Source organism: Fringilla coelebs, assembly GCF_963513975.1.
Source record: "Fringilla coelebs genome assembly, chromosome: 23".
NCBI classification, from domain to species: domain Eukaryota; kingdom Metazoa; phylum Chordata; class Aves; order Passeriformes; family Fringillidae; genus Fringilla; species Fringilla coelebs.
The window spans coordinates 739,460-808,547 of NC_140049.1; the positions used below are offsets into that span (position 1 = coordinate 739,460).

At 55.2% G+C, this 69,088-nt stretch overlaps 2 protein-coding genes across 2 annotated transcripts; one reads left to right on the forward strand and one right to left on the reverse strand.

Annotated features, from left to right (window-relative positions):
- Positions 1–1,222: 1,222 nt before the first annotated feature.
- On the forward strand, positions 1,223–23,373 carry LAMB3 (laminin subunit beta 3; the record flags this gene model as incomplete). The annotated part of the gene is made up of 24 exons (XM_084220846.1): positions 1,223–1,267; positions 1,523–1,626; positions 1,918–1,982; positions 2,498–2,652; positions 10,241–10,355; positions 10,494–10,567; positions 10,659–10,838; positions 11,351–11,414; positions 11,694–11,869; positions 12,434–12,557; positions 12,824–13,012; positions 13,092–13,247; positions 13,832–14,031; positions 14,874–14,985; positions 15,254–15,626; positions 16,069–16,229; positions 17,201–17,409; positions 18,353–18,556; positions 19,096–19,240; positions 20,439–20,646; positions 21,629–21,770; positions 21,897–22,073; positions 22,470–22,623; positions 23,012–23,373. 24 exons carry the CDS (start codon positions 1,223–1,225, stop codon positions 23,146–23,148), a joined length of 3,669 nt encoding a protein of 1,222 aa, XP_084076972.1. The 3' UTR covers positions 23,149–23,373.
- A 1,938-nt stretch (positions 23,374–25,311) lies between these two features.
- Positions 25,312–32,423, reverse strand: CAMK1G (calcium/calmodulin dependent protein kinase IG; the record flags this gene model as incomplete). Its single annotated transcript, XM_084220597.1, has 11 exons — positions 25,312–25,408; positions 25,800–26,464; positions 26,873–26,960; positions 27,389–27,467; positions 28,196–28,308; positions 28,864–28,939; positions 29,432–29,555; positions 29,630–29,768; positions 30,303–30,377; positions 30,630–30,758; positions 32,332–32,423. The coding sequence occupies 11 exons, from the start codon at positions 32,421–32,423 to the stop codon at positions 25,312–25,314; spliced, it is 1,677 nt and encodes a 558-aa protein (XP_084076723.1).
- Positions 32,424–69,088: the final 36,665 nt, after the last annotated feature.

A 69,088-nucleotide genomic window follows, 5' to 3' on the forward strand; every position in this document is an offset into this window, starting at 1 on the left:
GCAGCTGCAATCTCCACCTGTAACTCGTTCCCTCCCTGCCACCCAGGAGAGCACTGGAGCTGTTCCAGCGTCTGCCTGCCACCAGAACCTGGGTCTGACACCCCCCTGCCACGGGGCTTTCAGGGATCCCCGGCCCTGAGCACCCACCCGTTCCCAGCTGGTTTTTCCCTCTCCCATTTTCACTGGTTTGCAGTTGATATTCTGTAAAGGAGCCTTTTCCTCGGTTTGGATCCTGTTTGACCCTGTGGGGCCCGGAGCTGCAGGCGATGCTTTGCCTCGCTGGGAGCCCTTTACACACACGAGGCGCTGCCGCGGGGTTCGGCTGCGCGGGGCTCGCTCACCGCAGCGTGCGGGGCCGTGCCGGCAGCTCGGGGCACGTCTCATCCCTGCCTCCCTCCCTCCTTAGACATTCCAGGGTTTCTCTCGCTTCCCTGCTGCCGCCGGCCGGGCCGGGCCGGGCGGGGCCGGGCAGGAGGAATGCGGCGTTACCGCATTGCTGAGCTCCCAGGTGTGCCCAGGTGTGCCGCGCCTCAGCCCAGCTCTCACACTCCGTAGCCCGAGGGACGAGATTTATTCCCCAGCTCCGTGCGTAGCCCTGTTCGGAGCTGCTGGCCCTCAGCCTGGCGTGCCCGTGTCCCTCGGGGCGGGGATGGGACGTGGGTGACACCGACAGCAGCACAGGAGGAGGGACCCGGAGTGGCCTGGTGGGTCCTGCTGAGCCCCTCACCAGTGTGGGAGAGGAGCTCAGGGGTTATTCCACTGGAGTGCATGGAAAGGGCTCGATAAAGGTTTGCTGAGGATGAAAACCAGTTTCAGCCGGAATTCAGCGTGTGGGCAGCGCTGGGGGCGGTGGCTGCGCTCTCAGCTGCCCTCCCTCCAAACCGGCTTTTAGAAATTTCTGACTTTGCTGCCGCAGTACAACAATGACAAAGTTATGCTGCTGTTTCCATCAGTGTTTAAAGGCTGGAGCTGCGGTGCTGGGGGCGGCCCTGCCGTGCCAGCCCTGCCGGGGAGGGTGGGCGAGCTCTGCTGCGGCAGTCCCAGCGGGGTCAAACGGAGCCCATCTGGGTTAAATTGAGCCCATTCGGGTTAAAATGAGCCCATCTGGGTTAAATGGAGCCAATCTGGGCTAAATTGAGCCCATTTTGGGTTAAATGGAGCCTATTCGGGTTAAATGGAGCCCATTTTGGGTTAACCGGGCTCTGCCCCGCCGTGCCCGCGGATGGCGGTGCCCGCCCGGCGCTGCCGGGAGCCGTGCGCTCACAGGGTGTGGATGTCTGGGGATCCCTGAATCACTCCTTTGTCATCGCTGCACCCACGGGCACCTCTCTGCAGGTGAGGCAGCGCGCGTTAAAAGCCTGCGAGGAGCGGCCGGCGCTCAGAGGCTCTGGCGGCTGCCGGGGGACGCGGGGACACCGCGGGGCACACCGGGGACAGGGCAGGTGAGGTTTCTGTTTGCTGCGGGTGTGTGCTGGCAGCATTTCCTCCCCTGGGCTGTCCCACGGGGCTCCTTTCCCTGCAGGAGACGCTCTCAGGTTTTTATGGATTTCTCCTTTTCCTGGAATGTGAGCTCGGGCCACGGCGCGAGTTTGGATGGGGGATTGAGTCTGGAAGCGCAGGGCGAGGGTGGGGCTGGGACACACAGAGTGCCTGGGGGCTGCAGGGCTCTGTGTGTGCACCCTCCAGCCCCCATCCCGCCCAGCACCAGCGGGGCTGGGGCAGGGGCTCCTTACGTTGGAGGCAAATTCAGTTTCAGCATCTGATTTTCCTTTCGTTATTCTCGATTTTCCCCCCATGCTATTCTGCGTAGATTAATTAAAAGTATCTCCCTGCGAAGTGAGAAGGAAGGAGGACCTGGACTGGACTTCTGAACTGACGTTTTCTGCTCTTTTGGTCTCACTGCCAACCCTTCCCCAGCCGTGTCTGTGGCCCCATGGAGCCTGGCCGCCAGCTGTGGCCGTGGGCAGCGCTCGTCCTGCTGGGTAAGGCTCCCCCTGTGCTCCCGAAGGGCAGGGGAACAGCTGAGTAAAGGGCAACGCTGCGGATGGCAGCTGTGCAGCAGAGCCTGGCCTTGATTGTAGGGCTGGGGGGTGGCAGGGGGCTGCTCTCTGTGCTGAGCTGCAGGGCCAGGGGACAGCCACCGGGGCCGGCCCTGGGAGCAGGGGACACCTCCAGGGCTGCTCAGTTCGATGGGCAAGGCACAGAGCATCCCTGCAGCCCGAGGGCTGGGGCAAGGAAGTGTTTTGGAAGTAACTCTTAGTACAAAGCACAGTTATTAAAATAATATAAAAATAAAGGTTACACCTCAGGGCGAAACACCTTCTGTTTATTGGCACATGTCCTGGGGAGGCTGTCCCAAGCATGGCCTCGTGGCTGGTTTGGTGCAGTGAGCAGCTCCCCTCGCTGAGGGGCTGCTTGGTGTCTGTGCCCCCTGAGTGACTGTGGGGCTGCTTGGTGCCCCCTGACACCACCCTGAGCCCTGTTCCTGCTCTTGCAGCTGCCCCGTGGCTGCCGGCAGCACAGCGATCCTGTTCCCAGGGAGCCTGCTACCCTGCCCCTGGGGACCTGCTGCTGGGGCGGGCCCCTCACCTGAGAGCCTCCTCCACCTGTGGCCTCAGCAAGCCCGAGACGTACTGCACCCCCCACGGACAGGTACAGCCCCTCCCCCCACCCAGAGCTCCCCTGGGGTGGGAAAGCCTTCCTCCCCCCTTCCTCCCTTCCATCCTCCCCTCATCCTCCCTCCCATCCTCCCCACCCCCAGGGATGCTCCAGCCTGGAGGGGGCTCTGAGCTGGGATGAGCTCTAAGGTCCTTTCCAGCCCAAATCATTCGGTGGTGCTGGGATTTGTCCCCTGCCAGCCGTGCTGGGGCAGTGTCCCTGGAGCCCTGCTCTGCCATCCCCTGGGTGAGCTGGGCACCGAGGCAGCCTCAGGGCGTGGGCAGCAAGGTTCTGGCACGGAGCCCTGGGGAAAAACATCCCCGGCCCTCCTGTCCCTGGGCATTTCAGTTCTGAACAGAACTGGTATTTGCTTGTCATAAATGGGAACACTCCAGCTTGGAAAAGCTGCTGAAGCTGTTTCCAGTCCCTGGCTGTGTGGGGGCAGGAGATCCTGCTGGGGGGAGGATGCTCCATCCAGCTGCAGATTCCCGCTCTGCCACCGAGCCAGAGGGAGAGTTTAGGGATAAATCTGCCAGAGCAGAGCTGGGAGCTGCAGGGGTGGTGTGTCCCTGGTGTGAGCGCTTCCTGCAGCCTTTCTGTGGCTGCTGTTAACCCCAGAAGAGCCTTGGGAGGAGCCCCGAGGGTTCAGAGCAGGACAGGCAGAAAGGGTCTTGGAAGAGATGCTCCAGAGGAAAGGAGTGGCAGCTCCCCAGTGGGGCAGAGTTTTCTGCACTGGAGCCCAGCTCCTGTGAGTCAGCCTTGTGGTTTTAATTCCCTGCAAACTGGAGGCCAAGATGTGGCTGTGAGTGTATTTGTGGAGCCAGCGGTGTCCTGGCCGGGCTGGACAGATTTCCACTCATCCCTGAGCTCAGGGAGGGGCAGCTCCCAGCCCAGAGGGGTGTGAGCATCAAATCCTCCTGGATGCTGGGCTGGCTGCAGCATCTCTTCTCCCTCAGGTCCTTTTCCAGGCTGACAGTCACAGTCAGGCATTTCCTCCACTCCCTTTTTCTGGAGCTCTTCTGCCGCTCCCAGGGATCAGGATTTGGGCTCACAAAAAACCCCTTACTGCTTCCTCTGGCTTAATTTGCTTTTCCTTCAAAATTTTTGCTTATAGATGAGGAAGAGTGCTCAAAAATGTGCCTCTGAAATCTCCATTTAACAATGGCTTTTGGCAGTGACTCATGTTTGAAAAGGGGCCGTGGGGGCCTTGTGCTTGGGGAGTGAGTGAGGACAAAACCCTGATTAATCTGCTCATGCTAAGAGCAGCTGGAATGGGCTGGGTGCCCCCTGTGCCTGACCCTGGGGGCCCTTTCAAAGGGCATCACTGTCACCCTGTGCATCACCTGAAGGGGGGCCTGGACCTCTCTGTGTGCTGGCTCTGGAGCAGGAGTGCCCTGGCTGCAGGATCAGGGAGAGAGGGCTCCTGGAGGAAGGCAGGGAGCAGGGCTGCAGTCGGCTCTTCCAGGCTACAAATCCCAAAACTCTTTGGTTTTCATGTCCCTTGTCCCTTGCCTTACAAGTACCAGGGTTAAAGGGGATGTGGAACAGTTCACATTGGGTTGACCTGGATTCTCCTGCTCTGGCAATGGGCTCTTCTCTTCCTGACATTTTGTTCCTTTATTGAAATGAGAGATCCAGAGTTACTGAGAGCAAATCCCCTGATTTCTGTTCTGCAGCTGTAATTGCTGGTGGAGGTTTGATTATACCAGCTCCTAACTTGGGAGAAATCCCCACGGGTTCAGTATTTCCTAATTTTTCCCTCCCTTTCTCTACTTCCCTAATTTAAGCAAAACTGAGCTCGATTTCCCTATTCCCATCCTATAAAAAGCAAGCCCGTTTAATTTATAGACTCTTTTTTTGGTGACAAGCCTTGCTCTCGTTCAGCTGCCAAATAGGTACAAATCTGGGGGTGGTTTTGCAAGCTCAGCAGAGGGCACAGGACCAGGGGTTGCTGCAGTGCCCGGCTGCTCCTGCCGGCCCCAGGGCCCTCTTTTGCAACTCTGGTGGTCACTGATCAGCCTCAGCCTCTGCTCCATTGTCTGCCCGGCTCCAGATCCCTCTAACCTTTATTCTTTGCACTCCCGATTGCTCCATCCCTGGCCGGGGCTCAGCCGGTGAAATCCGAGCGGGGCGCTCAGCATCGCCGTTTTTAGCCCGGGCAGGGACAGAGCCCGGCTGAAACCCTCGGGCTCGGAGCTGCTGCTGAGCCAGCAGGGCAGGGAAACGGGAAATGCACCGGGAAAAGCAGCGAGGCTGGGCTTGGGGTCTGCAGTGCCGAGGGATGTTCGGTGGGACGGGCTGAGATGGACTGAGGGGTGGTGCAGCCTCAGTTAGCGCTTCCTTTATCTCTAGAACAGAATAGATGTAAACATCAATGTTATAGATGTAAATATCAACGTGTGCCCGGCTCCCAGGAGCACGGAGCAGCTCCTGCAGCCACAGGGAGGCTCAGAGTGGCCTTCACAGACACCCTGAGCATCCCTGTGGGATCCTGTGCCAGAGAACGGGGGAGGAGACAGGGCAGGAGCAGAGCTGTGTCCCTGTGCTGCTGCTCCTGGAGGCTGTGAGTCCTCACCCTCCAGCCCTGGGACACTTTTGATGTTTAAAACGTTTGCATGGGATTTCCTGCCTGTCTCACCTGAGCTCTGTGGGCACTTGGTGGATGTGGAGGGGGAGCAGTCCCCTTTACCAGCTCTGGTGTCACAGTGACATCTGGGGGGGGAGAGGTGAGTTCCAGAGGAGCCAGGCAGGGAGATGTGAGCCCACTGGGGCTCCTGGCACAGCACAGGGGTCCCTGCTGCTGATGGATGGGGGCAGCTGCCTGGCAGGGCTGCTCTGGAGCCTCGGCACCGACTCCTCTTTGGTGCTTCCAGAAATACCGGCCAATGTCTGCTGGGATGGAAGTGCCAGACAGCTCTGGGGCTGTGCTGGGGCTGTGCTGGGGCTGTGCTAGGGCTGGCATCTGCTGGGCCACCTGCCCAAGTCCCTCGGGGAGCTGGGAGCCCACCCCAGAGGCTGGAGCAGGGAAAGCTGTGCCTCCCACTCACCCTCCTTCCCACCCACAGCCAGCTCTGCATGGGATAACCACGGCTGGATGGGACCAAAGCCTGGCTCTGGTCTGGGTTTTTCTTTGCCCAGTCAGGGCTTTGCCCCGCACAGTCTGTGCTCTGAGGGGTTGAAGGTAGGCAGCGAGCACGGGCTGCTGCTCGGCGCTTATCTCACCCAGGCATTCAGGCACGCCCTGTCCCTGCTGCGGGGATGTGCCCCTACCTGCCCAGGAACAGCCAATTTCCCGTGGTTCTTCCCTCCTCCCTTCTCTGCATCTCATTTTCCTGGCCTGGGGGCTGCAGATTGACACATGCTGGGAGACATCTCCTCACTGCCTGGCACCGTGAGGGGTGTGGGGTAAGCTGCTGCAGTCTGGGCTTTGCAGCCTGTCAAATCATCCTGGCAGATTTGAGATGCAGTTTGGCTGATGTGAGAACAGATGGGGTGAGGAAAACAGCACCCACGAGCTTGCTTTTAAGTGAGGGGAAGGAACTCCATTTCCTTCAGCCTCATCCCTGGGAGGCTTGTCCAACTGTGCCTTTACCCCACCTCTGCTGCCCCTCCTGAATCTGGGGTGGAACCAAGCTGGGGGCAGAGCCCCCTCTCTGTGCTTTGAGCTCATTTCCAGGGTCATTTCCAACCAGCCAAAGTGGCTCTGATGTCAGGGCAAAGAGAATCTCAGGCCCAGGCTGGGATTTTGGGGTGTCCTGTGTGGGGCTGGGAGCTGCACTCAGTGATCCCTTGGAACTCCCTGATTCTGTGCTAGATCTGTGTTCCCAAACTGATTCCCAGTCCAGTTTAGGGAATGCCAGTTGCTCACTGGGAAGTTTAACCATGATGGCAGAGCCATGGGAGCCTCTGCTGCCCTTTTCCAGGGCAAAGGAAGGGATTTCTGCCCTGCTCCAGGAGCCTGGCCCGGCCATGTGCTGCAGTACCAGGGCTGTGATAGAGCAGTGACCTGCAGGAAAGGGGCTGGGACAGGGAATGCCAAAGCCTGGCTTTGCAGGGCCTTTGCCCACCCCAGAGTTTGATGACCTGATCTCTGTGTGTGTATAAATTCCCACTGCTCTCCAGGGTGTTCCCAGACAGAACTGGGATGGTGGTTGGTGTCCCTGTGGAGCACTGCTCGGCAAGGAGCTGGCACAGTGCTCTCTCCCCTGGGGCAGAGCGGGACCCCCGAGGCCCCACGGCTGGGAGAGGTCTCTGCTCCATGGCTGCACAGCTCAGCTTCCCTCTCTGCTGATAAAGAAGTGCAGCTTATTTTGGACTCAGCTCCTGTGCCAGGAGGTTTTTATTTCAAGGGCTCTCTGCTCGTGTTAAAATGGCAGCAGGAGCTCCTGAAATATCGTTGGGCAGGGGCCATCAGGTTAAATTGTGTGAGCTCTGCTGCCCTGCACGAGCAGGGAGGCTGCTCAGGAGCTGGGTCACAGGGCCAGGGCAGGAGGAGAGCAGCACAGACCTGCAGACCTGCCACTTTCAAGTTGTTCTTTGTGGACTTTTCTCCCCTTCTGTTCATTTCTGAGACGTGACTCTATTTATTCTGAGCGCAGGAGTTTTCCCTCTCACACAACTGTGCTGTGAATTATCTTTCAAAAGTCTGGACTGAATTTCCCTCCATCCCAGAGCCTCCATAACCCATATTTTGTGTCTTTGGAGCAGCTTGGAGGCACAGAGGGTGAGAAGTGATTTCCTTGCAGAGCCAGAACCCCTTTTACCTCCCTAACCCAGTGCTGTCAGCCCCCCCAGTTCCCTGGCAGGGAGGGGAGGCTGTGCTGGGAGCCAGCACCGATCAGCCCAGAGCAGATCCCAGAGCTGCCCTGCCTCTGGTCAGATCCCAGAGCTGCCCTGCCTCTGGTCAGATCCCAAAGCTGCCCTGCCTCTGGTCAGATCCCAGAGCTGCCCTGCCTCTGGTCACGTCCCTGTGTGCCCCTGGCAGCTCCCAGGGATCCCCTGGCACAAAGGGAAATGGCCAAGGGCTGGAGAGGTACGTGCTGCTGAGGCTCTCCTCACTCTGGGCAGTCATTTTTGGTAATTCCCTCTGTCCCGAGGAACTTTGAGCCACATAGTCACAGCTGGTAAGGGCAAATCCTGCTCTTGTGCTGTACAGGGGTTTCACAACTCACTCCGAGGCTGTGGCATAGATTTGGTTTCCAGTGTTAATTTTAGTCTTAATTGAAAAACTAAAAAAAAAAAAAGGGAGATTTTTGCTGCCAGCACAGCCCTGGGCTGCCTGGAAAGGGTCGGTCTTACACCCCTGAAGCTTCATTTGTCCCAGCACCACGTCTGAGCGGGGCTGCAGCTCCTCCGTGGCTGCTGGAGAGCGCCGCTGCCCCCGGCTGTGTGAATGAGCTCATAAGTATGCACGAGTCACTCCTAATGAATAATTTAGCCGAGATTAACCTTTCCCCTTGCAGGAAACCTTCCTTTCTCCTTTGCTAAGCACAGTCAGGACTGGTGGGAAGTTTAATCACCGCTGGCAATTGTTCACTAGATTGTTTCTGTGGATAATTCCTGCAGCTCCCTGACAATTTGCTGCTCGTGGCCATTATCTGAAATGAGTTCTGCCTAGTCCTGATTAAATTCTTTGTGATTCTCACTGCTAGAGCCATGGAAATGGCATGATTATATATTTTCAGCGCATGTTTGCTTACTTTGGGATATTGTTATAAATACTGTAGTTTGCCAACTCCTGTGCTGGGGTATTTATAGACAGAGAACATAAAGATTGTGGAAAGTGCTGAAACAGATGGGTTCCAAGTGAGGATCCCACTGTGCCCCCAGCTGGGGTAGGATCCCAGGCCTGGGACAGAGCAGACCCAGGTCTGGGCTGTGTGAGAAATGAAACCACAGATTAATTCTTGTAAACCACAAATTAATTTTTAAAGAGGAAGCCAGAAATTGTGGTGTCACTGTGGCTGCCACCCTGCTGCCCTCCCGAGCCCAGACCTGTCCCCTCCCCAGCCCTATGAAGGGCCCTGTTTGGGCTTTGGGCTGGATTTGGCTCCTCTGTTTTAAGCATCCTGTGGGAGGTTTTAGCACAGGGATGCCTGTGCAGTGCTGCTCATCCCTTGTCACCCCCGGCCCTGCTCAGACCCTGAAAGCTGATTCCCCTCTGGGGTCACCCAGAGCCACTGCAGCCCCTGCCAGCCTTGCAGAGGGTATCTCATTGCCTTCCCTGTGCCAGCTGTGCCCCTGCCAGAGCCAGACCCCCTCTGCAGCCAGGCTGACATTTCTGAGCCATCCCTGGCACGCTGTGCTCCATCCTCCCTGATCCCTGTGGCCTGTGGCGGTGACAGACGTGTCCCACTGCTCCATTTGGGAGGCTCCTCTGCTGCTCAGGCCACTGACACCTCGGACTCCCGGAGGGTTGGGGCTGGAGGAGATGATGCAGTTCCAGGGCCCTGTCATGGGACACCTTCCGCTGCCCCAGGCTGCTCCAAGCCCCATCCAGGCTGGCCTTGGGCATGGCCAGGGCTGGGGCAGCCTCAGTTGCTCTGGATAACCTGTTTTCCACCAGCCTGGAGGTGCTGAGCCCTTCATTTCATGGTCTGAGCAGCATCTGCCCCCTCCCAGCGGTCTCTGCAGTCCCTGGCTCCACTCCAAGAGCTTCAGCTGGGGCCTCCCCATGTCCCAGGGATGCTGCTGTGGGCTCTGGCACCATCTCCCCAATTCCCCACCTCCCCATTCCCCATCCCCCTGGCCCTGCCCTTCCCACCTTGGCCTCACCTGGCTGTCTCCATCCCAGTTTCCTGGTGGTCCTTGCCCAACCCTCGCCCACCCCGAGCCTTGGCTGCTGTCCAGCCCTTCCCTCTCCCTGCTCTTGCTCAATCTCTTTGCTGCTGCTTCCTGCCCGTCCCTGAGCCGGCGCAGAGCCCCGCGGTGGTGGCTGCTGGTGGCTGCAGGGAGCGTTGCCTGGTTAGTGACAATTTGGGTATTGTTTGCTCCCGGGGGACGCTTTTCTCCCGTTCCCTGTGCTGAATCTCTGTTTACTCCTTGGATCACTTGCTCAAGTGAAGGGCTGAACTTTGAGCCGCTCGGCTCGACTTCCCACCCCCTGGCTTCTCACCCACTGCGAGCTCCTGCTCTGCTCCCCGGGGAGAGCCCTGGGGGCTGAGCACAGCCGAGCCCTGGGATAGGAGAGAGGCCCTTCTGTCCACCAGACAGCCCCTGGGCTGTGTGGAAAGGGCAGAGCAGCGCTGAAAGGCTGCAAAGGGCTTTCTGTGCAGCGTTGGCATTGCGGAAACCGGGGGGGTTGCTTAAAAAACCACAATTTTGATGGTTCGCCAAAAATCTGTGTTAGTCAAAAGCCTTTTGGGTTTAGATTTTAGTCCATAAAACCTTGAGCTGTGGCTTTCAACAAGGTGTGCAGGGAAGCACTTGAGGCCTGTGTGTCATCAGTCTCGCTGATCGTGGTCCTCCAGCTCTCTCTCACTGAGCTCCTTGGTCCGTAATGAACCCACCCTGCCTTTCTCCTCACCCCCGAGTCCTCTCCAGGGGCTGCTGGGGGGGTCACTCCTCCGTCCTTGCTTTGCAGTGGAGCATGAAGTGCTGCAGGTGTGACTCGAGGCTGCCCCACAGCTACAGCGGGCACCGCGTGGAGAACGTGCTGTCCTCGGCCGGCCGCGCGCGCTGGTGGCAGTCCCAGAACGGTGAGGGGCACACGCTGCTGCCACGGCCCGCCCGAGGGGGGAGGGCGTGCTGCTGAGCTCCGAGGGTGGCGAGGAAAGGAGGAAATGGCCGTTACTGTCCCCAGTGTGTCCCTGTGACCGTGCCCTCTGTGCCCACAGGTGTGGAGCGCGTGTCCCTGCAGCTGGACCTGGAGCAGCTGTTCCAGCTGGACAGCGTGGTGCTGCACTTCAGGGTGGGTGTCTGGGGGCAGCTCCTCTGCTCGCCGGCTCTCAGCCCGTGGTGCCAGCCCGTGTGTCTGTCGGTGTGTCTGTCCGTGCCCGCAGGCGCCGCCCGCAGCGATGCTGATCGAGCGCTCTCTGGACGCTGGCAGGACGTGGCAGGTGCTGCAGTACCTGGCATCCGACTGCGCCAGCGCCTTCCCCCGCGTGCCCCGCGGCTCCCCCGAGGGCTGGCAGGACCCCCGGTGCCAGGAGCTCAGGGGGCACTCTGTGCATGGGGGCACGGTGGGTACTGGGGCTTGTGGCAGGGAGCCCTGCTGGGGCTGGGGGGGACAGTGCTGCAGGAATGGGGTGGCCTGGGAGCCTGGCACACCTGGTGAGGGGTGGGACATGGAAGCTTGGTACACCTGGTGAGGGGTGGGGGGGAATGGAAACGTGGTACACCTGGTGAGGGGTGGGGGAATGGAAACCTGGTGAGGGAGGGGGGATGGAAACCTGGTACACCTGGTGAGGGGTGGGGTATGGAAGCTTGGTACACCTGGTGAGGGGTGGGGTATGGAAGCCTGGTACACCTGGTAGCAGCCAGCAGTGCTGAGGGCAGCTCTTGGGAAGATTCCTGCTCCTCTGCAGGAGCGCCTTTGCTGCTCTGTGACAGGCAGGTGTTGTGTCCTCTGCAGCTCTAAAGGCTGTCCCTGTGTTTAGTGACGCTGTGCAGAAGCAAGTCCAGAGCACACACTGCCAGGAGCACAGAGCAGCTCGAGTTTCTTGCTTTTTAACCTGTTTATTCCCCATCTAAGGTGAAATTCAGCGTCCAAGACCTGGGGTCTACAATCAGCTCCTCTTACAGCCAGATCGTTGGGAGTAAGTGATGGGCTCCTCCAGAGCTGGGCAGGAAGAGGGGAATGAGGCTCCTCATGGTTCTCCCTGCAGCGTTGGGAAGTGCTGAGCTGGGGTAACCCCTGGGGGACCCTGAGCTGCACCTCTGGGCTGTCAAGGAGCAGCATTTGGTCTTTGCTGATGGCTCAGCTGCTGCTCTGTGTGCCACTTCCTCCTTCCCTTGCTCCACGCCCTCCCCACCAGCTGCAAGGAGCTCCTGCTGGGCACCTGCTGCCCCTCACACCCGTCCCCTGTCCCCAACAGGGCTGGGGCCCTTCACCAACCTGCGCATCAACTTCACGGAGCTGCCCCACATCCCCCGCCAGGGCTACCACGCGCCCAGCACCTTCTACGCCGTGACGGAGCTGCAGGTGCTGGGGAGCTGCTTCTGCCACGGCCACGCCGAGCGCTGCGGCCCTGCAGGGGAGCAGCACGGCACGGTGAGCTCACTGTGGGCTGCCAGGGGGCTGGGCACCCTGGGATGGCTCTGCCAGGGACCTGGGCACCCTGGGATGGCTCTGCCAGGGACCTGGGCACCCTGGGATAGTTCTGCCAGGGGCTGCCGGGGACCTGGCACCCTGGGATGGCTCTGCCAGGGACCTGGCCACCACAGGGATGGCTCTGCCAGGGACCTGGGCACCCTGGGATGGCTCTGCCATGGGCTGCTGGGGATCTGGGTACCACTGGGATGTCTCTGCCGGGGACCTGGGCACCCTGGGATGGCTCTGCCATGGGCTGCCGGGGATCTGGGTACCACTGGGATGGCTCTGCCGGGGACCTGGGCACCACAGGGATGGCTCTGCCATGGGCTGCCAGGGACCTGGCACCCTGGGATGTCTCTGCCAGGGGGTTGGATGCCGCTGGCATGGCTGCACTGCCTGCCTGGGGTGCTCCTTGGCCACAGTGACCAGGAATGGGCTGTGGGAGTCTCTTGGCAGGGTTTGATCTGGTGAGGCTCTGTGCCGAGCCGCTGCCCCAGGGTGGGTGACCCCTTGTCTGTGCAGCAGGTGCCCGGGCGCTGCGTGTGCCAGCACAACACGGCGGGGCCGCACTGCGAGCGCTGCGCTGCCCTGTTCAACGCCCGGCCCTGGGCCCCCGCCGAGGACAGCGACCCCCACGCGTGCCAGCGTACGGCCAGCGCTCCCCCCGCCCCAAATCCCGCCCGGCCGCGGCCCCCAGCCCCTCCCGGGGCTCTGTGGGGCTGCTGCTGACGCGGTGTCTGGGCACCTTTGCCTCTCACGGGCCGCAGCAGCGCCCTGGTGCCACTGCGGGGCTGTCACGGGTGTCACCGTGTCACACGGGAGCCTTGGGCACCCTCTAGTGCCACGGCTGCTGTTGCCAGGGGATTTGGTGTGGTGCGGGCTCCAACGGAGCCGTTTGCTGGGATTTTTCAGGATGTGACTGCAACGGTCACTCGTCCTCGTGCCACTTTGACCCCGAGCTGTACCGGGCCAGCGGCGGGGCCAGCGGGGGCGTGTGTGACAGCTGCCAGCACCACACCGAGGGCAACAACTGCGAGCGCTGCCAAACCGGCTACTTCCGCAACCCGCGGCGGGAGCTGAGCCACCCCGAGGCCTGTCTGCGTGAGTGCCCCCCCAAAAACCCCCCAGCACCTTCCCCAGGACCTGCCCCCTCAGCTGGGCCGTTTCCTGCCCTTTGCAGCCTGTGAGTGTGACCCGGATGGCACCGTGCCCGGCTCTGTCTGTGACCCAGGGACAGGGCGCTGTGTCTGCAAGGACAACGTGCAGGGCGACCGCTGCCACCTCTGCAAGCCGGGCTTTGCCCAGCTGGCCGGTGCCAACCCCGCTGGGTGCCGCAGTGAGTACCCCTGGGACACCCCCTGCCCCCGGGGTGCCCTCTGTAAAAGGGAGCTGTGTCCTGCCCAGCTGTGCTTTGGGGTTTTCAAGGCAAGGGCCCGTTTTGTAAAGGTTTATAAAAGCTCCCTGCTCAGTCTGCGGGTGGTTTCAGGTGTCAGTTTGGCAAAAAGCACGGGGCAGGTGGGGTTTGGGGTGTGCAGCTGTGTCCTGAGTGCCCCCAGGGCTCAGGGGGTGATGCCATGCAGAGCAGGGCAGCACAGGGCAGCTGTGGGTCAGGGTACTGCTGTGTCCCCCCAGGCTGGGGGACACTGAGGCCCTCGGGCTCCAATCCCCGCTGCAGGTTTGGGGGCTGCTGTCAGAGCCAGGTGCAGATCTCCTGTTTGGGGGATGCTGTCAGAGCCAGGTGCAGATCTCCTGTTTGGGGGGTGCTGTCAGAGCCAGGTGCAGATCTCCTGATTGGGGGGTGCTGTCAGAGCCAGGTGCAGATCTCCTGAGCTCAGATAGGAAGGGAGGGAGGAGAGCCCCCCTCGGGTGGCGGTGGGCTCCACCCGAGGCTGCTCCTCAGCCGGCCCCTCCTTGTTGCAGGGTGCAGCTGCAACGCCCTGGGGACGCGGCAGGACACCGTGCCCTGCGACGGCGACAGCGGGAGCTGCTCCTGCCTGCCCAACGTGGTGGGCAGCGACTGCGGGCAGTGCGCGGCCGGGCACTGGGGCCTGGCCAGCGGGCAGGGCTGCCAGCCCTGTGCCTGCCACCCCCGCGGCTCCCGCAGCCCCCAATGCAACCAGGTACCCCCAGCCGGCTGGCAGCCTCCTCCTGGGAGGGTTCCTCTTCCTGCAGCAGCCTTTCCTTTCCACTCCTGTGCTTGCTCTGTTCTCTCCTTTCCAGTTGCTGCTGGGAGGGGCTCTCGGGGGTTGAGCTGCATGGACCAGGGTGGCACTGCCATGGCTCTGTGTCCCCTCTCTGTGACCTGTCAGAGCATCAAACCCACCTGCTGGGCGGCTCCTTTGTCCTGTCCCACCTAGAGGAACCCTCACAAAAAGTGCTGCGTGTTCCCCAGTGCATCCCACTCCTATTTGCCTTCTCCTAATTCTTAGAAAACACCACGACAGATTATTCAGGAAAATGAAAGAAAGTGGTAATTATTGAGGCAAGATTAAGTCACTTTAACAAGCCTGATATTTATCAAGGAAGTCCTAATAAGACATCTTCATCCAGGCGAGGGAAGTTAATTATGCTCATTTGTCAATGAAAAGCATGTGTGCCACTTCAAGCTTAAGAGGCAACTGGGAAAATTAAAGTTGAATGTAAAAAACCCCAAACCATGACAAATTCTAAGAGCCTAAGATAGGCTCCAAATGAGCTCAGCGTGGGGAGGAGACCTGAGATGGCAAAGCAGCTGCTCGTGGGCGATTGCTTTGTTTTTGAAACAAGGCTGAGCACCTCCTGGTGGTGCTGGGGCTGTTTGGAGCCTGTTTGCATCCTGCGCCTGAGCTGCAGCCTGGCAGGGGCACCTCGGGCACGGCCTGGGCACAGACTGACAGGAGGAAATGGTCCATGGGTGGTTTTGGTGGCCAGGAGCAGCTGGGGGAGAGCTGTGCCAGCTGTCCCTAATGTGCTGCCCTCTCAGTTCACAGGACAGTGCCCCTGCAGGGACGGCTTCACAGGACAGACGTGCTCGGCCGTGGGGCAGCAGCAGTGCCCACCCCGGCACTACAGGGATGCACGGGGAGGGTGCACAGGTACTGCTTGGGCTCGCTGCTCCCTGCACAGATTTATCCAGCACTGCCCCCCCAGCAGCCTTGGCGTGTCCTGGGCTGGCCCTGTAGGGTCAGGGGCTGTGCCAGCTCCGGGGCCTGGGGGCTCTGCCCGCTCCCCTGGCTGTGCCAGCGGGAGGGGATGGATGTCAGCTGGGGTTGGGAGTCATTAATCTAATTAAGGGGCTGATTTTACACAGATAGAAAGTTACTCACCACCGTCTTCTCTCTCCCTCCACCTTCCCTGTCCCAGAGTGCGACTGTGACTTCCAGGGCACGGAGGAGAGGGGCTGTGAGCAGGCCACGGGCCGCTGCCTGTGCCGCGCCGGGGTCACCGGGCCCCGCTGCGACCGCTGCCAGCGGGGCCACTGCAGCTCCCAGCCGGGCTGCCAGCCCTGCCACCCCTGCTTCCACGCCCTCGACGGGGACATCGAGCGCCTGCGCCGGCGCCAGGCCGGCCTGGCCAACGCCACGGCGCGGCTGCCCGCGGGCACGGGGGGCTCCCAGCTCGGCCCCCGCCTCTCGCGGGCACAGGGCAACCTGCAGCAGGCGCTGGGCATCCTCGGCCACCCCGCTGGCACGCAGCAGGGCCTGGCCCAGGCGGGCAGCGCGCTCGCTGCCATCAGGTGAGGGATGGCAGCTGCCCGTGGGGCGCAGCCCTGATCTGCGGGGAGCTGCCGGGGTTTGGTTCTGCTTTGTTCTGTCCCTGCCGTGCCTGGCTCTGCTCACGAGGGGAACAGGGAAGCAGCAGAGCAGCACTTCCACGTGTGCCTGTCCCCTGCACAATGTCCCCGAGGCAGGAGGAGCATGGGCAGCCTGTGTGGTGGCACTCCCAGGGCACATCCATCATTCCTGGTCCCTTCATGGGCACGGCCCTGCTGTGGAGGGGCTGCAGCCCAGCTCCTCTGCAAGCCTGCAAGGCCCTGGCATGTCCTCAGCTGTCTCAGAGCTCAGAAGTGCCCCTTTGCCAGGTGCTGGCAGTGCCCCAGCACAGGTGGCCCTCTCAGCCCTGCTCTCTGTCTGCTTTGCTCTCTGCCTAATTCCCATTTTGTTCTTGTTCTCTCCCAGGGAGCAGGTCCAAGGCATAAATCCCGACCTTCATTTTCTGGATGACACTGCCTCTCTGTCGAGGGAGCTGGAAGCCCTCAACAGCAGCTTGTTTGTCACCAGCTCCCAGTACCAGAGCAAGAAGACCCAATTTGAAACCAGCCGCAGCACGGACCTGTCAGGTACAGCTCTGTAGCTGCAACATCTCTTAATTTGCAGTCATTAATTTACCTCAGCCCGCCTGCCTGGGGTTTTTCCCTGGCTGGTGGATGAGAGGGGGATTTTAACCTGCTGTCAGCCTCAGAACAGCAAACACATCTCCTCTCCAGTGAGGGGTGCTTCCCAGGCAGCCTGGCCCATGGCTGGGGCTTTCACACTGCTGGGGGACTTGCTCTGGTGTTTTGGGGCTGGCAGCTCATTCACTGTTCCCCCCTGGCACAATCTCTGCTGCCAGGCAGGGGTGGGAAGGGGACAGCCCTGCTGGGAGAGTGTCACTGAATCCATGAGGCAGCAGAGAATGGAGGCTGAGCACAGATGGAAGGGATGGAGGGTGGGGAAGAGAGCCAGGCTGCTGTCAGGCACTGGGGAGGAGAAGAGCTAATTAAGCCCTATGATGATGCTGGTGCTTGCTCCATGGGTCCTGCTCCAGCTCCTTCTCTCCCAGTGCCTCACTGCTGTCCCCTCCCTGCCACAGCACACAGCTTGGGGACGTGGCAGCTGTGCCCAGTGGCACCAGGACAGTTCACTCTGCACCTCTCTGTCCGCTCAGAGCTCCATGTTCTTCACCCTCCTTCCAGCCTGTGCTGGAGGGGAATGATGGGGCTGCTCAGGAGCTGGGCAAAGGCTCTGAAATCTGTCCTGGCCTGCCAAAGGCCAGGATCAGTGGGTGTGCTTTGGCTGGCTGCAGTTCAGCTTCAGCCCTGAGCTCAGTTTAGACTCCAGCCCTGAGTTCCGTCCTTCAGGAGACCTGGAGCTCTCTGAGGGAATGGCTGAAGGTCTTTGGAACTAAAAGGAGTTTTTGGTGATGCCTGGGTGACGAATCCTGCACCCTCTCCTGTGCAGGAATCCAGCGCAGGGCAGAGGCAGTGCCTCCCCGAGGGGCCGTGCTGCATTTGTGAGTCATTTGTGCCTTTTATCGCCTTGATTCCCGCAGGAGCCCTGCAGACGATCCGCTCTGCCTACCGCAGCTCCGGCGGCGCCGCCAGCCTGGCCGCGGGAGCCCCGGCGCTGCTGGCCCAGGCGCGGCAGAGCTGCCGCAGCGCCGCGGGGCTGCAGGGGGACCTGCGGGGGGACACGGCCCGGCTGCTGGCCCTCAAGGGCGAGCTGGCCTCGGGCCCCGACCTCGCCCCTCTCATCAACCAGGTGAAGATGCCAAGCGGGTTTTTAACTTGCCCACGGGCTGTGTCTGGTTCTCAAGGGGGCCCTGCAGAGCTCAGGAGTCCCATCCTGCAGCCCTGCACTCTCCTCAGGCACGGCAGGACAAAGCTCTGTCCAGACAGACTTGGCTGGAGAAGTGGCTGAGCATCCCCTGCCCAGGGATCACAGATCCCACAGCCCTGCCCTCCACCCCCTCCCTGCCTGTCCTTTTCCCTGCAGGGACTCTCTCCTGTCGCTTCTTGTATCTCCAAGACCCCCTTAATTTCTGGCTGAGGTTCCTCTCATTTCTCCTTCACTGCTTTGTTATTGCCATGGAGACCTATTTCGGTGTCGGTTGCTGTGGAGACCACCAGCCTCCCCTCTCTGCTGCCGAGGGCACCAGCACATTCTGAGCCACCAGCCTGGCCTGGCTGGGCACGTGGCAGTGCCCTGCTGCACTCTCAGCCTGGGGGCAGCTCTGCCAGCTGCCAGAGTGAGCACTGCTGCTGCTCCCAGGGGCTGCTCGTGCAGCTCTCCCCCAAGGTGAACAGGGCAGAGGGGTGGTTCTGCAGAGAGCTTTGCTCCACACAGATGTGCTCTTACTTATCGTGAGCCACTGGGGCTTGGCTCCTGCTTTGCTCCTGTTTCCGCTGCAGCTTGGGCTGGCGATGCCATGCTGACCCGGTGTCACTGGCTCAGGTGGGGCATCCAGCTCTGCCTGCCCTTCTCTGACTGCACATCTCCAGCGCTTTGGGCTGTGCCACCCGTGTCACTGCCAGCCAGCTGGGCTCCCTCCCGTGCCCACGCAGCTCCTGCAGCAGGTGCTGAGCAGGTCCCAGCTCCCTTGGCAGGGTGTGCCATCCCCGTGGGGCTGTGTCTGCCTCCCCGCGGGCACCGAGGTGCGTCCAGCCGGGCACTGCCCAACCTCAGCTCTTTTCTCCCTGCCCAGGTGTGCGGAGGGGCCCGAGCGGAGCCGTGCACCCCTGCCCACTGCCAGGGGCTGCTGTGCCCTCGGGACAACAGCTCTGCCTGTGGGGCCGGCCAGCCCTGCCACGGCCTCTTCCCGCTGGCCGGAGGGGCCCTGGCTGCGGCCGGGCGAGCGGCCAAGGAGTTCAGCAGCCTGAGCGCCCGGCTGCGGGACACGGCACAGCTGGTGAGTGTGGGCACTGCCTGTCCCCACTCTGACCTCTGCTTACCACAGCAGAGAGCAAGGAATACCCACCTCAAACTCTGCTCGGGGCTTAATCCCTTGGGCAGCTTCAGAAACCCAGGAATTTTGGAGTGGGAGGCTCCCTGCTGGGTGTGGGTTCTGCCTCCCCAGCTGAAGCCTCTCTCCCTCCTGGGTTGGGATCAGTGTGGCACAAGGGCTGGGAAAATGGAAAACTCCCCGATTCTGCAGGTTTGATGCAACCTGAGGGAGTTCATGGGTTAGAGCACTTGCAGCTTCTTTCTGTGCCTTGCCAAGAGAAAGTGAGGTTTCAAAGTGATTCAAAATGCATTTCAAAGGTGTTTTTAAAAGCTGAATGGTGCTGCCTCTCTTTGAGAGCTCCTTTGCAGACCCAACCCTCAGTCTTTGACACTTACAGCCCTTTGAAGGTCTGGCACAATGAGAACAGGGAACAGTGCCTGGCCCAGGGCAGGGCTGGGGGCTCTGGACGGAGCAGAGGCCCCAGCAGTGATTTCTGCGTGCAGATCCAGAGGACAGAGCTGTCGGCGAGTGAGATCCAGAGCAGCACGCGGCGGCTGGCGGAGCAGCTGGGGCTCAGCAGGGCGCAGCTCCAGGGCGACGTACGGCGCGCGCGGCAGCTCCTGCAGCGCCTGCGCGCCTTCCTGGCAGGTACCAGGGCAGGGCTGGGCCGGGCTGGGCTGCAGCCTGCCTCCTGCACGGCACCGCTGCTGTTTGGAGGGAGCAGAGAATCACTGGGCTTGGCGCAGCCCTCCAAGGTCACAGCCCAGCTGTGCCCTTGTCACCGGCCCAGAGCACTGAGTGCCACGTCTGGGTGGGCCCTGGGTGCCCCAGTGTGACCGTGATCCCAGGGGTCCCAGGATGAGGGAAGAGATGAGAAAGTTGACTCCATGCTCAGAAGGCTGATTTATTATTTTATGATATATATTATATTAAAACTATACTAAAAGAATAGAAGACAGGATTTCATCAGAAGGTTGAGCTAAGAATAGAAAAGGAATGAATAACAAAGGTTTGTCTCTGACCGAGACAGTCTGGACAGCTGGACTGTGGTTGGCCATTAATTAGAAACAACCACATGAGACCAATCCCAGCTCCACCTTCCACCTGTTGCATCCCACAGCAGCAGATAATCATTGTTTTTTCCCGAGGCCTCTCAGCTTCTCAGGAGGAAAAATCCTAAGGGAAGGATTTTTCATAAAACATGTCAGTGACGCTCCAGGGATGGGGGTTTGCAGCCAGCAGTGACCTGATGCACTGGGGTTTTCTGGCCACGCTCGCTGATGCAGACAGACAGATGACCCTTCTCTGGAGCAGGCTGTTAATCAGATGAAGATTCCTTATTGTCCTACAAACTGATGGGATGACTTATTGTTCACAGACGGATTGTAATAACATAATGAGCCTCCTGAGCATTAGCTGAATAAGAAAATCAGGTCATTTGGTGCTGCCTGGTGTTAATGATGAGTGAAGATATTTCTGAGCTAATCGCGGGGCTAATGTCCCTTGGGCTCTGCCTGCTTCTGATTTATTAACTTTTATTTGTGACATGAAAAAAGGCTTGTCTTGAAACACACCCTCATCTGCTTAGTGAGGGCTGCCTCACTGCTGTGGGCTCAGCCATGGTGTTAGCATTGCCAAATTCAAGGTATCATTTCAGCTGCTTCCTGAAAGTTTTGCTGGTGTGCGTGAGAAGTGGGTGGAATTCAAGGAGATGTGTTGAGAAGGGATCCTGGTAGTTGTCTGCAGTGAGGAGATGTGTGTGAGACGTGCATGGGTGTCTGCCCTCCTCCTCCCTTGCCTTTGCACTCCCACCTTCCCTGACGCTGTCTGTCTGCTGGCTCTGCAGACAAGGACACGGATCCTGCCTCCATCCAGGAAATCAGTGAGTCAGTTCTCTCCCTGCGCCTCCCCACGGACGCTGCTGCAGTCCGGAGGAGAATGAGCGAGATCCAAAAGCTGGCGGCGGAGCTGCAGTGCCCCGAGGACATCCTTGCCCAGACGGCCGAGGACATCGCCAGGGCCAAGAGGCTGCAGCAGGAGGCAGAGCAGGCCAGGTGGGTGGGGGTTCAAGGCCATTGCCAGCCGAGGGTCCCTTGGCTGGGCTGCAACTGGTGGTTCTCAGCTGGGCTCAAATCTTGCTCTGCCCGAGCTGTCCTGACTTGCACAATCTGAAGTTTTAGGCTGCGATCTTCTGTGTCCATCCAGTGCCTAAAAGAATGAGTCTGCAATCTCCAGACACCTCCCGGGGGCCCCAGCGCAAATAAATCTCCCCAGAATAGATCCTGTTATAGATACCAGGACAAGAAGGGCTTTATGGAAAGCAGGGGAAGCTTTTCTCTTATCTCGAGTGCCTGTGCTGGGAGATGACAGCGTTGCCCTGGTATTAGCTGCTATTGGTGACCTACATCCTAATTGCACAAGAGAGCATGGGGAGAGTTAATGGGCTATTTGTTTTCTGGGTGAAAGTTGGGACGATTATTCCACGGTCCCTTAAAAAGTAATTACAGGGTGTCCTTGCCAATTTGGAGCATCTGCTTTGTCACAAGTTGACTTGCAGCAATACCCCAGCGAGAAGGTCAGCAGGATAAATCTGTAAACTCCTTGGCAGAGTCTGACACCTGCTTAACCTGCGGGAAGTGATGAGGCAGGGGAGCCTGGCTTTCTGCAGAGCTCTGTCACCCAGCCTGAGCAGTCCCACTGTGAGCAGAAAGCTGTTCATTGGGGCTGCTTCCGTGGTTATTGCTTTCCCTTTGACACCTTGCCGTGCACCATGAAATGAACATTTCGGACTAGTTTGAAGGAAGGCATTTACCTCCCCTTCATAATTTGTCTCCTCTGCTTGAGGCTGTGAAGTGGAACTGATGTTCTTCTCAAAGGGAGACCTGCTGGAGTCCAGATGTGTGGGTTTTGGGGGTGGGACACTGTGACCTACCCAGCAGCAATCCTCTCCTGCTTCCCAAGCTCCCTGACTATTCCTCTGTGACCTGGGCTCCCAGTCTTTACCCTTATCCACCATCACTTCTTGCTTCTCCCCAGGAACCGGGCAAACGCCGTGGAGGGCAGCGTGGAGGAGGTGCTGGGGAGCCTGCAGCGAGCCAACACGGTGCTGCTGGAGGCCCAGGGGGCCCTCAGGGGCTCGGGCTCCTCGCTGCGCTTCATCCGCGAGCGCGTGGAGGAGGTGAGGGATCCTGGTGGCCTCCAGAAACCATCCCTGCGCCCCGTCTGCGTCCTTCAGCCAGCAGGGCTGGCACAGGGAGGCCTCTGGGTGCGACTGCCCTCCTCACGGGGCTCCCTGTGCCCGCAGATCGAGGCTGTCCTCGGGCCAGCCGAGAAGAACGTGGCGGCCATGGGGGCCGGGCTGGCCGGGCTGGCCGGGCGCCTCTCGCAGCTGCAGCGCAGCACGGAGCAGAACCGCCTGCGGGCCGGGGACGCGCGGGACACGGCGGGGACAGCGGCACGGCAGGCCGGCAGGGCCCAGCAGGTACCGGCTCACAGCAGGAAACAGCTCACAGCAGGACCCAGTGGGTACCAGCTCAGGGTGTGCCCACTGCCACCACAGCACAGCCAGCTGTGCCCTGGGTGATGCCTTCCTGTGCAACCATGAGCTGTCCCACCACAGCATCGTCCTGCTGCTGAACCTCTCCAGAGCCGTTCCCAGCCCTAAGGCTCTTTGCTGGGAGCTCATTTCTGGTCTGTCCTGCCTGAGGCAGAGCAGCTCGTGGAGCTGTCTGTCGGTCTGTGAGTGCATCACAAACTTTGTGTGGTAACAAAGCTCTGGTGCAGCATCCATTTAACATCCAGGTGGGATCCAGCACTGGCAGTGCCCCTCTGCCCAGCCTGCTGGACCTTACCTGCAGTGTTGTTTGCCTTTCCCCAGGCTCTTGCCCAGGTGAAGGAGCTGTACTCGGAGCTGCAGAGCAGGCTGGGGCAGGGCCCGGCGCTGGGCGAGCGGGGCACCAGGGTGCAGAGCATCGGCCGGGAGGCACGGGCGCTCTTCCAGGAGACCATGGGCATCGTGCTCAGGATGGAAAGTAAGGCTCTCACAAACTCAGAGTCATCGAGCCCTGGGGCAGGGCTTGGACTGCTGCGGTGTAATGAGGGAGACAGCAAGCTTTGGGCAGTGAGAGGGTGGGATCTGGGTGGGCTGCTGCTGCTGCTGTGCCAGGGAATTGAGAGTTTTCAAGGGTGCCACCATGAAGAGAAGCCCTGCCTGCAATGCCACTGTGCTCCTGTTTTCCTCCACACACTCATTTCCGTTTTTTGGCGTTCAGACCTAAAGGGAGTGGTGTTTGGGGGTTGTTTAGAGGGGGGAGTGCAGCATGTTGGTTTTCTTGCCCTGTCAGAGCTGTGTAGGAGTGAGGTGGATGCTCAGCCCGACCCCACCACATAACCCTTCCCTTCCCTGCCCTCTCTCCTCAGCTCTGGAGTCAGAAATTCAGGAAGGCAACAAGGCTCTGGTGTCCAGGATGTCACGGCTGTCGGGGCTGGAGGAGAGGGTGGGCAGGATCCGGGACAGCATCAAGAGGAGAGTCGCCTACTACGAGAGCTGCTCCTGAGCAGCGCGGGGCATGCCTGCCTCCCCTGCACACACCGCCTGCTGCACTCATCCCACTTTCCAGCTGGAGCTCTCCTGTGCCCAGTTCCCTATTTTTAGCAAGTTAATTTTCCATACCTCTGGAAAATAGCTGCACTGAAGCGACTGAGCACCCCCATGCAGGGGGTTGGACTGGCCAAAGCTGCCCGGTGGTTGGAGGAAAAAGGGGGAGAGACCTCAGGCTCCCGTGGCAAATAAACACATCCCAGGTTGTTATTTCCAGAGGGCTTTATAAACTGGGAAATTATTTTTTCTTCTTGTAGCCAATTCAAGCTGTTTAAGCTGAATTTCACTGTTCGAATTAAAGCTCTCCTGTGGGGTCTCTTAAAGCTTTTTATCTGTGCTGCAGTTAATTCTTCAAACATGCCATGGCTTCAGTACTTCCCTCTGAGATCTTCCTTCAAATAAGCAGATCAGAGAAGTGGAGAATTTTATCTCCCTCTGTACAACATACCTACATTTATGCAAATTGGACAAACACAGGCTCACAGTCAAAGGTGAAGTCAGATGTCTTGTTTGATTTTCTGCCACAATCTGCTTATTTTCCACAGAACATGTTGCCAGAAAAACACCAGTGGGAGCAGGTCTGGGATGCACAGGGAAAGCTTTAGGAGGGACTTAGCAGACCATTTCCATGTCAGATTTCTATGCATAACCAAGAGGCACTTTACAAAACAAATCTCAGCTTTATTAAGCAAGTGCTCATTGTGCAATTACAGCCTTGGAAGGGGAGCTCAGACCTTGCTGTGGTATTGTCACACACAGGGAGCTTTCTAGCAGGTTCTCTCTCCCGTTGCAGCTGCACTGAGTGCTGGGCAGCTGAACTCCAGAGTGCCAAAGCCTGGACTAACCAAGGCCCAGGAGAGGAGAGGGTGAGGGCTGTAAAAACAAGGGAGCTGCCCCGGGAGCGAAGCTCTGCATGGCTTTGGTTTGTGGGGCTGATGCATTGACAGCTAAACAGGGTGCAGGAAACAGAAGCTGATGATGCCCTATGAGAATGGACACTGGCTGTGGGAGCAGGAGCCTCAGAGCTTCCCTCGCCTCCTCCTGGCTGGAATGATCCAGAAACACCCCGAGCTGACTGCAGGGATGGATCCTGGCACTGCTGTGCCCCTGGCCCCAGCTGGTCACTGCTCTCCAGGGCTGCTGGCAGGGCAGAGCCTCCTTTCTGCTCACACTGCTGGCTCTGAAGTGCAGAAAAGAGTCGAAGAGCCCTTCAGGTCCTGCAAGAGAGAGAATTCCAGGTGAGGACTGGGCTTTGTTTCCCTGCTAATGAGCTGCGGTGGGGCAGGGACAGCTGGGATCCCTTTGTGGCTCTCACAAAGGGCTGTCACAGCACTGATTGCTGGAACCGGCCTCTCTGGGGTCTGCAGGGGCTGCGTTTGTGCTGCGCAGTCCTGATCAAACAACCTCATCAGCAGAGACTGGCACAGGACGTGACAGGAGCGAGCTCTCTTGATGTCGCTTTAGAGGAGAGCTGTGCCAGCAGGAGCTCACCTCTGGGACAGTGCTCAGAGCAAAGCTTCTCCCTGCTCACACACAGAGCGGCGCAAATGACGACAGGACTGTGGTCAGACAGGATCCAACCTGCATTCTTTCACCCTGCTGCACAAAATGAGCCTCTCTGGGCTCTGCTCACAAAGACACTCAAGCCTGCCTGGGCCAAACCCGGGAAAGAGGAGCTGCCTGTGCTGAGCCCTGAGCTGCAGCTCTTGGCAGCCCTTTGCTCATGGCCCCAGCTGAGACCTGGCTGAGCAGCCCAATCCCAGCTGAGGCACAGGTTTGCATCGGTGTTTTTCCCATGAGCAGCTTGAAACCAGTGCAGAGTTTGGCGTGACAGACCCATGCTTGGCTCCCTCTCTCACGTTCCTGGACAGCCTCGTACGGATGTAAAAGCTGGATTGTGAGTCAGGGGCCTGCCCTGGTGGAAGCTGAGCGCTGAGTCATGGCTGGAGAGGTGCTTGGTGAAAGGCTTTTTCTCTTGAAAAACCCTGGGTTTGTTTATTTCAGGTACAGTCACTGTGCTATTTCTGCCTTTCCCTTCTGCCTGCCCTAATTGGATTAATGAAGAGCAGCTGAAGATGGGATCGCAGGGCACTCACCTCTGACCACGTGGCTGCCTCCATCACATGATCAAACAAACTCCAGTTTGCCCAGTGCCACAGTGAGACGAGTGTTTACTGGTTTTCACTGGAACGAGAACCTCTGACTTGAAATAACTGCTTGGGATGGGTGAAAGGGAAGAGAAAGAAGAGAAATTGCAATTATTTAGGATCCTTCTGTAGGGGCATTGTGGCATCAATGTACAGACCATCAGCTGCCAGGGCAGGGCTGGGTGCAGTCCCTGCAGCCAAGGCAGGGTCTGGTCTCTCAGCACCAGCAGCTTGAGCTGCTGGTAACTCCTGTGGAAATCCAGCGTGCTCCAGTCCATGGGAGCCGTGCCACCCAGCCTGGGCACCCTGCTCACCTGGGCTGGGCTGGGCACAGCTCCCAGCCCAACAAAGCCCTGGCTCATCCCTCCCGCTCTCCCTCCACCTGGCCACAGCTCCTGTGCCAGGATCTCCATTCCCACTGCATTTGCTGGAAGTCCATGGCAAGGACCTGGATACCTACTGGGATTTTGAAGCCTTTTTGAGCAGCACTGTCTCGGAGCAGGAGGAGGCCTTTGTCTTCTCATGGCCCACACAGGAGGGGCTGCAGCCACAGGAGCTCCTGCCCGGGGGGCTGTGGCTGTCTGGCAGGGCCAGGCTGCTGTCCCCTGGCAGGGGTCCCTCCTCTGGGGATCTGGGGGTGTCTGGCAGGGCCAGGCTGCTGTCCCCGGGCAGGGGTCCCTCCTCTGGGGATCTGGGGGTGTCTGGCAGGGTGAGGCTGCTGTCCCTGGGCAGGGTTCCCTTCTCCAGGGGGCTGGGGATGTCTGGCAGGGCCAGGCTGCTGTCCCTGGGCAGGGGTCCCTCTGGGGGGCTGGGGGTGTCTGGCAGGGCCAGGCTGCTGTCCCTGGGCAGGGGTCCCTCCTCTGGGGAGCTTGGCAGCTTTTCCTCCCCCATTCCCATCTCCTGCTGGGGCTGGGGGGCTTTGGGTGGGTTTGGGTGCTGCTGAGAGGAGCCCTGAGCTGTGTCCTCATCATCTCTTGGCGCTGCTGGCGGGGGGGTCCCCGTGGGGCTGCTGGGCCTGGGGGGCTCAGAGGTCTCTGGGGCAGGGACAGAGCCCTCGGCCCCGCTGTGGCCGCTCATGTGCAGCTTCTTCATGTGGTGCACCACGGCCGCGGCGTTGAAGGCTTGCTGGGGAGGGAGACAAAAGCCCCAGTGAGCCGCTGGTGATACCAGGACAAGCTGTCCCCCCCGGGTGACACCAGTGCTGTTTGGGATGGGCACATTGCTGCCACAAACCCACAAACATCACCTTGCATCGGGTGCAAGCTGCTGCTGCGTTTGGAGCTCACAGCTGCTTCCAGCCGAGGAAAGCAGGGAAATGACCCCCTGCCCTCTGCTCCATGTTTGGGGTGAATCTCACCTTGCAGCAGGGAATATTGCTGCAAGCACCCTGGAAACAGGGACTGCAGGCAATTCCAGCTTTGGAGGATCCCAGGTTTGGGTGCTCACCCCCCAGCTGAAGCCCTGCTCAGCGCTGGCTGACAGCAACTGGTGCTGTTGGTGAAATGGCTCTGGGCTCCGGCAGCAGCCACTTACCCTCCATTTGCTCTTTGCAAAGTTTTTCTGGATCTGAGCACTGACAGATGGGTAGATGTCATGGTGAAGGGCTGTATTTCCATTAATCCTGCAGATGGAAGAGAAGAAAATGGGCTCGTAGGCAGATGGCATTTGTAAGGCATTCCACATTCTGCAAGCACCGAACTGCTTTGTACGTTCAATCAGCAATAATTAAACCCAAAGGAAAAACAGCAACAAAATGTAACACAAACACACACTTCAAAGCCTGGGAAAGCTCAGGGTGGGATTTCTCCCCCGCCTCTGTTTGTGGAGGCAAATATGCACAAATTGCATCTTTAATTATTCATGGTTTGCTTTCTGTGCACAAAGAAGGAGCCAGCCCGGCGCGGGGGAGGCGGTGACGACGATGACGCTAATGACGGGGTGGGGGACACTCCTGCTGCGGGGACACTCCTGTTCCCCGCTCCCACGGAGCACAGCCAGCACACTTGGGGACACCTGGGGGTGCAGGACCCCCGGGCACCCCCGGCTCACCACGGGTGCCGCAGGGCCTCCTCGCAGGTGAACCTCGCGCTCGGGTTCTTCTCCAGGAGGTGCCGGATGAAGTCCTTGGCTGTTTGGGAAAGGGAAAAGCACAGAGGGTTATTGTCTCCTTCTTCCAGGTTCAGGTGGGATTTTGGGAAATGTTCCTTCACTGAAAGAGGGGTCAGGCACTGGAAGGGGCTGGCCAGGGCAGTGGTGGAGTCACCGTCCCTGGAAGGGCTCAAAAAATGAGAGGTGGCGCTCGGTGATGTGGTGTGGTGGGATTCAGCCAAAGGCTGGACTTGGAGACCTTTTCCAACCTTAATAACTCTGCAATTACCCCAGTAAAGGAAAATTCTTATAGTGACAGGCTCCAGATGAAAAAATATCAACTCTGGATGTACCAAACTTCACTCTTAGATTGTGTGAATTGGAGTTGAATTATTCACCTAAAAAATAGCTCTAGAAACCATGAAGTGAAAACTGAGCAGATTTAGAAGTTGCCCTGAAGAGCTCTTACTTCTCTCCCCTTTTTTTTCCCTTTGTTTTTCTTGCAGGAAGGATTGTGATGTTTGTTATTAAACCCCAGCACACCCCCTGCTAGGTTTGTTTGTTTGTATAAAAGATTGATGTTGAAATAAGCCGTGAGGATGCTGCCTGCAGTGAGCTCCACCAGCAGCTTGGGCTGGTGAAGTGGTGGCTGACAGGACAGAGGAAAAAAACGGGGAAGAACCAGCAGAGTTTCCCTTCTTACAGAATGCCAGAATGGTTTGGGTTGGAAGGAGCCTCAAAGCTGATCCAGTGCCATCCCTTCATTACCTGACTCTGAGATATCGTCCCAAAACGGAGACTCGAACTCGTAGTAGCCTTCCTTGATCTTCTCAAAGAGTTTGGACTCGGTTTCCTCGTAGAAAGGAGGGTACCCACAGAGCCTGGGGCAGAGCAGAGACACAGGGGCCCTTCAGTGCCAGCACAGAGCGGGCACAGGCTCCTCCACAGGGAGCAGTGGCAGTGGTGACAAGGTGTCACAAGGGTGCTCTGCCCCCTCCTCTGTCCCTCTCTGCTCAGGGGATCAGCAAGGTTGCACAAAAGAGTTAAAAAAGAGTTTAAAACTTCACTGCAGCAGCGAGAGGACAAAGCCACAGCTGGTACTGAGCTGAGAGTGTGGGAGGAAACGAAACAAAAAGTCCTCGGGAAGATGGAATGGTATTTGTAGGGAATGGAGAAAAACAAAGCAGAGGATGAGGCACAGCCGGAGCAAATGGGATCCTTTCATCTCCTCTCCCGCGCTCGATTCCCCACATCCCTTGAATTTCTGGGTTTGGGAGGAATTCGGTGCTGTGCTCCACAGAGAAAGGGCAGGTCTGGCCTCACCCCGCTCCGCAGAGCCCGGGGGAGTTCCCAAAGGCAGGGCAGGGAAAAAGGAGCGAGGTCCCAAAGGCAGGGCAGAGGAAAAGGAGCGGGCTGCTGCTGCCTGCTGTACTCACAGGATGTAGGTGATGACCCCGATGGACCAGCAGTCCACGGCTTTGCTGTAGGGCTTCTGGGCCAGCACCTCGGGGGCTGCAGGCAGCAGAGAAAGGGCAGCTCTGAGCAATAATGGATTATCCAGCACTGGGGGAAGCAGGAGTCTCAGCCAGGAACAGCCCCTTCTCCCAGCTGAATTGGTCTGTGGTTTTTGGATCTTTTTTAGGCCATTATATAGAAAGAACCACAGACAGTCTCTGCCTGCATGCTGAGGTTTGACCATAGAGCTGCATGCAGCCAGTGCAGTCTGGTGGGAATTAAACAAAATCTCATTGCATTAAAATAATTTTTATACATTTTTTCAATAAATATATTGCCCTTAAAATTCCCCTTTTCTTTGCATTTTTAAACCATGGAGATTTTTCATTCCCCACACTCGTTTATGGGGCCCGTGCAGTGCATCTGTGAGTCCCACGGTGTTACCAACACATTGATGGTTTCTCTCCCTCTTCCAGCCATGCCCTGATGTGCACCAGCCTTTCTGCAGGAACTCCAGCAGCACAAGCCCAGCCCTGCCCCCTGGCTCACCCACATATCCTGGGGTGCCACAGGCCGTGGACATGATGCCGTTCTGCTCCATTTTCGACAGGCCGAAATCCGTGATCATGATCTTGGAGTTCTCCTCGGGGGTGAGGTACAGCAGGTTCTCGGGCTGGGGACACGGGGACATTTGTGGCAGGAGAATGGCACGGAGGGGCAGGAGGGGGTGGGCAGGGCAGGGCTCACCTTCAGGTCCCGGTGCACGATGCCGTTCTCGTGCAGGTATTTGACGGCTGTCAGCACCTGGTGGATCACCAGGCTGGCGTCCTTCTCCGTGTACACGCCCCGCTCCAGGATCCTGTCAAACAGCTCTCCCCCCGACACCCTGTGGAGGGAAAAGGACTGGAATATACACAAACAAAGCTTTTGTGGCAGCTGAGTTTCTGCTCCTTCCTCAGCAGTTTTTGGGAGGCTGAGGCTGATGGGTGCTCCTGGGTGCAATGCCAGGCTGCCAGTGGGGATTGCTGGTACTCGTGGGCACTTTGGGGGGGATTTGGGGCAAGTCCTGCTGGGGCTGGTACCCAGGTACCCAGCCCTTTGTTCTGTACTAAACCTGCAGCCAAGCAGCAGCAGCAGGGTGCTCAGAGCTGTTCCCTGCTGCTGACACGGTGCCCATTCCATTTCTAGAAACCCTGCGTGGCACAGCTTTAATTAGAAATACTTCTGCCTCTGCCCTGCTAAACTGTCAGGAATTCATTTGCATAAGTAGATCCAAACCGTGGTTCAGAAAGTCGCTGTTAGGGTGGGGATGGGCCAAGGGGCCACAGGGAGTGCCCAGTCGGTGCTGAAGTCCCACACATCCCCTGCTCCTGCCTGTCCCTCTGTGGGGCCCCAAAGGAACGGCTCTGCTGGCACTCACAGCTGCATGACCAGGTAGAAGTGGGTTGTGCTCTCATAAATATCCTCCAAAGTCACAATGTTTTCATGCTTTATCCTGCAAAGGGAAATGTGGGTCAGAAACAAATCCTGGCAAGGGTAGAAGGGGGAAAACCCAGCAGTCATCTTGCTTTAATCACCAGGGAGAGTTCACGGGGGGTTTGGGGCTGCTGTCCCTCCCCTGCATGGCAGAGGATCACTGATGTCCATCCAATTCCTTTTGGAGCACCAGGGCCCATCAGTGGGGCCAGACCCTTTATTAAAAAGGCCCCCAGCACATCAGGAATGCTGCCTGGACTGTCACACTCACTTTTTCAGCACTGCTATCTCATTCTCCAGGCTGCTGTCCCTGTTGAGAGGAGACTTCTTGATGCATTTCAGAGCAAAGAGCTTGCCAGTGCTTTTCTGCTTCACCAGGAAAACTTCTGAGAAGGCACCTCTGCAGAGAGGGGGAGAAACTGCATTTCAGTGGGTGCTTTGGGCATGGGAAAGACTGGCAGAGAGGGGAAAGAGCACAGAAAACAACGTGGTGGAACTTTATGTGGATGCTGATTCTAAAGCTGGAATCATACTGGAGCAGCCCCAAACTCAGGGGGTTCAAGGCAAGGGCATGCAATGTGAATAAACCCCCACATTGTTTCTGTAGAGAAAATGTTAATTCTGCACAGCCCGGGAGGGAGCTGCAGTTTGAGTTGTGCCACCCAACATTCTGCAGGTCCAAAATGCAAAACAGCAGGAGAAGCCCAGTTAATCTTTAAATTCAGCTTGTTCTCCTGCCTGCAAAGGCTGTGTCCCTGTGTCCCCTTGGGGACAAAGTGACAGTGAGTGTCTGTCCCCCCCAGCAGCAGCAGGTATTATTTATAACCTGCCTAAAACCCCCAATCCAGCTTTGTCCTGGGGCTGAGCACGAGGCCGGGGCAGTGACAGTGACCCTGGGCCAGTCCTCACTAATCCTCATCAAACCTTCATGATGCAGCTCCTTAATTGGGGGCCTTAAATGGGACTTGCTGCGAGTCTCAGGGCAAGGAAGGGCAGTGCTGTCGAGCCTGGGGGAAAGTGAAAACAACTTTGAGGTGGTTTTAAGTCCCAGATCTTCATTTCAATTCTTCAGAGAGCTGAAGTGATGCACATGGGAAAAATCCCAATTTCTAATGCTAAATTTTCCTATTAAAGCAATAGTAGGAAATGAACAACCTACAAATCAGCTGCTGGGGCATCTGTTCTACATCTCTGTCCCAAACAGTTTATAATAATTATGCTCCTTATTAAAAATGATGAATCAACAAGTGGGCTAGGAGAGAACAAAGCTCTTTCTAACCTCATTCCCTTAGCGAAAGCTGCTGGATAATTCCATTAATCTCTGAGGCTGACAAGGCACAGCACTTGGAGTAGCTGCTTCTTTGGGAGCTCTCTCGTGGGCTCGGAAGTCACAGAAAATTTGTCCATGACAGAACTCGCTGGTGGAGGTAATTCAATTCCTCCCCCACAACCTTGGAAATGTTTTGTTGTCTCATCCCCATGAATAGGCAAATGAAGCTGTTAACGCACAGGGAAGGATTGTACAACTCCAACATCCTTGTTTTTGTTTCATTCCCCAAGTGAGTCAGGGTTCCTGAGCTAAATATACAACTTGTTATTGTCGTGCTCTGCTGTGCCAGCCCCTGACCTTGCAGCAGCAGCAGGAGTGGGGCAAGAACCTTCCCTGCAGGAGAGGCTCCCTGGGGGTCAGGGGGCTGCAGGAGGGCAGGGGGCACCTGGAGCAGTGCCCGGGGCTGGGGGCTCTGCTGCTGCTTGGGAAGGGTGAGCCAGGAGTGGGAGCAGCAGCAGCAGCACCCTGGGCACCCCTCACCTGCTCCTGGGCTGTCCCAGGGCAGCCAGCCCTGGGATGCTGAGCAGGGCCAGGAGGGACCTGGGGACATTGGGCAGGGCCAGGAGGGCTTGGGGAGCTGGGGCTGGGGCTGCTCCTGCCCAGGCACACAGGGACAGCAGCCTCTGCTCGTGCTGGTACTCACGAGCCCAGGGCCTCCATGAAGATGAAGGTTTTGCGGATGTTGCTGGTCTGCTTCTTCCAGGAGCCGCTGCCTTCCTCCTCCTTGCGCCCCATCTCCTCCAGAGTGGAAGCAGGAACACTGGGAGGGAGAGGAGGAGGTGGAGAGGTCACTGGCAGTCTGTGTTTGCAGGGGAGCCCAGCACTCCCCAGTCACAGCTGGGATCAGAGCTGGCCAAGGCCTGGGAGATGTGAAATGCCCCCCAAACCCCTTAGAACTCGTCATGAAGTCGGGTCTGGGGACTGGAGGGACGCTGGAACCTGAGACAGGGACCTGGAGACAGGGGAAAATAGATATAAAAGTGACCCTTGGGCAGCAGGGAGCATCCCTGGGTACATGGAGCATCCCTGGGAGTGGGGAGCATCCCTGGGTACATGGAGCATCCCCAGGAGTGGGGAGCATCCCTGGGTACATGGAGCATCCCCAGGAGTGGGGAGCATCCCCTGCCCACGGCAGGAAGGGAGCCAAGGGCCATGGGACACATCTGAGCCTTCAGAAGACAAGGAAAAGCTCTCCTGGATGTTTTTTACCCCATTTGGAAAAGGCAGAAGTATTCAAGCAGAGAAGAAGTGGAAAGGTCTTTTTTCATGAGAGACTGCTTAGATATTGGATTCCTCCTGAACCTACTTTATCTCCTTAATTAGCACGTTTGCAGGGTTTTCAGCTCCTTGACACAATTTTTAAAGGTTAATTTAACATTATTGAAACCAAAATTGACTCAATTGTAAACAGTTGAAGCCTTCAGTCCATAAAATCACCGAAGGCCTCATGAACTTGACCTTTATTTACCTCTTGGTTTCTGGTGCCTGTGTAACTCACAGAAATCAGCTCCTTCTAGAGACCAGCCTTATCTTGCTCTTTGAAATCAGGGAAGGTCCAAAGTCCTTCACAAAAATGCTGATCAATCAGTAGAAAACTTTCTGCCAATTATTTTAAGTCCCTAAATAATGTTTTCTTTGCAGTCATCTGCCCCATCCCAAATGTACAGATCTGGGATATCACAGAAAAAGAATTTGCTGGCAGAGACATTCAGCTGGTGATGGCAGGTGAGTTTTATCCACTCTAAATAAATATCAGAGCTGGCAGGGTGGTGCTGAGTGGCAGGGAACACTGAGAGGAGCTCTCCATTCCTCTCCCTGGCTGCTGCCAGCCAGAGAATACCAGGTGAAAAAAGAGAATAAAAACCCCAAGTAGGTCAGCCTGGCCCTGGGGACGAGTGGCATTTTGGGCTCCTGTGCTGAAGCACGTCCTGGCTGGGAGCAGCTCATGGGACAGAGGGAACAGGGCAGGGACACCCTCCTGCCCTGGGCAGAGGTGAGTGTCCCCAGCCCTGGGGGACAGGGGGTGATGGACACTCCCTCCTGACAATTTGGCCCATCCAAGCCCAGGGGTCAATCCTGGCTCATTTCAGCTCCATTCCCAGAGAATTTTGATGTTTAATTCCTTGTGAATTCAACAAGTTCCCTATTTTAAAGGGAGTTTTGCTCCCAAGGGAAGGCAGGGTCATGTTTTCCTCACTCTCTGTGAATCCTGTGCTCGTGTCAGAGCTGCTCCTGCTGTCCCCTGGTGAGAGGCAGCTGGTGCTGGGGGCAGGCTGTGGGAGCAGCTCTGACTCCCTCCTGGCACCTCCTGGCTGCCCTCACCTCTGTGCTGCTCTGGGAGCAAAGGATGGAATGTTTGAGCTCCTGAGGTGGAAAGCTGCCCGTGGCAGGGGTGCAAGGGAATGGCCTTTAAGGTCCCCAAACCATCCTGGATCCCAGCAGCGCTGGTGATGGACACTCTGCTCCTGTTGGATCCTTCCCCGTGGATTTTCCTCTCTGGTACCAGGGGAGAGTTTGTCCAGGCTGGGTGCAGGAGGCAGGGGCCAGGACTGTGGGCTCAGGAGAAGGGGAATTTCCTGGGAGCTCACCTTTGTCTCACCCTGCCCGAGTCACCTGTTGCACCTCGCAGCACTCGGTCACAATGCGATGTTTGATGAGTTTGTTCTTTGTCTTTTGTTATTGATTCAAGCTCTGTGCCACAATCCCCAAACCCCAGATTGGTTTGGGTGGGAAGGGACCTCAAATCCATCCAATCCCACCTCCCACGTCCCAGGCTGCTCCAGCCTGGCCTTGGGCACTGCCATCGATCCAGGGGCAGCCACAGTTGCTCTGGGCACCCTGTGCCCTTCCCAGTGCCCAGCCCGGGGTTTGTGGATGGACTCCCTCAGCTGGAGAAACTCCCCACAGCAGTGGGACCGTGGCAGAAGCTGGGCAAGCCCCTGGACCGGCAGATTGCCTGCCCTGCTCTGTGCCCACCTGCACACCCCAGCCCTGGTGTGCCCTCCTTCCCTGCCAGCTCCACCCTGACCCCGTCCAGCTGGCCTGGGGACAGATCCCAGCCCTGGGGTGCACACAGAGGGCACCCAGGGGCTCCTGGAATTCGCATGATTTTAGATAATTGTTTAAATAATTCCCATGATTTTAACACCTGATCCCACAGTGGGCTGTGGTGCCCTTGTGCCCGTTCACCTCCTGGCAGTGCCCGCACTCCGGTGTGCCACGGTTGCATAATGAGATTGAAAAGCTCATTAAGCCATGCAGGTGAGACCCTCAGAGCTGAGAGGGAAAAGCTCATTAAGTGATGCAGGTGAGACCCTCAGAGCTGAGGGGAAAAGCTCATTAAGTGATGCAGGTGAGACCCTCAGAGCTGAGAGGGAAAAGCTCATTAAGTGATGCAGGTGAGACCCTCAGAGCTGGGAGTGAAGTGCAGAACACAGCTTTGATTTGTGGAGCTTCCCCCCATAACAAACCCAGCAACACGCAGGGCTCCAGCTGAGTTTCTGTCCTGGACAGAAGATAATAAACAAGTGTGATATCAATGTCTGACCCCTGGGCTCTCCTGCAGCCTGAGCCAACCACTGCTCTGCTCTGGCTGATCCAGCACGACGCTGCTCAGGGTGCCAGGGCTGTTATTGTGACCTTGCTTAAATTTGTCTGAGGAAATCTGGTCTGCTTCCCCATCCCACAGCAACAAATCCATCTGCAGCCAGCCCCTGCTCCTGAAGGGATGCTCTGCATTAGCAGAATGATTGTAAGTCATGATTAATGGTCTCATGACAAACTTCCATGTGCAGGGGGAGCAGACATGCAGCTTTCAGGGCTTTGCCTTTGGAATTAGAAGTTTATAGGAAAAAAAGGGGAATACAAATTCAAAGGGCTTTGATTAAAAAAAAAAAATACAGCAAAGCAAGCAAATCTGCATGTGAATGAATAAATGAATGAATAAATGAATGCATGAATGAATGAATGAAGTGCCAGGGCAGCCTCCGTGTTCAGGGACAAAAGAACAAGAAACTGAAGCCACGAGCTCGCCATTAAAAACAAACCCACGTCAAAGGTCTGTATCCCCCCACCACAGCATCCATTCCAACTTGGGGAACACCTGAAAATCTCCATTTTCATTGGAGATATCCCAGATTCCCTGCAATACTCTGGATGGAAAATGTCAGAGACAGCTTTCTATGAAATCGCTGAACACAACACGAGTGCTGGAGGCTACTCCAGAGGAGAGGTCCTCTGGTGCTCCCCTGCTACAAGAGAAAACCAATTTAAAGCAGAGCAGGTGAGCAGGGACCCCACCTGCCTCACGGAGAGAGCAGGAGCAGCAAATGGCTCGTAAGGAAAGGAAATTTCGCTTACCCAAATCAGCAGAGACGAAGCTACTCCCGCTGGCTGCTCGGGCTCGGCGCCGTCTGCGGGGATTAGAGCCGGGAGGAGGAGGAGGAGGAGGAGATGGAGCCGAGACGGTAACCAGGGAGTCACCGGGGGCACGGGGAAGTGCGGCAGGGCTGGAGCCCGGTGCCGCCAGGCTCGGGGTGGAGCTGGGCGTGCGGCAGCCGCTCCTGCCGGCGCTGAGACACCCCCGAGATGATCCGGGCTGCCTTCCTCACCCCGCGGCTCCTCGGGGCTCGGGAAGCGCCCCCAGTGCCTCGGCACGGGCTGGCACTGCCCTGGCACTGCCCTGGCACTGCCCCGGCTGTCCCAGCAGGAGCCCCAGCCGGGCAGGGGATGCTCCTCAGCATCTCTGAACGGCACAAACCCTGCAGGACAATCGCTGGGCAGAGGTTAATCTCCATGGCCCGAATCTGGGGCTATTTTACCCCAAACGATGGCTCTATTTTGACTTTCAAATCCTCCCCGTGAGTGCCTGCTCGAGCACAGCACATATGAATAGAGGAAATATTAATAATTCTTTGAACCTTTTCTACGGTGTGGGATTTTAGAGCTGGCAATAACAACTTTACTGACTGCATTCTCAGTTGATTTACACTGCCATCTAGAATAATGCATGGAAAAAGTCCATATCATTGTGGAGTTTAGTTTTATGTCAGGAATAAATCAGCTCTGAGGCAATACTTGAAAATCACATTCTTTTTCTGGGTGTATTTCCCTCAGGAGCTTGGCTCCAAGGCAAAGGCTCTGGGGTGCTGCTCCTGTCCTTGCTGGTCGAGCTCCATCCCTGGGAACTCCCCCGGGGTTCTGGTCAGGATTCCTGGCTGTGCCTCTGAACGTGCAGGATCCCTTTAGCACAAGGCTTGGGTGGAATTTCCATGGATTTTACCTGGAAAGTCACTTCAGGCCCCACCTGTGGAGTGAGGAGGAGCCAGTCCCACTGCTGGGGAGGCACCAGAGCCAGAGTGGTGGGAGAGGCTCTGCTAGGGGCTCATTGGGTTTATTAGGGGGTTAATTGGGGTTTATTAGGGGGTTAATTGGTTTATTGTGGGGGAGGTTATTGGGGTTTATTAGGGGGTTATTGGGGTTTATTAGGGGGTTTATTTGGTTTATTAGGGGGTTTATTTGGTTTATTAGGAGGGTTTATTAGGGTGTTTATTGGGGTTTATTGGTTTTATTATGGGGGTTTATTTGGTTTATTAGGGGGTTTATTAGTGAAGTTTATTTAGGTTTATTTAGGGGGTTTATTAGGTTTTGGGGGGGGGTTATTAGGGTGTTTTGGGGGGTTTATTAGGGTGTTTTGAGGGGGTTCATTAGGGTGTTTTGGGGGGGTTCATTAGGGTGTTTTGGGCAGTTCATTAGGGTGTTTGGGGGGTTTATTGGCGGTTCCCAGCCATCCCGGGATGGTTTGGAGCAGCTCGAGGCCGAGGTGAGGAGCACAAAGGGAAGCTCTGACGTGCCAGCCCCAGGAGCTGTTTGGGGGGATGTGGCAGTGATGCCTTGCCTTGCCCCTGCAGAACCCACTGTGAACGTGTCACAAACGTGTCACAAACCCACGGGCAGAGCCCCACGGCAGCAGGGCCCTGCTGGGGCTGAGCAGGACTCAGAGCAGGGAGAAACATTCCTGGGAACGAGGAGGAGAGCGGAGCTGTTCAGCTGCAGCATTCCCACAGCCCGGGGCTCGGAGCCCAGCCTTCAGAAAGGGCCAGAGAAAAGCAGCAACAACCTGCAGGAGTGAGGGGGGCAGCTCCCCGAGGGCTCTGCCGGGCAGCACTGATGGAAACGGGGCTCCTGACCTTGCCTGGTGGAAATCTGGGCCAGCAGCAGCTCGGGGAGCTGCGCTGAGCCGCAGCTGGAGCGGCAGTTCGCAGGCAAGGAGCAGGGAAAGCTGCACTGCTGGCTGTGCCCGAGTGAATCACGCTGAGGGGGTGGCAGGGAAACGGCAAATGTTCAGCACAGCAGCCCCTCTGCACGGGGGGAAGGCGCTGCCGTGCCCGGCCCCGGGGAGCAGCACCTGGAACACGCCTGGGAGGAGAGAAAATATCTCCTGAAAAAGATGGAGAGGGACTTTTTGCAGAGGCAGCTGGGGAGAGCACGGGGAGGATTGGTGTTAACTAAAGAGGGAAGATTCGGAGTGGATGTTGGGAGGAATTGATCCCTGGCAGGGTGGGCAGGCCCTGGCACAGCTGGGGCTGCCCTGGATCCTGGCAGTGCCCAAGGCCAGGCTGGGCAGGACTGGGAGCACCTGGGGCAGGGGAATTTGGAAAGAGATGATTTTCAATATCCCTACCCCCCCAAACCCTCAGTGAGAGGGGAGCAGGGCCCTCGGGGCAGGACCTGCGTGCCTGGAGGGCTCAGGGGAGGATTTGAGTCAGGACACGCTGAATGCAGTCACACACCCAGCGGCACAGCCCGGGCAGGGCTGTCGGTCTGTCCCGAGCCTGACCCACGCTGAATGCAGTCACACACCCAGCGGCACAGCCCGGGCAGGGCTGTCAGTCTGTCCTGAGCCGGACCCACGCTGAATGCAGTCACACACCCAGCGGCACAGCCCGCGCAGGGCTGGCAGTCTGTCCTGAGCCTGACCCACGCTGAATGCAGTCACACACCCAGCGGCACAGCCCGGGCAGGGCTGTCGGTCTGTCCTGAGCCTGGCCCACGCTGAATGCAGTCACACACCCAGCGGCACAGCCCGGGCAGGGCTGTCAGTCTGTCCTGAGCCGGACCCACGCTGAATGCAGTCACACACCCAGCGGCACAGCCCGGGCAGGGCTGTCAGTCTGTCCTGAGCAGCCTCGGCCGCGCCTCCAGCCAAGGGCAGTCCCGGGTGGCCCTGGGGACACGGGTGGCTGTGGCAGGGCTGGGTGGCTCGGTGTCCCCGAAGCGATGTGTGCCTGTCTGTGCGCGGGGTCCGGGCCAGCCCTGCCGTGCCCAGCGCCCGGGCCAGCAGAGAGCACTGCAGCACAGCCCATGGAGCGGAGCCGGCAGGAAAAGCCCTGGCGAGAGCGAAGCTGCGAGAACACGAGCGATGGATGCCCTTGGCGGTCTGAACAGCTGGCCAGGGGCAGCTCCTGGGGCAGAACTCCTTGAGGTAAAGCGCATTTCAGTAACACATCCCTCTCAGGCTGGGAGCACTGTTCGCTTTTCTCTGTCCCTAAACCAGGGAGGCTCCTGCAGCCGTGGCACGGTGGGGATGAGCTGAGGTGGGTCTGCATCCTTTGAGCCTCAATGGGAACGAGCTGCTCTTTTCTCCAGCTTCATTTTCAACCTTCAGTGGATAAATTGGTGAATGAGTTACCCAAGGAGTTCGGTCTCAGGTTCTGCACCTTCTCCTTAACCTGGGAATTCTGCTCCTGGAGACCACATGGAAACCATTCCTTTGGAAATGGCAAAGAATCAGGTAATTAGCTGCTGATGGGCATTACTGTTAATTACCCTGTCCAGTGGCACAGTTACTGCACACCTTCATTATCTGTCCCTAAATAATTCCATCCATCTCTTGTATCTCCATCATTTCCATAGAAACCTGGGACACGAACCCACCACCCCAATGCTGACCCCCCTGCCAGGCTTTGGGCCTTTGGGGCTGCGTTTCTCCAGCCTGAGCAGTGTTTGCTCTGAGAGCCCCCCGAGCAGAGGCTGGGGCACCCTTGGCCCTCCTGTGTGGAGCTGCAGCCTCCCAGTCCCTGCCAGCAGAGCCCTCCCTGTGCTGAACACTCACACCCAGAGCTGGCCAAGGGGAAGCCAATTAGGAACCTAAAAGGGCCCTTCTGAAAAACCCCTGCTAATTATGCAGGTTTGAATAGATGTTTACTCAGGGGGTTGATTATGCATCCCCGAAGAGCAAAACTTCATCTGGTGCCACTGGGGAGGCTCAGGGTGGGGAGAGGACTCTGTGCTGCTCTCTCTGCTCAAGCCTTCGCAGGTTTTGGTTGCTCTGCCTCTCCCCGGGGGAATTGGAGTTCCCAGGGCTGCGGCCAGAGTGGCCAGGACAGCCCACAAACCCCAGTGTGGCTGCACAAGGTTTCCTCCTGGGCAGAGGATTGGGCAAGGATGGCTTTGGCAGCGGGGAGGACAGGGAGGCTGTCCTGGGACCTGTGGGGACGCTGCCTGGCCGGGGCTGGCTCTGGGCTCAGCCCCAGCCCCCCGCAGCACGTCCTGCCCGTGAAATTCTGTTTGTCAGCACCAGTTCATTGGAACACGAACCAGAGCCTCGGTGTTTGTTTGCTCCTCTGCTCGTGCTGCACAAACCCACCCTCACTCTTCCCCTCAGGAAAAACCAATTAAAAGAGAAGGAAGAGAAAACCAGACCGATTTCCCGAGGCCACAGAATTTCTCAGATATCCATTTCAAGGTGTTTATTGCAGCCTTTCATCCCCCTCCCCGACTGCTGGGGCTGCATTCCCTGCCTGGCAACAGATGGGATACCAATTTATTTTTAGCAATTTGTTTGCTTTGATTGAGCCCTCCAACACCTCCCTGCTTTTAAGGCCATGCAGCACCTCAGGGGCTGCCAAGGTGGGCTGAACTCTGCACCAGGAGAGGAGCTCCTGGGGTGGGACCAGCCCAGCTTCGGGGGTTTGCCTCCCATCCTGGGCTGCTCAGAACCTGCACTGCCCCTGAGCTCTGGAATATTCACTGAGTTTCACAGGAGGGGCTCTCAGGGAGGCTGCAGGAGTGCCCCAGCCTGGCCTCTCCATCGGTCCCAAGGAGCCACAGAAATGCCCCACCCAGCCCCAACAGGCCCTGTGTGCTCAGGCCCTGCACTGCACTCAGCTCTTTGCTAAAATCCCCTTTCAGGCACAGGAGCTGCTTTAGAGCCCTCCTTGTGCCTCCCCACAAATGGCTTGCGGTAATTAAGTGTAATGGAGGAGCTCTGATTGCATTCCTCACTCAGAGGGTTAACTGAGGATTCCTAAATAAGTTACAAAATGTGTTCCTTTGGACTCAGTTCCTTTTGCTTTATCCAAACTAAAATACACTGTTCTCCCGAGAGTTCTTTTTTGAGAATTGACTGAAGATAATTATTTCAGATAATTAAGATCACTGAGCAAAGTAATTTAATTTTCTTCCCTGCCTCTCCCTCCCTCCAAGAAATGTAAATGTCTGTGGAGCAGCAGATCAATAAAAGAACCTTTCCAAAGGTTAACTTGGCCAGGGGTGTTCCTGAGCTGGGAGAGGCCAGCATGGAGTGAAACCCAGCAGAGATGGTTGGAAACGTACTGAGATTTCCAATTAAATGATTCCCCCACCAAGACTTTTTTCCTGAGTTTGTTTTTGGATTTGTGTGTTTCAGGTTTGTTTGTTTTGTTTTGTTGTTTAGTTCTTCATGTCGGCCAAGGGCAGAGCAGGGACACAGAGCTGAAGCTCTGAGGCCACAGGATTTTATTGAGATCTGCTCTGAGATGCAGCTGATGAGGGGAAGGTGAATTGTGCTCAGGCAGGGAATTCACTGCAGCAAACCTTTGGCTGAGCTGGGGCAGCAGCACAGGAATGGAACTTGGGGTTTGTGGAGGGCTGGACAAGCTGCGGGAGAAAATGGATTTGAGGCTTTGAGTTTCTTTTTCTCTCTGGTTTTCTGGCTCTTTTACTTTCTCTGAGCCCTGCTGGCTGCACAGAGCAGGGGTTGGGGGTCTGGCCTCCCAGTGCCCCCAGAGTTTGTGCAGGGAGCTGGTGACATTTGTACAAACCCCTTTTTCTGTCCCCTGGCCCTGTGGCCGTGGCTCTCAGGCTGCAAGAGGAGAAAGTGCCCAGCTACTGGATACTAAATACTGAATACCAGATACTAAACACTCTATACTAGGTAACAGATACTAAATTCTAAATACTAGGTGCCAAATACTGGATACTAGATGCTAAATACTAGATACTAAATACTAGAGGTACTAAATACTGGATACTAAATACCAAATACTGGATACTAAATACCAAATACTGGATACTAAATACCGAATACCAGAAACTAAGTACTGAATACCAGATACTTAACACTCTATACTAGATAACAGATACTAAAATCTAGATGCCAAATATGGAATACTGGATACTAAATACTATATACTAGATACTAAATACTGAATACTAGATACTAAAGACTAAATATTAGATACAAGATAACAGATACTAAATACTAAATACTAGATGTACTAGGTACTAAACACAAGGTACCACATACTGGGTACAAAATACTAGATACTAAGTAGTGAATACTAAACCATGGGCTCTGTGTCCGTGGGAAAGCCTCCCAAAGCCCCTTCAGCTGCAGGAGGGCAGCACCCCTGGGCAGCACCCCTGACCCTGGGCATCATCCCTGGGCAGCATCTGTGGGCATCATCCCTGGGCAGCACCCTGGGGCAGCAGCCCTGCCCCTGGGCTTTCCTGGCACTCTTTGTGTGCCCAGGCTCCCCTGGCAGTGCCCCCCAGGCCCTTGGCACCCCGAGGTTCTGGGGTGTGTGTGGGGCTCCGTGGGGAGGGCAGGGGGCACACGGCACCCCAGGGTGTGGGAACGCTGCCTGCTCCCCACAGCACCACCCTGGGAGCTCCCCAGAGCTGAGCCTGGGGCAGTTTAGCCCAAATCCACTTGCTAATGGCTGCACACTTGTCTGAAAGCTTCCCGTGGCGTGTTCATTATCATTTCTGTTTTACAAGGGCCACTCACCCACAGCACAAACACTTCAGTGCCTGCCAGAGCTCCTTTGAAGCTGCTGGGGAGGTGAGCACCAAAGATCTGCTGTCTTAATTAGAACAAGAGGTTACAGAGATGCTAATGCCTGATCTTGCAGGGCTGACAGGAGGGATTAAAGGTGCTGGAATCAGGTGCCTGTAAAGCAGAGGGTTCTGGATGCTGGGGGTTTTTCCTGAGCTCACATTCGTGGATTGTGGCTTCCCTTTCCTGGCTGAGGGAGCTCCTTGGTGCTGGGCTGTGCCTGGGACAGGGATGGGAGCAGCCAGGAGGGTCTGGATCCCCCAGCAATTCAGGTGCTGGCCTTCCAGGGTGTGACAAGTTACACTCAGCCTGTCTCAAGGTGGTAAAAATCTTGCAGCAATTAATTAACTTATTGTATTTCTGATGTTTGCTGTGCCTCCCTGGCACCCCGAGGATCTCAGCTCTTTGATCTGGGGGGTGATTTATTGGGCAATTACACATCCCCACGCCATCACTCATGCTGGGAAGAGGAGCTGTGATCTCACCAGGCTGGGCAAACGTGACATGGAAGGACTTTTATCAAGTGGAGGGGGCTGATGGATGGAGGAGCCAGGGAAGTATTGATTGGAGCCAATATGTTATTTTCTACATTAATATTGTGCAGACAGTGGCAGACAGAGCCCCTGCACGGTCCTGCTGCTCCCTCCATGATGAGGAATTACCCTCCTGTGCAGTTCCACTGCAGTCAGGGATGGTGCTCCGGGACCTTCAGGGACTTCTCAGGGAAATGTTTGTTCTTTAATTATGAAAAGAAAGAGGCAAAGCACACAATTGCATTTCCTGTGCCATCGGGCAGAAACAAGGTGAGGGGAATGCTCTGGGGATGTGCAGCTCCCTGTGAGTGCTGCAGGGCTTTGGGATGGCCCAGGAGCTGCTCAGGTGTTTCTGGGATGGCTGTGGGACTGTTGGGGTCCCTGTTGGGGTGAGCACAGCATAAATCCTGCATTCCTCAGCCAGAGCTCTGCCCACACTCACCAGGGCCGGATGGTGAGAAGGACTTGTGCTTTCAGAATTACCACCCTCCTTTTCTTCCCACCAAGAGCAGGAGGGGGGGGTTAACCTTGGACTAAAAGTCTTTGGTTCTGGTTGCTCAGAAGTCATCAGGAGACACCCAGGAGTGAGACTGAGCCCCTGGCTTGTGCTGACTGATGAGAAGGTGAAGAACCTGCAGGATTCTGGGGTTGGTTGGGCTCAGGCAGCTTTGTCCAAGGTCCTGTTGTGCAAACAGGGAAGATTTTCACCTGAGTTTCTGCACCAGAGGGATGGGGGTGAGTTGGAGCTGTTTAAATAAAAAACGAGGGAGGTTTTCTCGCAGCCCTTGTTCTGTTTGTCCGTCCGGGCAGGACGGGGCAGCCCTGCAGGAGGATCCCCTGTCCAGCCCCGGGTCGCTGTATTCTCGCCGCTCCCCACTGGAGGTCACTGGAACATTGGTTACCATTGTCCCCTAGAACAAAGGAGCTGCCGAAGTGACGTTTGGCGAAATTAATGTTTGAAATTTTCGGAGATTTTTATCAGTTTCACGTATGAAAATAAATCTCCAAATTGCTCATAATCCCTGTGTGTAATGGGTATTTTATAAACACTTCTTATGCCCCGAGGAGACATCAACAGAGGCTTTATTTTACAAAAGTATGACTCAACTGCCAGGAATTTTGAGCAAAGCTCCTCTAATGGGTTCTCTGTGGCCCAGCTCTCTTTGTCATACCCTGATGGATGTGTCAGAAGTTCTAAAACACACCTGAAGCCATTCCGTGGTTACCAGCAGGAAACCTAAAAGTTGCCATCACCACCAGGGCATTGTGTTCGTGCTGTTAAAAATGCTGGAGAGAGGAGGAGCGGCTCGGGGTTTGCAAAGCTCATTTTATACAAATTAGTTCCTATCACGGAAGCAAATCTTATTTTCCTTTCTCCCTCTGCCCTGGTGCAGGCAGCTGTCCCTGCCCACTCAGATTTTTGGGAAGCCTGCTCAGATCCCTCCCGTCTCAGAACCAGCCCCCCTGGCATGAGCAGCCTCAGTGCTGGAGCAGGAGCAGCTGATGAAGGAACAGGAGCTAATTATCAGCAATAAGAAAAGTTTGGCAACTCGTCACAGACTCATCAGTGCAAACCAAAGCTGCTTCTCAACCCGTCTATCAAAGTGCAGTTGCTGTTAATGATAGACTGAATAATAATTAGTATTAACTAAAAGGATCCCTTTCTATTTCCCAGTGATATTTAAAGCCAAGCAACAGACTCCTGGCTTTGGGTGAGATCCAGCTTCAATATAGCTCTGGGATTTACATTTCAGTCTTTAGATGGAAAGTGAATTTGTGGGATTTGTGTCAGCTTATGGCAAACCCGGTGCCATGTGCTGGAAGTGATTCCTGGGGATGCACCCGGAGCTGAGAGCCCAGACCCGTGGGAGGAGCTGGGGATTTCCATGGCAGATGTGGGTGCTCCTGGGAATGTGCTCCCACAGCCTGCACCCTGCAGGAGCAGGGCTCAGACTCATCCCAGGGAGCAGGAGCAGGGCTCAGACTCATCCCAGGGAGCAGGAGCAGGGCTCAGACTCATCCCAGGGAGCAGGACCCAGGCTCAGACTCATCCCAGGGAGCAGGAGCGGGGCTCAGACACTCCCAGGGAGCAGGAGCTGGGCTCAGACTCATCCCAGGGAACACGACCCTGCAGGAGCAGGGCACTGAAGGGATGAGAACCTCCTTGGCTGGGAGCTCTCTGTGCTGGGGAGATGCAGGGTCTGTGTCAGAAACGAGGTTTGAATGCTCCCCCAGGGCAGGGGGTGCTGTCTCTGTCCCTGTCCCTGTCCCTGTCTCTGTCTCTGCTCCCCCAGGGCAGGAGCTGCTGTCTCTGTCCCTGGTGTTCAGCCTGCAGGTGATGGTGCTGCCCTCCCTGGAAGCTTTTGGCAGATGTGGGGACAAGCTATCCCAAAACGTGCCCCAAACCATCCCTGCACTTGTGCAGGAGGTTTGAAATGCCCTCGTGGGCTGTGCAGGTGTCTGAGGCAGCCTGGAGAGGAGCCTGGCCTGGCTCTGGAGCACAGCTACTGCTTCATTTCAAAGCTTATCCTTAAATGTTTGCTCTAAAGCCCTGGAGCCCCAAGAAAAGAAGATGCAAATAACTTGACTCTTTTCCCATGGAAGCAATTAAGGAACTGTGTTAATAAGAAATGAAGTTGTTTGTAAATTTTAATGGTTTAAAAGATGCCCCAGGGAAATCACAGACAAATAGGAGCTGTTTGGTGCAGACCCTTTCTAGCCAAGCTCCACCTCCGTGGTGGATGTGATCAATTAAAAATTATCAGGAGAAAATGACACATTCTTTTTCATTTAATGCTTTTGGCCAGAAGCATTTTCTAACATAATGATTTGGCCTAGGAGGGGAGTGTTGCTTTGTTTCCTCCCCATTTTATCCAAAAATAGCCCCTAAGGAAAAAAAAAAACAAACAAAAAACAGCCAAAGAAGCAACTACTACCAAGCCCCAAAGACAAGCCCATGAAAATGTCTAAATATATGTTGGGTTTTTAAAATTCTGTGACTGCAAAGCCCATCCCATCACTCTGAGGCCCAACCCAGCTCTCTGGACTGGTGTTTGGGGCAGGGAATGCTGGCCAGGGCTGGTTCGGGACGGGAATTGCTGATTTGGGGCTGGTTTGGGGCTGGTTTGGGGCAGGGATTACTGGTTTGGGGCTGGTTTGGGGCAGGGATTGCTGCCCAGGGCTGGTTTGGGGCAGGGAATGCTGGTTTGGGGCTGGTTTGGGGCAGGGATTGCTGGTTTGGGGCAGGGATTGCTGGTTTGGGGCTGGTTTGGGGCAGGGATTGCTGGTTTGGGGCTGGTTTGGGGCTGGTTTGGGGCTGGTTTGGGGCAGGGATTGCTGGTTTGGGGCTGGTTTGGGGCTGGTTTGGGGCTGGTTTGGGGCAGGGATTGCTGGTTTGGGGCTGGTTTGGGGCTGGTTTGGGGCTGGTTTGGGGCAGGGATTGCTGGTTTGGGGCTGGTTTGGGGCAGGGATTGCTGCCCAGGGCTGGCTTGGGGCAGTGACCCGGTGGTCCCTGGCACACCGGGGGTGGCACTGAGGGGTCCCCGGTGTTCCCTGGCTGTCCCAGGAGCCCGGGCTGAGCCGAGCTGAGCCGAGCCGAGCCGAGCCGAGCCGAGCCGAGCCGAGCCGAGCCGAGCCGAGCATCCCCGCGCTCTGTGCAGCCCCTCCCCAGCTCCCCCCGTGATTAGTGCAATTTGTTTCCCCCGGAATTCCTGTAAGGCTTGACAAGACACCAAAGTTCTGGGGAGTTACACAAAGGCTCCTTTGCATATTAAAGACCCTGTGTTGTCACTTGAGTAAATTTGGGAGAAGCATCCTCGCTGTGAGTGTCATTAGAGCCGAGATGGAGCCAGGGCTCATTAGGGGTGCTGTGACAGGGGCGGGGAAGGACTGGGAAGTGGCGCTGTGCTTTCTCCCAAAGCCCTGTCGAGGCTCATTTTCCCTCTCTCCATCTCCAGCACTCTCAATCCCTTGATAATAAATGCAGCTCACATAGGAACTACCCCCCGGACTGATTTCTTTCCAGTGCAAGAAGTGATTTAAAAGAAGACGAAAAAAGACATTGAATGTGTTCATTATTGATAATCTTAAAGATTTACCGCAGGCTTTCAGAAAAGCTGCTGCCTTAAAGCAAACTGCTTTTATCTCCTTTTTGTTTGCTTAGTTGGCTTTTGTGGGTTTTGTGTCTTTTCCTTCAGTAGCTCATGTAGGTAGAAGCTTGAATTATTTTCTCTTTTCCTGAGGGGGAGTTTGGCAGCCCCTGGAGCAGCGGGAAAGCTCCGTGGGAGCTGCAGGAGGAGGTTCCAGGCTGGGGCAGGGCTGTGTGGGCTGCAGCACGCCTGCTCTGGGGCCGTGACCACTGAGAGCAGCAGGGTTGTCCCTTTTGGGGGAGATTTGGGAGCAGCCCTGTGCCCAGAGCTCTGCACAGAGCTGGGATCCCACCCGTAGGCACTGGGGCTCTTTAGAGCGGTTTGAAATAGAAATTATTGGTAAATCTTTAGGAAACAAGCAAAAAAAGCCCCACTTGGAGCAGATTTCTCCACGATTTACCAAAAAAAGCCCCACTTGGAGCAGATTTCTCCACGATTTACCAAAAAAAGCCCCACTTGGAGCAGATTTCTCCACGATTTCCCAGCAATTGCAGCTGTTTGCAGTCCCTGCCTCCTGAGCCTCCTCTGCTCTGCTCTGGTCCCTGGCTCAGGGTCAAACTGCTGGAGGGGAGCAGAGGGGCTGGGGGAGCCAGGGGGGCTGGCCTGGCTCAGGGGGCTCAGGTGGGAAGGGAGGGGTGTGAGGAGCTCCAGCTGGGCCTGTGCAAAGCTCCCTGGTCATTTCAGAGCCGTCAGCCCTGGCCCAGAGTGCCCGGCCTGGAAGGGACGGGACAGATCCTTCCAGCCCAGCCCAGCCCTGCCCTGCCATGGCCAGGACACCTTCATGTCCAGGTGCTCCCCAGTGTCCAGCCTGGCCCTGGACACTGCAGGGACCAGGGGCAGCCCCAGCTGCTCTGGGCACCTGTGCCAGGCTGCCCACCCTGCCAGGGAAGGATTTCCTGCTGACATCCAAGCTGATGTTGCGTGTTTCAGCTTGAGCCCAAGGCTCCTGGTCCCGTCCTTCCCCTCTCCTCCTCTCCTCTGAGGATGACTTTGGGAGGGAGAACACAAACCTGCGGCTCCCTGGGGCCGAGGGATGTGTGAGCAGAGCTGAGTGAGCTCTGGTTTTGGGTTTTCCCTCGGTGCTGGGGCAGGCTGTGCTCGCCCCCGCCTCTCCTGCAGCTCCCTTTGCTCAGGAGCAGCAGATTGCCCGGGGCTCTGCCCAGCTGCACTTCACTGGACAGAGAATTCCAGAAGGCAGGGGAGCACAGAACGCTGCCCACCAAGCAAAGCCGTGCTCCAGCCCTGCCATGGGCTCAGAGGTGTAACAGCATCATCCCTCACCAATCAGAATCATTAAACAGCCTCATTATTTTAAATATTCATTGAGGCCAGATTCCATGTTTGGCTTTCTTGGTCAATTTGGTTCTCGCTAATCTGGGGGAAGGAAAGAATGTTCTCTAGTGCTTAATTTGCATTAAAAACACTATAATTTGTAAGTAAATTGGAAAGCTTTTAAGTGAAGAGGGAACATCAGTGACTTGACAGTCAAAGCTCTCCTTTGTTTTTCAAGCACAATGTTCCAGAAAGATGCTCTTCCTTTCTTGGAATTACATGGCAGGAGAATGAAGCCTTGTAATTGTTCATTAATCCACGGTCATTAGGAGACCCGGGGAAGGAGGCACCGGGACTGAAAACCGAATCCAAAGCAGGCAGTGCTCCACCAGAAAAGTGATTTGGAATTTCTCAAGTTGCTGAGGGGGGTGAATGGTCGGGAGAGCTGAGGCTGGGAGGGGCAGGGATGCTGCTGCCTCTGCCCAGAGGGTTTTCCAAGGAAAGCCTCTCCCTGTGCTGAGCCAGCCCGGCCCTGCAGCCCCTGGGGGCTCTCCCCCTCCAAGCTGAGCCTTCCCCTCCCCGGGAGCTGGGGAGGGCCCAGGGGGGCACTGAGACCCCAGGCTGGCGCTAAAGGATGGGAGGATCTGTCCCCAGGAGGGGCCTTTGCTCACCTGGCCAGCTGGCACAAGGAGCCCAGCTGAACTGCTTTGGGTTCAGGAGATGCCCAAGGAGCCCAGCTCCACTTTGCTTCCTTTTCTTGGGTATCTGATTGTGTGGATATTCCTTTAAACCCCCTTTTCGCTCTTGTGTTTAAGATGTTGCTTTCTTTGTTGCTTCCACCTCTTTATTTAGGAGGAGGAGGAGGGGAGAGGAGGGATAAAGGCAGCAGAGGAGCTGATTTCAATGCAAATCTATTGTTCATAATTGCAGTTTTAAAATCTTCTCAACCTTCAGCTGAACAATGATAAAAGAATAATGGCTGTGAATTATTAGCTGTTCCACTTACCTTCAAAATAGTTCTTACACTGTTGTGATACTTGGCTATATTTATTACTGTGCTTCTTTTTCCTTTTGTAATGAGCTTGTGCTTCCTGTGGCCTTAATTTTCTTTTCGGACCTCTGCTCATTCTGCATCTGCATTTTTGTTAGGGATATACAGGGCTAAAATCAATTAAAAATCTCTTCCATGCTTCCAGAGTAATTAGATAATTTCCCCATTACTCTGTTTCCAGGCCTGCCTGGTTAAAGTAACAAATATGAATATAAAAATGGAGCAAGGCAGTGAAACTGGAGTTTTTATTGCTCTGCTGGAGGTGCCTGCACACAGGTAGGTTCAATCCTGAGCTGAGAAGTTCCTGGTGGCACTGAAATCCGACTTTCTGCCAGCTGTGGCTGTCACACAGTGAGCACAGAGAGCAGCTGCACTGGGGGCAGTGTTTTACCCCCTTGGTGCAGCATTTCACCCCTTCCTGTGTTTTCTGCACAGAAATGGCCTCAGGGATGGCATGAAGGGAATCCATCCCCAGGGACTCTCACCTTATGTATGCAAATGTCTGAGTCTGGATGAACTCTCAATGCAGAGGGAATTCTTCATTTTTATTTGATTTCTTTTCTTTTCTTTTTTTTTTTTTTTTGGAAGCGTTTTGAGATTTACAGGCAGCTATGAAAACCTCTCAGGAGGAAAAGGAGAGATTTGAATTGCAGTAAATAATGAGAGAGAGAGCTGAGGCTCCTAACTGCGCTCAAAGCCCCGAGGCCCAGGCTTTGCTCCCCCAGGCTGGTGTTCAAGGTGTGGAACACCTTTCCCTGCAGTGATGCTGTGTTTGTGTGCTGTGGCACAGTCGGGATGGATCCTCCTGCCCCTGCCCAGGGCCAATCCATCTCCCGTTCCTGCGGGATCCTGGGGTGGGAGAGCGCCTGGCTGGGAAGGGTGGCCGAGGTGCCAGCACAGTCCCACACCTCATCCTGCTGGCTCCCCGAGCTTGTGACAGCCTGGGGCCCCGAGGGGCTGCTGGGGCTGAGAGCAGGGTCACTGTGGTGTTTTATAAAACCCCTTCACCAGGACGTTTCTCCCGAGAAGCCTCAGAAAAGAAATGCAAACAATAATTATCTGATTGCTTGGAATGGGGTCTGGAGATGGTTTATAACAACAGGGGCACCTTTGATTGGTTCCATGGGCATTGTTTTTAATTCATGACCAATCCCAGCCCTGCTGTGTCCCACTCTGGGCACTCATGGGTTTTATGATCATTCTTTTCCAGCCTTCTGACTTCTCCTTTCTCTTTCTTTAGTGTAGTTTAAATATATCACTTCTCATGATATAAAACAATATCACCATATGATAAATCAGCCTTCTGAGAACTTGGAGTCAATTCTCATCTCTCTCCCCTCATCCTGGGCACCCAACAAAGCCACAGGAAGAGAGAGTGCCAGCCCTGGGCGCTGGTACAGAGACACCTGAGAGCACAACAGGCACGCTGAGGGAGTTCAGGCACACTGAGGGAATTCAGTAACATGGGATGATTTGGAGAGAATTCATCCACACTGAGGGAATTCAGCCACACTGAGGGAATTCATCCACACTGAGAGAATTCAGCCACACAGGGTGATTCCCTCTCGGTGTGCCAAAGAAACCTGGAGCTGCTCCATGTCAACCATGCAATTATGGCATATATGGATTTTCAGAAATGATCCCTTCCCTCCCCTAAAAAAGGCATTGTGGGTTTTCTTCTGGAAGTACAGCAGCAGGAGAGAGCAGAGGCTTCCCGATGTTCTTGAGAATGCCGTTGAGGACAGAGCCGTGTCATTAATGAGTCATTAGCGGCACTAATAACTTGAGAGGGGCATTAGGGACAGAGTTAATGCCACGCAGGTGGAGGGAGCTCTCTGAGGCGCTCTCAGCACTCCCAAAGGAGCAGCAGAAGTCTCATCCCCATCCCGAGGGCAGCCCCGGGCTGCTCAGGGATGACCAGGGAGGAAATTCATCCCTGGGCGCAGCAGGATCCTCTCCTGAGCCCTCCTGACTAAACCCTTAAACCAGGCCGGGATGGGCTTAGGCCGGGGACAGGAGGAAAAGCCCGACTGATCCCGGGGGGAGGATCCCCCCAGGAAGCCCCTGCCCCTCTGCTCTCCGTGGCTGCTGAGCAAGCCCTGCCTGCTGAGGACAAACACGGACTTGTCAAGGATGCGATCGCTTTTCCTCAGCTGCCTGAGGAGTGTTAGAACCTATTGCTTGTGACAATGCACCTCAATTAGGTCTTAAAATCAGCTCTACACGCTCTGTGAAACCCGAGGAGTGTGGTGGATTCCTCGGAGGACTGAGCTGCTCGATTTCAGCTTAAGGATGATGTTTCTCCACAAGGGAGTCACCAGTCACAATAATTACATTGCTGTCTTCTCATAATATGATTTATTTAGATGTTGCCGTATGAATTAATTCTCTCTAATTGCTGCTCTTCTCACTGTAAATCAAGGTTTCTTGCTTTCTGGAGAGTAGTGAACATGATCCTACACTGAAGTAATTAGTCCAATTAGAAAGGAAAGCAGATGTGGAAAACCAATTACTTTCAGGAATATGTCTGCTCCTCTGTAGTCCAAACGCTGTTCAATCAAAATGTAACAGCAGTTTAATAAAATATTGTTTTATTCATAAACTCCATCCAGCGGTGAGACTCCACCTGCTCCTCTGGAGGAGCCCCTTTGGAGCAGCTTTGAGGCCGGGGAGCTTTCTTCAGCCCTGCTCCTGCTCCACGAGCTCCAGGGAGAGAACAAAGTGGTTGTACCCCGATCCAGGTCATTGAAGAGCTGCTGCTCCAAAGAGAAGGCAGAGCAGGAACAGCTGTGAACTCTGTGTGAGCACCAGCAGGGACTGTTCCCACTGCCAGCAGCAGCAGCAAGGCTCCCCCAGTGCCTCCTGCCCAGAGGAGCTGTCAGAGCTGAGCTCGAGCCCAGCCTGGGGAGCTGTGAGGAGCTGCCCTTGTCCCACTGAGAAGGGCCAGCCTGTAGGGACTGAGCCAGCAGCTCTGCAGAGCTCCCTTCTGACTGAGATTCCACAGCCAGGCAGGACCTGGAGAGGCTGGGAGAGGTTCTGTGCTGCCCTGTGCCCGTCCTGCTCTGGAGGCAGGGCTTGGTACCAGAGGATGCTCTTTGTTGGCAGAGAGAAGGAATAAAGCCCCAGGTGTGCTCTCTGTAATTAACTCTGCAGTGATGGGGATGTGAGGTGGCTGTGCCGGCCCGAGGGCCAAAGCTGGGCACACACAGCTCCTGTGTCACCCAGAGGCCACCTGTGTCACCCAGAGGCCACCTGTGTCACCCAGAGGCCTCCTGGGCTTTATTTTCTGGGTTCTTCATTAAAATACCTGCAGAGGAGTTTTGCATTGGAGATTCACCCATCTATTTTCCTCTATCTGCTGCATGGAAGACAAGTGTTCTCATAATTGGGCCATTAAAGGAGGTGTTGAAATGTTACTAATTGTCAAAGGCAATTAAGTATGGCAACATGTCACAGGTAAATTAACGAGGCTCCAGGTGTTTCCAGCAAATTGCAGTTCTGTGGGTGTAAAACACTTCCAGTCTTCTCTGCTGCCTGTCTGTGGAGTTCTGGTGTGCTCTGATTTGGGGTTTGGCGTTCACTAAAACGCTCCTTTTGCTGTTCAGAGGTGAGGAGAACACTCAGAGCTCCTGCAGCCACTGCTGATGGCAGGCAGAGATCCCTGTGTCCCCTCTCCCTCGCAGTGACCCCGAAGCGTTGCTGAGGATCTGCAGGGTCTGAACCCCAAACCAAAGCCTGTGGTGTTTGTTCCTCGTTCTGCTCCCCATCCCCACCCAGAGCTCCCCCGTTTGGGGTGCCCAGCAGCTGTGGCAGCGCTGCCACCCCGCTGGCACCGTGCCCTCCCTCTGTCCCTGCAGGGGATGCTCGCAGAGGGTGGCACTGTCACCAGGCTGTCATTACCAGCCTTTGTTCCTGTTCTGCTCCCAGGCACGGCCTGGGATCGTGTGCATGTGCACAGCCTGTCGGAGGGAGGGCGGAGCCCTAATTGTATATTATTAAAATATTATGATTTTCCCCCCCTTCCAAGCTGTGGCACCTCCCCGTGTCTGGTGCAGCTGGCTCCGACTGGCACTTGCAAGGTTGTCCTCCAGGTGCTGCATCAGAAATCTTTTGACACAGTGTCAGTAATTAAGTGTACAATTAAGAGAATGTCTGCAATTAAGTTCAATCAGTCAGTCAATCAAATCTACATTTGTAAAGGGTTTCTAAAGGGCCTCTCATCCAAACCTCCCCTCTGCTTCTGAGCTGGGCTAAGTTAACACCAGACAAGGCAGCGTTTATGTGAAGCAGCTCCAGGGGCTGGAAGGTTTAGTGAAATGCTGGTTGAGGCCTGGCTGTCTCCTCAATCAAAACCGGCTTTAAGTGAGGCACTGAGGCACAACACGGAAATGTAACCATTAAAAAAGCTGAAAACGTCCAGCAGTGTCTCCCTGGGCTTGGCAGTGTAATTCCTCACCTTGTTTCCTTTGGGGAATACTCAGGAAGGACAGCTATTCTGCTGGAATCAGCCAGCCTGGTTTTGTGCTGTTTCAGGCATCCTTCAGCTCCTGACAGTTCCGATTTTCCCAGGAGGGTGCAGGGGGTGAGCACTTGCTGCTGTTGTGCCGCCCAGTCAGCGAACCTGGAGTGGGAACTGCCTTGCTCGGGGTTATTTGTGTTATTATTTGTGTTACTATTTGTGTTATTATTTATGTTATTATTTGTGTAATTCTTTGTGTGATTCTTTTCCTCCAACAGAGCAGGGGTACCTGTGCCTGAAGGCTTTCGTGCACCTCAGTACAGCCAAGGACTTGCACACACCCTCCCAAGGAAACCTGCCCCAAATCCAGCCCTGGCTGGCATTCCCCAGCTCTCCCTCCCTGCAGTGGAGAGACCATTCAGGGTTTGGTGTCCCAGGAGGACAGGATGGGGCACAGGACAGGGCACTGGGGGTGAGATGCCCCAGGAGCACAGGACAGGGCACTGGGGGTGAGGTGCCCCAGGAGCACAGGACGGGGCACTGGGGGTGAGGTGTCCCAGGGGCACAGGATGGGGCACTGGGGGTGAGGTGCCCCAGGAGCTCCCTGGTGCTGGAGCAGACCCTGCTGCTGGCACTTGTTGGCTGCTGGGCCCTGATGTCACTGCTGTCCCCTGAGAGGAGCCTTCCCTTGTCTGAACTGCCAGATCTGTATCACCAGCTGCTCTCCGAGGCCTGGGAATATTCAGTCTCTAGACTGCAGACATTGCTCCAAAGAGTAACTGGAGGGCTTTTCCTGTCTCTGGTGCTACATCAGTGTGAGCAGCAAGCCGTGGTTGCTTTGATAACGAGCTTGCATTTACACAGCACCTGTCAGCTTGAAGGGAGCTCTGCTAACTCAGCCCGAGCTGACAGAGCCTTGTCCGTGCTCTGCACAGCTCTGCCAGCCTGGCTGCTGGCTCATTATGTGCCTTGCTCCAATGGATGGAAAGCTGTTACCCAAAGTGTCCTTCACACAGGGAAAAAAGAACAAATGGATGAGTAATGTGTGCCTCGTGGTGCTGCAAGCGTCCCCAGCGTGCCTTCAATACCCAGCTTTATTTGTGTCCTCACCCCCAGCCTCTCCTGCCCTGCACAGGGAGCCTGGGGAGCTCAGGGGAGGAAGGAAGGGAGGGAAGGCAAAAAGTGCTCCAATGGATCTTCAGCAGAAGCACAGAATTCTGCCCTGCAGACCTGGGGCAAGGCAGGACCCTTTGTTTTATTGATTTGAGTTGGTAAATACACAAAGCTGTGTGTTTTTCATCCACTTGTGTTTGACATGTGAGACTTACCCTGGTGCACTTGGACTCCTGCTTTTGCTGGAAGGATACCAAAGGAAGAAACCTCCAAATTCTTCCCAGTGTCCTTGTCACCCACCACCAGAGCTCCAAAGAGTGGCTTACTGAGCTCTTGGAGGCTCTGAGGGAAGCCCTCGAGGAAAAGGAGGTGTTACGGGCTGGGTTGGAGGGGCTCTGAGCAGCCTGGGATGGTGGAAGGGGTTGGAAAGGACAGCCTTGAGGAACCCTAACAAAGCAAAGCATTCTGTGCAAAGCTCCCAGGACTGCTTTTGGTGGTGAATCATTTCAAGAGATGAAATATTAGATGGACAAGAAAGCACAGAAAGATGCCCCAGGGCAGGGCTGGCCAGAGTCCCATTTGCAAACCTCCTGTGCTCTGGGCTGCAGCTCGAGGGTGAGCTCAACACTGAGCAGGGAAACCTGGTTAGTGAGACATTCAACCAGGAATGGCTCTGGGGACAGCCAGCAGAGACTGACACTGCTGAGAGGGAGAGCTCAGCACCAGGGCAGGGGGAGCTGCTGGCTGTGGCGTTGCAGGGAGCAAAGCCTCCTGTGCTTGTAGGAAAAACCAGCAGCCAGTGGCTCCTGAATGCTTTTCCAAACAGTCAGAGAGAAGGGGCACACAGCTGAGAAATAACACAGGACAATAAATTCCTGAAATCTGCTACTAAATCTATCAAGGTGAATAATACATCCTGATGGGAGCGAGACATTATTTGGTTTCTTTTGTTTTAAATTTGCCAGAACTCATTTTTTTTTGCATTTGTCTCAGGGAGGTGAGGACTTGGAAAAGGCAATTACAAGTGGTGAATGATTAGCGTTAGATGTGACACATTTATGCATCAAATATGTTTAACTGCATTAACCTTCAAGGAATTTACACTGACACCTTGAAAGATCTATCCTGCGCTCAGCCTGAAAAATCTGAGTTCTCCCTCAACTTCCACCTTATTTACATTAATTTTATTACAAAATAAATGGGTCTAAAATATTCATGGAGTTTTTACAGGTTCTGAAGGTGGTGTGGCAGGGGAGCTGGAGGGAAGCAGGCATGACAGGGGATTCTGTAGGGAGAGGTTTTCGAGGGAATGCACTGGTGCACGTGCACTGAAACGAGGTTCATTTCTGGTTCCTTCCCTGGTTGTCCCATCCTGGAGGGAAGATGACTGAAAGGGATGAGGTTACACAGCTCATTTATCCACTTTAGGGTTTAATTTCCTGCTAATAAGGTATTTAAACCTTCCAGAAAGCAGCTTGTGGTCTTTGTAAACTTTTAATCTTTACACATTATGCAGAAAGGAAGTACATGCTGGCAGAGGGTGCTTACTGGGGATTTTCAGGAGATACCCAGGTTACTGCAGAGCTCCTCTCCTCTCCTCTCCCCTCCCTGCAGCGTGCTCTCTGCCTGGTGCACCCATCTCCAGCGGTGTCCCCCCGCAGGGGCAGCAGCTCCTCGGTGCTGGCTCAGCTCCATGCCTCTTGTGCTTCACTCCACTGAAATCTGGTTAGCTACGAGACAGACTCCGGTGGAATGAAGGACAACAGAACCCATGGATGTCCTTCCTCACTGCCCTCGGAGCTCGGGGCCGTTAGGGGAGCCCGGCGGGTCAGGCGTGTGTGCAGGTGAGACCTCGGTGCTCGGAGGGGTTCTCGGGCTGAAATCCTCGTTTTCCTCCCCCCCACATGCCTGGTGTTCATGTCTGTACTTTAGCCTGGAACAAAGGAGCCACTCTGGACACTTTGTCCTGTTCCCTGTGGGAGCAGCTGGCCCCGGGATGTGGCAGCTCTGCATCTACTGAAGGCCCTCCAGCCACCAGGAGCTTCTGCAAATTAAATGCTCAAGGCGGGTTTGTTGTCTTTGATGGTTTTACAAGGGAGGTGCGACCAGATAATGGCCAGGGTCCCTTCTGGCCTTAAACCCTGAATTCACAAAACCCAAGGAATGCCTGGAGGCGGTTTTCCTCAAGTGCTGGAGCTTTTTAAGGACCTCTGGCCATCCTGGGAGTGTGTTAAGGTACTGCTTCCCTTGAGCCGAGGTAGGGGAGAGATAATCCCATTAATGCCGGTCCCACAGGATGTGGGAATTGGGTTTGCTCCCCTCGGGCGCCTTGTGAAGCCCGGACAGAGCAGGGAACTCATCCCCTGTCCCAGCCAGGCTGCCCCTGCCTCTTCTGGGAGATGGATCCTGGATTTCATGGGACTGCCCTGGGGCACCATCTGGTTTTGAATAGTTAAAAACCCTCTAAAAGGTGTGCAGCCTCTTCCTGAGAGCTTCCCATCTGTGAAAGAGACAAAAATAATGAAAATTAAGACTATTAGGAATATTGCCCCACCAAAGTCCAACCCATCCCTACATCTGTGCAGTAAAGATATTTCTGAGATTCCTGCAAAGGAATCTGATTATAGGTTGAAATATTTTACCCTATAGATGCGTCCTGGTTTTATCTATTAAATTAATAAATGAGAATATAATGCATGTCCTTAGCATTGCGTGTTGTTTCTTCTCTAAAGAGCCACAATCACCAAAACAAATCTACATCAAAACACACAAATCCCGTGAATGAAATGGAAATTCTCCACATGCCAGCAAGGAATTGCAAATGGTGTTTCCAGTTTGGGTGGCTTTGCCAAATGAAGGTCCCAGCTCCTTCCTCCTCAGCGCCTGGGAAACCCGGGCTCTCAGAAGGGTCCAGCTCTGACTTTTGGCAAGTCTCCCATGCACTTGGATAACTTCAGATTTCAAATTTTAATTTGCTTGCACTTCACAGCTTGGGAAAAGAGAGGTTAGGGTGCAAAACTTGCCTTGAAGGCGAACTGAAACGTTTGCCTGCACTTGAATATAAAAAAGAAAACCAAAACCAAGCAAAAGCCCAACCCACAAACCCCAGTGCGGAGGTGCTGATGGACGACTTAGCAGAACAAATAGTTTGGGGTGTTTCTCTCCCTCTCTGCCGCTGATAAAGCCAAAGCTGCGCTGCTCGGAGCCGCTCCCCGGCTGTGTCAGGACTTGTCGGGAGCTTTGGGTAAGCCCTGAGAAAGGGTGGCCTAGGCAGGAACCCATCAACCGAAATTCCTCTGTGCAATCCTGCCTGCTTTGAAACGCCTTTTATCAGGCAAGTTGGGACGGGCTCACCCCGCAAATGCCTCCTGCTCAGCTGCGGGGCATTAACCCCTCGGAGCCCGGAACGCACCGAGCCCGGCGCAGGGAGCAGCCGCAGCCTCAGAGCATTAAATCCAGGTGCTCATCAGAGAAATCGCACATTAAATCAATGCTAATAAAAACCTGAAATACGAGCTCCACCTCCAACGGCTCCCCCCATCCTGAGCAACCAATTTAAAATGTGGGGAGTTCGGTTTTTTAAATTTTAATGAGACACCCCTTGATTTTTTCTTTTCGCTGGGGAGAAGCGTTGGGGGCCAGGCTGCAGCTTCACCTGAAGAGCAGCAAAGGTCTGCTGCATCCTCAGAAGGAGCAAACCTTCAACTAAAGGTCAGGTTAAATTGTGCTGGACTTCCCTGTACTTTAAAGTGAGCAAACGTTGCTCTGTTCCTTTGTCTGTGGGGGCCCGAGGCAGATGCTCTGAGCATTGGATGGCACCTTCACCCCAGGATGGCAAACTGCAAATTCAGTGCCATGCCCTGCCTGCTCTGAGAAGGGCCAGGAGCTCCCCATCCTGGGGAGAAAATACAAAATCATTCCTGTCCCTGTGTAGGGGCTCAGCTCTGACCCTCTGAATTCCAGAGGCAGCACCTCCCCAGCCCCAGCCAGGTGTGGTGCCCAGCAGGAGCCTTTGGGCTGGTCCTGCTCATTCAGGGGATTTCATTTTTTCCTGCCTTTCTCAGGCATTACCTGCGCACTTCCCCAAATGTTTCCCTTGCAATTGGTTGCTACTTCTTTCAAAAGGGATTTTTCTCTTGGTTTTTGAGGAAGTTTCACCCCATAAGAATCAGCTACATTTGAAATTGGCTTTAGCCCTGTGCATTGCACGTGGAGAGGAACCTGATTGTTCAGCAGCACCAAGGTGAAAGCTCCTGATTCTCTCTTGGGAAAGTGAGAGAAGGCCTTTGGACGTTTTTACTGGAACTCAACAGCCAACACAAACAAGAGACCCACAGAAAGGGGCAGGTGCAGCCTGAGCCCCCTGGTCCCTCTGATCCCAGAGACCAGGAGGGAGCTCACCCAAAGGCAGCCTCAGCATCCCGTAGCGCCACATCACAACGACTTTGGGACCTCAGAGACCTTGGCAAACTCAAACTAAAGCAGGTTAAAATTGTCTCCATAAGGCAAATTACCAAGTGTGATGTTTCCCAAATATTTCACTTCTTAGGATACCACTGGATAGGGAACAATTTTAAGTGATTCACATAGAAAATCAAGAGAAGAATCAACTGATTGAAAAGAAGTTAAATCCTTACAAATGGTGGCCTGGACAGCAGCTCAGGTCTGGTATTCGTTGCAGCAGTACAAGTCCAGAGCAAATGCAGAGGTTGTGACTGAACCTGCATGTTCTTAAACACGTACCATCAAGTGCTGCTTTCAGTATCCATAGTACAACTTAAAATATCCCAGGAACTGCTCAAGAAGTTCTCATTTTTCCTTTCAGAAACCACATCCTGGCCTCTGCTGCCCCACGGCCAAGGGCAGCTCCTTGGAGTTTGTAGGGTATGAGCTGCGCTCCTGCCACAGGAGCAGGGTTAATTAGGACAGCTCATTAGAGCATCCTGTGCCTGTCTCCCCCAGTCCCCATCCCTGCCCAGGTGGCTCCCAGGCACACCCCTGCCCCAGGTGTCCCCAAGCCCTCCGGACACGTGGCTGGAGGGTCGCTCACTCACCTGGCTCTGCTGGGCAGGTCCCAATCCCATCCCACAGCCGCTCCGCTGAACTCCAGCCAAAACAACAAAAACAGGCTAGGGACAGGAGAGACTGAACTGGGACAGTGGGCGAGTGAAGAACTGGGGCTCGTTCGGGGTTTGGAGCAGAATCCGAGCGCGGTCCCGTCCCAGCCCCTCCCGGCGGCCGCAGGTGCGGCTTTATCCCCGCGCTCACCTGCGGCCGCAGCCAATGGAGCTCTCGGCTCCTCCCTGCCCGGCCCGCCCCGCGCTCACAAAACCTCCCAAACGGCCCCAAAACTCTCCAGCCTGCTCCTCATCCTGCACTCCTCGGGCTTGCTTATAAACCCTGTGTTAATCCAGAGTACAGGAGAACATTTTCAGAGTCCGCTTTAATTTTTGCCCCATCAATTGCCTTTTTTTAAACTCACCTCTCCATACAAGAAATATTTCATTTTACTTTTCCAAAGCTGTTAAAGAAATGGGAAATGTGTTGGCTCTTGTGTGCCCCATGAATGGTGAGACAGGGACTGTATGTAGCCCCTGTAAACTCCCATCATTCAGGTAGCAGAACCTGCCTTTGGGGTATAAACTTGTAAAGAATTTGGAGAGGAGAACACTGGGAAGTGTAGGGATGCTCTGTCCAAGGGCCTGCATGCACTGGTTTTCATTTCCATTGCAAAAGAATCCCATTTACAGTGGGACTCACTCTGTGTGTTCTGTCAATCTCTGGAGCCTCTTCCTTTGCTTGCCCTTTTATCTCTGCCCTGTTTGGCAGGGGGTGTCCCCCCCTGGCTGGCACTGGGGCTGCCCTGCAGGGTGGGCACAGCTCTGCAGGGTGGGCATGGCAGGGTTTCCTCCCAGAGCTCACCAGGCCAGGCTCGAGGTGCCTGTGCTTTGCATTTAGCACAAACATCCTGGGAGGCAGGGCTCTCCTGGATCCTCTAGGTCTGCTCATCTGCACAAATAATCCAGCTGGTTTGCCCTTCCAGTGGAGGAGGGCGTAAATAACTAAATAACAAAAGAATTAAGCCTCACTGCTCTTTTTGCTTTCTTTCTGTAGTGTTCACAGTGTACTCCCGTTCTTCCATGCCGTTTTCCTTTGCACACAAGTCCTGATTTTCCTTTTCCTTATTGGGTAAATTGGAGTTTCCAAAGCCAGGCTGCTTTAGCAGTGACACAGGTCACAAGGTTTGCTGCTTTAATTTGGGCTGTACTGACTTGCCCTGAGCAGCAGTTGCCAGCACAAGTGCCCATAGACAGGAACTAAAATCTCTGATTCTTGCCCACGTTTCAAGCACAGAGGTGAACACATCAGTCTATAAATGGGGCTCCTGCAGTACCTTCAGAGAAAAGGAAGTCCGTGTTTTTCATGTGTGAAATAAGAACTGAAGGTTATCAGTGTTCATTGCCTGCTTTTATTTTCTCAGGGCTCTTGAAATCAAGAGCCAGACCTGCCACAATTTTCGCTCTGCACAGTTTGAAGCCAGGACTGTTGTTCTTTCAGATACAAATCTGTCCTTTTATTTGTTTTATCTCCTACTGGAAAATAACAAATACCTTTAAAGTTTACAGCTGCTACTGTCAAGGACAGACAGGGAGGGACTGGCTGGGGCACAGGGAGCTGCAGGAATGTCCTGTTGTTCCATAATACCCAATTATGTCAACTACCCCTTCCTTTAAACTTTCAACACGTCCCCGTTAGGTGGGAAAAGCTGCCAGCACATCATAAAAGTGCTGCTGCAAAGCCCAGCCCTGCTGATGGAAACGTGTCAGGGGATGGAGGCTCTGCCCTGCAGGCTCTGCGAGGCACATTCCACCCCTTGGCTCCCGAGGAGCAAACCTGTGTGGTCTTGAAGCTTTGTCAGCTCTGACCTCTAAATTTGTCCCATAAATGGGATCAATTTACTGGGTCTGGAGGTCTGAGACATCAAACACGGCCCAGGGAAGCTCAGGGCCGCATCTCCTGTAACTGCCCACTGTAAATTCAGTCCACAAGCAGCTGGAGAAGAATTACTTGGGGTTTTTTCACTGTTTGCCTCAAAAGTTTATGGTTGTGAAAAATGTATTTCTAAAGCAGCTGCTCCATGGGAGTGAGGATTGGACAGAGCCCCAGACTGTGCATTCCTGCTGTCCCCATCCCAGAGAGGGGCACCATGGAGCCCTGCTGGGCCCCAGTTGGATTTCCCTGCTTTCCCTGGCTATACTCAGCCCAGCCAGCCCTTCCTGCCCCCTCCCTGGGCGCTGCTCCCTCTCCCACAGGCATGAAAGGCAAACCAGCCCTCGGGGGCCTTTCTGAAGTGGAGCCAGAGGTGCTGTTTGATCCTGGAGCACCCTGCCTCCTGCCCTGCTCGAGCAGGGCTGGGGTGGGACTGCAGCCTGGGCAGGGTGGCTGTGGGAGCAGAGCTCTTCCCAGCCAGTCCCTCCCCTCAGCTGCTCCTCTCTCTGCTCTCACCCAGCTTTTCCTGGGAACAGCAAGAAACACGTGCTGCAAAATTAAGACTTTGAACTTGGAGGCTTTGGAATCTTTTTGTCCAAGTGGTGGAGTCCCCAGCTCTGAAATTGTTCTAGGGGTGTGGATGTGGCTCTCGAGGACATGGTCTAGTGCTGGTGCTGGGCTGATGTTGGACTTGTTCTTAATGGTCTTTTTCAACCTTAAGAGTCCATGATTCACTGTGTGATTCACCAGCCAAATCCTGAGGTGATAAACCAGGGAAAAGAAGGCAGCACAGCCTTTAAGTGTAGCTAAAATGGGCTCTTCTGCTCTTTCAGCCACTGGAAAAACAACAGCCCCCGAGCAGTGCTGGTGTGATGCAGGTTTGTGGTGGAGATAAAATGATTTTTTTTTTTTTGGAGCAACTGAAAAAGTGAATAAATTGGAGCGTTCAGGCAGTGCCAAGCCCGGGGCTGGTGCAGGTGGCAGGATGCAGTTGTGCTGCTCAAGTGAGCAAATCTGGAGATGAAGCTCCTGAGAAGACAATGAGGAGCCCCTGTGCCAACTCCTCCTCCTCAGAGGATGGTGGATTCCTGTCACAGCACCAGGGCTGGGCAGGGCCCCTGCCCCTGGGTCGGGCTCTGCAGGGCTCCTCTGGGAGGAGGAGACTCAGCAGCTGCTGCCCCATCTCTGCTCAGGCTTTCCAAAGGGGCTGGCACAGGGGAAGGCCTTAAATAACCTTCAAAGGAAATAATTAGAGATTGATTTATACCTTAATTGTACAGCAGTATCCCAAGGCTCTGGAGGGAGCCAGGCCTGCTCTGCCTTTGAAGATCAGACAGAGTGGCTGTGTTTTAATTACTGGAGGGTTACCTGTGCTTTCTGTGTCTGCAAGAGGTCAAGAACTGAGATTTATAGTAATTCCTGGATTTCTGCAGTGGAATAGAACTTTAGAAGATGATCTTCCCCAGCCACAGGGCCACTGATCAGACCAACAATCCTAACAGAGCGTTTGGCTGGGGCAGCTCATTGCTGTCTGGGAGTTTTACCTGTAAACTCGGTCTAAACCTGATTAACAAAGATATTTGTGCAGAGATGCATCTCCCAGACCCACCTGCTGCAGGCATCAGGCAAAATCAGCTCTGCAGTCCTCAGTCAGTGCAGGATTAACCCCTCGCTGTGCCCACCCCCAGCTCTGGGAGCTGGCTGGGATGGTGAGGAGGCAGAATGAATCACCCTGCTGACAAAACTAATGCAACAGTAATTTAAAAATAAACCTTTTAAGCTGATATATGTGGTCTAAAGCCACCGGAGCATTGCTAAGGAGTGTATTTTTCAGTTTTATGTTTGCAAAAGAAAAAAAAAAAGGCAAGAAAAAAGTCTCAGCATCTGCCCTCACAGGAAATGAACTTTTAAGCAAAAATGATGCAATTTCTGATTCCTCTGTGAATTTTAATGTCCTGAAAGAAACATTTAGCATTGCTTTAGTGTGCAGGTCGCTGGAGGTCTCTGCCTCTGTGCACAGCTGGCTTTTAGGAGCCCTGTTTGCCTCGTCCTGGGCTGGAATTTTGCTTCCCATGCTCCCAAGCAAAGGAAAAACCTGATGGCAGAAGTTCAGTGCTGAGGAGGGAATGCATGAGGCAGCTGATATAAGTGAGTCACAGGCACAGATAAATGTCTGCAGAGATCTGTTATTTATACTGCAGAATTGTGCAGGGAAATGAAATTACACAGAAACTCTTTCCTGAAAGATGTGGGGGCAACATTCCTCCCTCTGCTCTGGAGTTTAAAACAATGCTAAAAAATTACATTCTGCAATTACAGGCATTTTAAAGAGCCTGATAACTCTGCAGGTGGGGGAACAGAGGAGTCTGTGGACCCCAGCCTTGGATTGGCTTCCTTGGTGGAGCACAGATGTGGCAGAGTGCAAGCTTTGCTCTGCCCTCTGCACTGAGGGCTTTGCCAGCCTTTAGTGACAGATTCCCTGGCTGCAGGAAAATGTTCCTCCCTCAGCTTTCAGGAAAGCAGCACTGCACAGAGCAGGGTGGTTCTGTGCTCCTGCCAGCCTGGCATTTTGGGGGAACTTCGGGTTTCTTGTGAGATGTTGAGTGTGGCTGCCCTGGGGTTGTGCAATCGCTGCTCCTGAGCGTGTGTGAGATCCCAAAAACACCAGAGAGCTCCTGGTTCCCTCCTCATTACGCTGCAAGTGCTGACAAAGCTGAGTTTCAAAATGTAGTAGTGCAAAACTTGGGCTTAATTTGGATAAGTATCCTTGGCTTCTGGAGGCTTTTTCATACCGTTCTGGCCTTTCTTGAATCCACTTCCTGATAATGCTAAGCAGTGGGGATTTGTTTTTTCATGACATGATTTATTTTGTGATGAGTGAAGCTGAAAACACTAAGTTTGTTTTCTGTTTGGGGGCTCTTTTTGTGTTTTACTGCCCCGAGACCTGGGACAGTGAAAGGTGTCCCTGCCCAGGGCAGGGGGCTGGGATGAGATGAGATTTAAGGTGCTCCCAACCCACAGCACTCTGTGATTCCATAACCCAGATTCTGGTCCGGCCCAGCCCCTCCCTGACCCTTGCCGGTGCCCGCGGTGCCCGTCCCGGGATGCGCTCCCTGCCCAGCCTGCGGGGATGCTCGGTGCCGTCGCGGGGCTCAGAGCCCTTCCTGCGGGCTGCGGAGCTGTTCCAGCACGCCCCGGGCTCCGCGGGGCTCTGTCACCTCATTCCTGGCCTTTGTGCTCGGCTCAGAGCGCTGGGAGCAGCCCGAGCCCTTCCCTGCCCGACAAGCAGCAACACGCTGGCTTATCTGAGCAGCAATTCCAGCCGGGGCCGGGCCACGCCTTTGGGAACGCTCCCTGCCCCAGCCTCCTGCAGCTCGGGGCTGCCTCGACTTGTTGGGGATGCTCTCGAGGCTGACGGAGCCTCCGTGAGCTCTCCTGCCCGGCAGTGCCCGCTCGCTGTGTCCAAAGGAAACAGCTTCAGCTGTGAGCGGAGCCTGGCTGGGGTCGGCTGCTGCCACTTTGGGGTTCCTGCAAAGCCGGGGCCATCCAGACTCTGCCCTGCGCATCAAATATTTGTGTGCATGGACCTTGGTTTCAGTGGGGTGTTACAGTAACACCCACGGCCTTTTATATGGGGTTTAGAGAAATAATTCATTATTTGAGGCTCCATTCCTCTGGCCAAGTGCTGAGCGCTGGCTGAGTCCAGGGATGTGCACGGGGCAGCTGCTCGACACAGTCTGGAATGCGAAGCTTTGAAGGGAACAACCCATAATTTCTGTTTCTGTGTCTGTAAGTGACACCTCCAAAGGCAAAATCCCCTTCTCTGGGGGGCCTTTGAAGCTGCAGTCAAAGAGAGGCCCCATGTGCTGCGTCCCACCTGCAACATCCCACCTGGAGAGCACGGAGGAGGTGAAGCCCAGCCAGGGGCTGCTCTGTAGGGTCGGGGATGTGCTGCCCAGGAGGGGCTCGGGGTGTCACAGGGAGCCCCTACAGCTCCTCTGCCCTTCCTGCAGGGGGAACAGGAGCAGCTCCGTGCAGAGCTGTGCATTAAAAGCAGAGAGGGATCATTTCAGTCCTTCTGCACAATGGCTGCAGCACTGGGCTCTGTGCAGACTGGGGGATGCACAGAGAAGGATTGGGGATGGGAGGCTTTAGTCAAGCAGGACATGAAAGGGTTCAGAGCAGTGTTCACAGCCCATGCCTCAGTGTGGCAGGCCCAGGGGCTGAGCCAGCACTGATGGAGATGTTTTGGTTACCAGGGTGGCATTTCCCAGGGCAGTGAGTGCCACACATCCCCACAGGCAGTGAGTTCAGACGAGAAAAAACCAGGCTAGAAACAGCACCAGGGTAACAGCAGAGCCAGCCTGGGGTAACTGGGACAAAAAAAAAACTCCTGCCAAGGTCTGGAGCACATGGTGGAAGTCAAAGTTGTCTCAGGTGCTCCATGGGCCAGGCCAGGCAGGGGCAGAGCTGCTGCCTGGGGGCTGCTGGGTCCTCTCCTCTCCTCTCCTCTCCTCTCCTCTCCTCTCCTCTCCTCTCCTCTCCTCTCCTCTCCTCTCCTCTCCTCTCCTCTCCTCTCCTCTCCTCTCCTCTCCTCTCCTCTCCTCTCCTCTCCTCTCCTCTCCAGCCTTCCCCCTCTGCCCAGCAGGGACAGTGCCATCCCCAGGAGCTCTGAGCACATCTTGGGGAAAAGCAGAGGCAGGGCTGCGAGGTGCTGTGCAGATCTGGGCTGTTCCTACCTGCCAGCAGCACCAGTCGAAGCCATGAGGCAGCTGCTGTGCTGGATGTTCTCCTGCATTATTTACTGGTGCAGCATCATTCCCAGGCTCTCCTGGCTGATGTGACATTTCAGCTCCGATTTTTGATGATGACAACTATAATGAGATGGAGGAGGAGAAGAGGCAGCTCAATTTTGATTTGGATCCCTCTGCCTTTTTAAAAATTGAAGATTTCTAACTCTCAGCAAAATCCCTGCCACAGGAGACCTTGTTTTACATTCTGGCTTTTTGCAGAGCTGATGTAGAGGGGCTTTCTGCAGAATCCCAGCCTGGCATTGTTCTGTTAATGATTGAGTGAGGAGGTGTTTGCTTGCCTTCCCTGATGTTATCTTGTATTTTCATGTTCTGAGAGGGCATTTTTGGATGTGTAAGAAATCAGTGTTAAATATAAACATAGGTGCTACTTTAGGGAATGTGTTTCATTCAGCCAAGACTGAAAGCTGTTTCACAGTTAGAAAGTAATTCTTTTTTGTTGACTTCAGTTCATGAACAGTGGAAAAGTCTTCACTAACTGCTCTAGAGATGAGTGATTTATCTTGACTTGGATGGGCAGAAAATGATTTTGCAGACATCGTCAGTGTTCCCAGGAAAAAACCAACCAAGACTCACTCCCCTGTGAGCTGAGCAAAACCCAGAACCCTTCCTTTGCTGCTGAAAGCCGAACCAGGGCTGAGTGAGTCTGCCTTTAAGGGTGTCTGTCCTCAGGGCACTTTGTGGAAAACAGGGTTCAGACACAATCTCTGTGCTGGGACAGGGAGGGGGCTGGGAGCAGGTGGTTCTTGGGGCTCCTTCCAGCCCAAACCATCCTGGCCTCTATCCTCTGACAGTGGGACAGGATGGGCACGGGTCCCCTCCTGGTGTGTGTGTGTGGCAGGGAGACCTCAGAGCTTCATGTGACACCTCCCTGCCCTGTCTGAGCTCCTTTATCTGAGTCCATATTGAGGGATTTATCCCAGATCTCTTCCAGAAGGAGGAAGTAGAAAATCAGCCTGGAGCTCTGCAGGGATTTTCACAGCCGGCCTCTGCCTGGGGCTTCTCGTGGCTTACTGCAGTGGCTGAACCTTTGGATCCTGCCATCGATCACCCCAAGGGCAGCACAGGCTGGGGGATGATTGCAGGCAGTCTGGGAAGTCTGGTTTTCCTGCTGAGTTCCAGGAGTGGGGAATATTTTAAGGGGTTCACGCTCATTTGTATTTTAAAGCTTCTTACTGTGAAGTGCAAGACCAGGGGCTACGTCTTCAGCTGGCATAAATCTGCCTGGCTGCATGCAGATAAACTGATTTACGCTGGCTGAAGATCTGGCCCTGGATGGAAGAGATGGAAGCAGGTGGATGTAATTTCTCTAAATTTCCACTCAAGCTGTACCCGCCTGGAGCAGCAGGAATTGAACAGCACTTTCCCTAAGAGTAAAAAAGTTATTAACTCCATATTTGTGTTGGTGCTTCGCTGCCCTCCCTCATCTTGATCACCACACATAGCCATGGGCTGTCTCTGGCAATGACTCTGTCTCCCCAATAAAATTAAAAATCACTTTTGTTTCATATCTTTCTAATCAGACGTGTCCTTTTTAATAAAGGGCTCTGCTCTTTAAGGGGTGATGCGCTGATGAGCAGCAGGCTCGGAGGTTATTGCATTTCCCTGATTTAAATTTCTCTTTCTGCATTTCAGCTGTAAAAATAAAGCTAAATCCAGGTCCCCAAAGCCTCTGCACATGCAGCACAAGCAGAGTTTCTCTGCCTCCCACCTCTAGGGTGAGACTGATACCCAGGGTCAGTGGATGTGTGGCCATTGCGCACTTTGGTGTAAGAACAGCTTTTATTCCTAAATGTCCAGTACAGGAAAGAAGAGAGGCAAAGTAAAAAAGACAAAGTTGAAACTCCAGGAATTTGCTGAGTGGTAATTTTAGTCAAATAATTTATGCAGATTTCCTGAATTGTTCCAAGCTTGAAGAATCCAAC